This window comes from Lathyrus oleraceus, chromosome 2 (assembly GCF_024323335.1).
Source record: "Lathyrus oleraceus cultivar Zhongwan6 chromosome 2, CAAS_Psat_ZW6_1.0, whole genome shotgun sequence".
Taxonomy (NCBI): domain Eukaryota; kingdom Viridiplantae; phylum Streptophyta; class Magnoliopsida; order Fabales; family Fabaceae; genus Lathyrus; species Lathyrus oleraceus.
Window position 1 is genome coordinate 192,140,661 of NC_066580.1, and position 72,089 is coordinate 192,212,749.

The 72,089-nt window shown below is 36.5% G+C and overlaps 1 protein-coding gene and 1 non-coding gene across 2 annotated transcripts; both read right to left on the reverse strand.

The window, feature by feature from the left end:
* Positions 1-16,672: 16,672 nt before the first annotated feature.
* On the reverse strand, positions 16,673-18,769 carry LOC127122562 (ABSCISIC ACID-INSENSITIVE 5-like protein 3). The gene is made up of 3 exons (XM_051052876.1): positions 18,111-18,769; positions 17,960-18,031; positions 16,673-16,747 (listed from the first exon to the last, which is right to left on the reverse strand). Exons 1-3 carry the CDS (start codon positions 18,759-18,761, stop codon positions 16,673-16,675), a joined length of 798 nt encoding a protein of 265 aa, XP_050908833.1. The 5' UTR covers positions 18,762-18,769.
* Positions 18,770-33,859: 15,090 nt separating this feature from the next.
* Positions 33,860-33,966, reverse strand: LOC127125118 (small nucleolar RNA R71). Its single transcript, XR_007804577.1, has one exon. It is a non-coding gene; the product is annotated as a small nucleolar RNA R71 (small nucleolar RNA).
* Positions 33,967-72,089: the final 38,123 nt, after the last annotated feature.

The window sequence follows — 72,089 nt, forward strand, 5'->3', positions numbered from 1 at the left end:
TCTTCGTTCTTGATGCATGAGTAATATATCACCTTGATCAGTTATGAGATATCCATATCTCTCAGGTAGGTGACGTATCCTGCCTGACCTACGCTGGTCTTGTTCTACTTGAGCAGGTTGCTCTTACACAACTACTTGTGTTTCCTTCTCTAATTCCTCCATAGGTGTATCAATGCTTTGTGATTCTTGAATTTCTTCAAGCTCTACTTTCCTCCCACTGATTCCTTTGGAAATAAAATCCTTTTATAGAAGTAATTCTTTGCCCTCAGAAGGATTGTAGAGTAATACCCTCTTGTTTCTTTAGGATACCCCACAAATAAGCATTTGTCAGATTTGGGCTCAAGCTTAGTTGAAACTTGTCGTTTCACATAAACTTTACAACCCCAAATCTTCATGTAAGACATATGTGGTTTCTTACCACTCCATATCTCATATGGTGTCTTCTCAACCTTTTTGGATGGAACACGGTTAAGTGTGTAAGCTGCTGTCAATAGTGCATGTCCCCAAAAGGAGTTTGGAAGATCGGCGTGACTCATCATGGACCGGACCATGTCTAACAGGGTTCGATTTCTTCTCTCAAATACACCATTCCATTGGGGTGTTCCAGGAGGAGTAAGTTGGGATAGGATCCCACACTCTTTCAGATGGTCATCAAACGCTAGGCTTAAATACTCACCACCTCGATCTGATCGAAGAGTTTTAACATTCTTACCTAGTTGGTTTTGTACTTCATTCTTGAATTCCTTGAACCTTTCAAAGGACTCTGATTTGTGTTTCATTAAATACACATAACCATATCTACTGAAATCATCAGTAAATGCAATGAAGTACTGAAAACCTCCACTGGCTGGTATGTTCAGTGGTCCATATACATCAGTATGTATGAGGGTCAAAAGATCATTAGCTCTTTCACCTTTTCCTGTGAATGGAGACTTTGTCATCTTCCAAGTACTTTGGGCAGTTTCTCTTCCAGTGTCCGGTCTTACCGCAATGGAAGTAGGTGCCTGCCTTTGCTATGCCTCCACTAGGCATCAAAGCAGCAATAGTGGGTCTGGTTTTGGCAACTTCCTTGCCTTTCCCTTTATCACCCTGCTTGGTGGGCCTTTTGTTCTGTCTCTTTCCATTTCCGATCATCAGAATGGACTTCCCCTTTGTCTTTAGATTCTGCTTATCAGTTCTTAACATGGCTAACAACTCAGGAAGAGATTTGTCCAAATCATTCATATTGAAATTTAGGACAAATTGACTGAATCCATCTGGCAACGATTGCAAGATCACATCAGTCGCAAGTTCGTTTCCGAGGGGAAAACCCAACCTTTCAAGGTTTTCCACATACCCAATCATCTTGAGCACATGGGGACTTACAGGGGCTCCCTCAGCTAACTTGCCTTGAAAAAGGGCTTTTGAAACTTCAAACCTCTCATGCCTTGCTTGCTCTTGATAGAGCATTTTCAAGTGTTCGATCATATCGAACGCTGTCATGTTCTCATTGTTGCTTTTGCAATTCTGAGTTTATGGTAGCTAGCATGAGACAAGCAGTTTCATTGACATCATCAACATGCTTCTTATAAGCTTCTCTTTCTGCCTTAGGTGCAGAACTAGGAGGTTGCTCTTCAGGAACAAGTTTCTCCAAGACATACAACTTTCTATCATGTTTGAGGATAATCCTCAGATTTAGGTGCCAAATCAGAAAATTTGTCCCAAACAATTTTCTTTGTCAAGGATTGATCGCAAAATGTTTGTTAGAGGTGTTTGTTGAGATTAATGAAAATATAAGTATCATTGACATATTTAACTAGGCCTTTAATTAAATATGCTCCCACTATTTTACTCAAAATAAATGACCCTCATCATTTGATTCGGAAAATCCCGTTGGAAGATTTTTTAGTGGGTCAAGATCCATATTTCACTCCGTTCTAAGTCCGCGTAGGCGGATTACACAAAACTAGGTTATTTAGGTAGAAACTCCTTCCAATTGTATCTAATACAACTCTCGAAAATTTCAGTTGGGTGAATAACTCCTTATTCCAATCCATCATATGGATCATTCCCAACCCTTGCTTCTAAACATATATAATATTATTATTAGTTAAGTTTGACCCATTGTCTTAGTAGTTGGATATTACAATTATCCCATCGCACCTTACTAATATAGAAAATGCACCTCGCGTAGGCGAAACCTACATTATCCGATACTAGTCTTGATGAGTGCTAAAACTTGGAAAGCAAACATATATAATATTATTATAATTTGTTTAGTTAAGTTTGACCCATTGTCTTAGTAGTTGGATATTATAATTATCCCATCGCACCTTACTAATATAGAACATGCACCTCGCGTAGGCGAAACCTACATTATCCGATACTAGTCTTGATGAGTGCTAAAACTTGGAAAGCATAAACTTAATATTTAGTTTGAGGGAATTGCAATTGTTCTGATCTCACCGGCTTATTTATCATATAAATCGTCTCTCACATGCATCAATATATATTCACATGCATCAACATAGATACACATGCATCAACATACATAATGAAACAGTTATGGCCCCTAGCGCAATTGTTCTCCCAAGCCAATGAGAGAACCTAAGCTAACCTAATAACAATCTAAGCTTCTCCAAGCAAGATCTTCAAGGTTGTCCTCCTTTGATCTTCAAGGTTGTCCTCCTTTGATATTGAAATCTTCTATTTCTTTATAACACTGTCTTCTTCTCTTTCTTCATAACATTACATTACAGAAGAAACTCGTTTTACATACGAGGGATTGAGATGAGAAAAGAAGTTACATTAAGGGATTAAAAGGAGAGGCACGACACGCAGGTCGTATTTAAAAACCCAAAACAAAATAAAGGAAAACTAAGGCCATAACCGATCACCACAAGGCAATAATTAATTTGGTTTTAATTAATTAAAAGAACTAAATTAATAATAATAATAATGTGTTTATTATTATTGTCTTGTGGTGATCGATTATGGCCTTAGTTTTCCTTTATTTTGTTTTGGGTTTTAAAATACGACCTGCGTGTCGTGCCTCTCTTTTAATCTCTTAATGTAACTTCTTTTCTCATCTCACTCCCTCGTATGTAAAATGAGTTTCTTTTATGTAATGTAATGTTATGAATAAAGAGAAGAATTCAATATCAAAGGAGGACAACCTTGAAGATCTTTCTTGGAGAAGCTTAGATCGTTATTAGGTTAACTTAGGTTCTCTCATTGGCTTGGGAGAACAATTGCGCTAGGGGCCATAACTGTTTCATTATGTATGTATGTTGATGCATGTGAATGTATGTTGATGTATGTGAGAGACGATTTATATGATAAATAAGCCGGTGAGATCAGAATAATTGCAATTTCCCTCAAATTAAATATTAAGTTTATGCTTTCCAAGTTTTAGCACTCATCAAGACTAGTATCGGATAATGTAGGTTTCGCCTACGCGAGGTGCATGTTCTATATTAGTAAGGTGCGATGGGATAATTGTAATATCCAATTGTTAAAACAATGGGTCAAACTTAACTAAACAAATTATAATAAGATTATATATATTTAGAAGCAAGAGTTGGAAATGATCCATGTGATGGATTGGAATAAGGAGTTATTCACCCAACTAAAATATTCGAGAGTTGTATTAGATACAATTGGAAGGAGTTCATACCTAAATAACCAAGTTTTGTGTAATCCGCCTACGCGGACTTAAAACAAAGTGAAATATGGATCTCGACCCACTAGAAAATCTTCCAACGGAATTTTCCGAATCAAATGGTGAGGGTCATTTGTTTTGAGTAAAATAGTGGGAGCATATTTAATTAAAGGCCTAATTAAATATGTTATTGATACTTATATTTTCATTATTTTCATGTAGATTACCATGACAACAAACACCTCTAACAACATTTTGCGATCAATCCTTGACAAGGAAAAATTGTCTGGGACAAATTTTCTGGATTGGCACCGAAATCTGAGGATTGTCCTCAAACATGATAGAAAGCTGTACATCTTGGAGAAACCTGTTCCTGAAGAGGAACCTCCTAGTTTTGCACCTAAGGCAGAAACAGATGCTTATAAGAAGCATGTCGATGATGCCAATGAAACTGCTTATCTCATGCTAGCTACCATGAACTCAGAGTTGCAAAAGCAACATGAGAACATGGCAGCGTTCGATATGATCGAACACCTGAAGATGCTCTATCAAGAGCAAGCAAGGCATGAAAGGTTTGAAGTTTCAAAAGCCCTTTTTCAAGGAAAGTTAGATGAGGGAGCCCCTGTAGGTCCCCATGTGCTCAAGATGATTGGGTATGTGGAAAACCTTGAGAGGTTGGGTTTTCCCCTCAGAAAGGAACTTGCGACTGATTTGATCTTGCAATCGTTGCCAGATAGATTCAGTCAATTTGTCCTAAATTTCAATATGAATGATATGGACAAATCTCTTCCCGAACTGTTAGCCATATTAAGAACTGCTGAGTAGAATCTGAAGTCAAAAGGGAAGTCCATTCTGATGATTGGAAATGGAAAGAGACAGAACAAAAGGCCCACCAAGCAGGGTGATAAAGGGAAAGGCAAGGAAGTTGCCAAACCCAAACCCACTGTTGCTGCTTTGAAGCCTAATGGAGGAATAGCAAAAGAAGGCACCTGCTTCTATTGCGGTAAGACCGGACACTGGAAGAGAAACTGCCCAAAGTACCTGGAAGATAAGAAGAATGGAGTAGAGACTTCAACTTCAGGTATTTTTGTTATTGAAATTAATTTATCTACTTCTGCATCATGGGTATTAGATACTGGTTGCGGTTCTCACATTTGTACCAATGTGGCAGGACTAAAAAGGAGTAGAGATTTGGCAAAAGGTGAAGTCGACCTACGAGTTGGCAATGGAGCAAAGGTTGCTGCTTTAGCCGTAGGAACTTATGTATTGACTTTACCTAGTGGTTTAATAATTCAGTTAGAGAACTGTTATTATGTACCTGCAATTAGCAGGAATATTATTTCTGTTTCTTGTTTGGACAAGTTTGGTTTTTCATTTATAATAAAGAACAATTGTTGCTCAATTTATTTGAATGATATATTCTATACTACTGCACAAATGAATATATGTCCTTGATCTTGAAATGCCTATTTATAACATTAATACTAAAAGGATGAAACCTAATGAGTTAAATCCAACTTACCTTTGGCATTGTCGATTAGGCCACATAAATGAGAAAAACATTTCCAAACTCCATAAAGATGGACTCTTGGACTCTTTTGATTATGAATCATATGAGACATGCAGATCTTGTTTAATTGGAAAGATGACAAAGTCTCCATTCACAGGAAAAGGTGAAAGAGCTAATGATCTTTTGGCCCTCATACATACTGATGTATGTGGACCACTGAGCATACCAGCCAGAGGAGGTTTTCAGTACTTCATCACATTTACTGATGATTTCAGTAGATATGGTTATGTGTATTTAATGAAACACAAATCAGAGTCCTTTGAAAAGTTCAAGGAATTCAAGAACGAAGTACAAAACCAACTAGGTAAGAATATTAAAACTCTCCGATCAGATCGAGGTGGTGAGTATTTAAGCCTAGAGTTTGATGACCATCTGAAGAGTGTGGGATCCTATCCCAACTTACTCCTTCTGGAACACCCCAATGGAATGGTGTATATCAGAGAAGAAATCGAACCCTGTTAGACATGGTCTGATCCATGATGAGTCACGTCGATCTTCCAAACTCCTTTTGGGGACATGCACTATTGACAGCAGCTTACACGCTTAACCGTGTTCCATCCAAAAAGGTTGAGAAGACACCATATGAGATATGGAGTGGTAAGAAACCACATATGTCTTACACGAAGATTTGGGGTTGCGAAGTTTATGTGAAACGACAAATTTCAACTAAGCTTGAGCCCAAATCTGACAAATTCTTATTTGTGGGGTATCCTAAAGAAACAAGAGGGTATTACTTCTACAATCCTTCTGAGGGCAAAGTGTTTGTCGCTAGAACTGGAGTTTTCTTAGAAAAGGATTTTATTTCCAAAGGAATCAGTGGGAGGAAAGTAGAGCTTGAAGAAATTTAATAATCACAAAGCATCGAGACACCTATGGAGGAATTAGAGCAGGAAACACAAGTAGTTGTGGAAGAGCAACCTGCTCAAGTAGAACAAGACCAGCGTAGGTCAAGCAGGATACGTCACCAACCTGAGAGATATAGATATCTCATAATTGATCAAGGTGATTTATTACTCATGGATCAAGATGAGCCTGTGACCTACCAAGAGGCCATAACTGGTCCCGAGTCTGAGAAGTGGCTAGAAGCCATGAAATCTGAAATGGATTCCATGTACACAAACCAAGTTTGGACCTTGGTAGAGCCTCCTGTAGGAGTTAACCCTATAGGATGCAAGTGGGTCTTCAAAAAGAAGACTGACATGGATGGTAAGGTACATACCTATAAGGCAAGACTGGTTGCAAAAGGATATAAATAAATTCATGGGGTTGACTATGATGAAACCTTTTCACCAGTTGCAATGCTTAAATCTGTTCGGATTTTACTTGCTATCGCTGCATATCATGATTATGAAATATGGCAGATGGATGTCAAAACTGCTTTCCTTAATGAGAATCTTCTTGAGGATGTGTACATGACACAGCCTGAAGGGTTTGACATACCAGAAGAAGCCCAAAAGATATGTAAGTTACAAAGATCAATCTATGGATTGAAGCAAGCTTCCAAAGCTGGAATCTTCGTTTTGATGAAACGGTAAAACAATATGGATTCATCAAGAACGAAGATGAGCCTTGTGTATACAAGAAGGTTAGTGGGAGCATGATCGTTTTCCTGGTATTATATGTAGATGACATATTACTCATTGGAAACGATGTCCCTACCCTGCAACAAGTAAAGTCTTGGTTGGGGAAATGCTTTTCTATGAAGGACCTAGGTGGAGCAGCATATATATTAGGAATCAGAATCTATAGAGATAGATCACAAAAACTGCTTGGCCTAAGTCAGAGTACGTACATAGACAAAGTGCTAAGACGCTTTAATATGCATGATTCCAAGAAAGGATTCATACCTATGTAACATGGCTTGTGTCTATCAAAAACACAATCCCCTTCAACTAAGGAAGAAAGGGATCGCATGAATAAGATTCCATATGCATCTGCAATAGGATCTATCATGTATGCCATGTTATGTACTCGACCAGATGTCTCATATGCTTTAAGTGCAACGAGTAGGTACCAATCTGATCCTGATGATGCCCATTGGGTAGCTGTCAAGAATATCCTTAAGTATTTGAGAAGGACTAAGGACTCATTCTTGATATATGGAGGTCAGGAAGAGTTGGCTGTAATTGGATACACCGATGCTAGCTTCCAGACAGATAAGGATGACTTTAGATCGCAATCTGGTTATGTGTTTTTCTTAAATGGTGGCGCTGTGAGCTGGAAAATTTTAAAGCAAGATACAGTTGTTGATTCTACAACCGAGGCCGAGTATATTGCTACCTCAAGTGCAGCAAAGGAAGCTGTTTGGATCAAAAAGTTCATTAGTGAACTTGGCATACTTCCTAGCATTGTGGATCCCATTGGTCTCTATTGTGATAACAATGGTGCTATCACACAAGCTAAGGAGCCTAGATCTCACCAACGATCCAAAGACATACTTAGGCGTTATCACCTCATTCGAGAGATAATAGATAGAGGAGATATGAAAATATGCAGAGTACCTACACTTGACAATATTGTTGATCCACTGACAAAGCCTCTTGCGCAGTAGAAGCATGATGGCCATACTAGATCAATGGGCATTAGGGGTATGCCTGATTGGCTCTAGTGCTAGTGGGAGATTGTTGGTGTAAGCCCTAGAGGTCAATATATTTGGTACTTGTATCGAATTATTTATTAATAATAAAAGGCTTTTTCTTTATTACGTTTGTTTAATAAAGTCCCTAGAATAGCTAGTCCGTTTAATGTATCAAGTATGACTTAATCATGAGATCACATTAAACATAAGGACACTATTCTTAAAGTATCCGTAGTCAAGCTTTATTGTGAATTGGGATAACATTAAAGCATGAATACTATTATGTTTATAGACTGATGATCACATCTCATGGATCATGGATAAAGAGTTATCAAGTCTTAAACATAGGTATGAATATTAAGAGTAATATTTATACTGGATTGACCCGCTATGAGAATACTATATAGAATGTTATACAAAGTCTCATAAGTTATTGTCATGGTGATAATGGTGTATACCACCCTTCGACCTGAAACCCCTATGGACCCTAGATGTAGAGTCGAGTGCCTTATTGCTGATCAAACGTTGTCCGTAATTAGATGACCATAAAGACAGTTGATGGGTACTCCACGAAGCATGCTAAGGGACATGAGTGACCTAGATGGAATTTGCCCATCCTGCGTAACAGGATAAATGTCTATGGGCCCAATATTGAACTGGACAAGAATGACACGGTCTATGCCTTGTGTTCAATATAGACATAAGGGCAAAAGGGTAATTATACACATAATTATTATCACAGAAGGATTTGTCAGATCACATGAAATTTTCGTGTCTTGGGTAGCAGTGATGTGTTTCTAGATACCGCTCACTGTTTATTATGTTAAATACGTGATTTAATATAATTGCCAATGTCGCGAAAACCTATAGGGTCACACACAAAGGACGGATTGATGAGAGATAGAGTAATTAAGGAATACCGTAATGTACGGTGCCCTTAAGTGAATTATAGAACATCGTAAGGTACGGTGTACTTAAGTAGAATATGAAATATGGTAAGGTACCACACGCTTAAGTGATTTTGACATATTATAAGATATGAGCCATATACACTTGAGTGGGCTTTTTAGCTTGCAGCCCACACAAGTGGTTCTATAAATAGAACCCTTGTGTAGAAGCATTAGTGCAGTTGAAATTTCGTTTCTCTCTCTCTCTCTCTCTCTCTCTCACTCACTCACTCAAAGCCTTCATTTGTAGCAGCTAGCACTGAGATTGAAGGAATCCGTTCGTGTGGACTGAGTAGAGGCGTTGTCATCGTTCAACGTTCGTGATCGCTCCGTAGATATGCATCAAAGGTTACAATCGCCACAAGAGGTAACGATTCTATCACTAATCATGCCCATTCGTAAGGATCAATAAAGGAGAAATTTTAAATTCCGCTGCGTTTTGGATCGCCCTTCTCCTTCAAAACGAGGAAACAAAAGAAGCCTGAGTCAGCTCATCTCTTCAAGATGAGGTGAAGACAAAATTGATTAAGCTCTTGAAAGAGTACATGGATGTATTTGCATGGTCATACCAAGACATGCCCGACCTCGATACTGAAATCATGGTCCATCATCTGCCCCTTAAAGAAGAATTCCCTCCAGTAAAGCAAAAGCTACAAAGAAGTCGTCCCGACATGGCTATGAAAATCAAGGAGGAGGTACAAAAATAGCTCAACACCGGGTTCTTAGCGGTCTCTAATTATCCCCAATGGATTGCCAACATTGTATATGTTCCCAAGAAGGATGACAAAGTAAGAATGTGCGTAGATTATAGAGATTTGAATAGAGCCAGTCACAAAGATGACTTTCCACTACCTCACATTGACGTGTTAGTGAACAACATTGCCCAATTCTCTATTTTCTCTTTTATAGATGGTTTCTCTGGATACAACCAGATCCGAATGGCTCAAGAAGACATGGAGAAAACCACTTTCATAACCCCATGGGGCACTTTCTGATACAAAGTCATGACTTTTGGATTAGAGAACGATGGTGCTAGATACCAACGAGCCATGGTCACTCTCTTTCATGATATGATTCATAGAGACATCGAGGTCTATGTTGATGATATGATAGCCAAATCTCAAACCAAGGAGGAACACCTTGTCAATCTGGAAAAGCTGTTTTAGTGGCTAAGGAAGTTCAATTTGAGGCTTAATCCCCACAAATGCACTTTTGGGGTAAGATCCGGCAAATTGCTAGGTTTTATCGTCAGCTAACATGGCATTGAGGTAGATCTCGAAAAAGTAAAGTCCATCCAAGATATGCCTCCACCCAAAACTCAAAAGGAAGTCCGAGGATTCCTAGGTAAATTGAATTACATTGCTAGGTTGATATCTCACCTTACGGCCACTTGTGAGCCGATCTTCAAACTTCTCCGAAAGGATTAAGCCGTCATTTGGAACGGAGATTGCCGAGGAGCTTTTGAGAAGATCAAGGAGTACTTGCAAGAACCTCTTGTTTTAATGCCTCATGTACCCGACAAACCATTGATTATGTACCTCACCATCCTCTAGGGATCCATGGGATGCGTCCTCGTCCAACATGACGAGACTGGTAGAAAGGAGCATGTTATATACTACTTAAACAAGAAATTCACCGATTGCGAGAGTAGATATTCGATGCTTGAAAAGACTGTTGTGCACTAGCTTGGACTCGCAAACGTTTAAGGAAGTACATGCTCACTCATACAACACTGTTGATCTCTAAGATGGACCTCGTCAAATACATCTTTGAGAAGCCTGCTCTAACCGGTAGAGTAGCCCGATGGAAAATGGCGTTAACCAAATACGACATCCAACATGTCACTCAAAAGGCCATCAAAGGGAGTGTACTGTCTGACTATCTTGCACAAAGAAGACTACCGGTCTATCTGTTTTGAATTTCCCGATGAAGACATCATGTTGATTAGGGATTGTAACATCCCCGACCCTGAGGAAGGACCCGAGCCTGGGTCCCGTTGGACTTTGGTTTTTGATGGATCTTCTAACGCTCACAACAATGACATTGGGGAAATTATCACCTCCCCAACTGGTTTTCACCTCCCCTTCACCGCAAGGTTGTGTTTTAAATGTACGAACAATATGGAGGAGTACGAGGCTTATATCTTCAGTATTGAAGCTGCCATTGATCTTAGGACCAAAATCCTTAAAGTCTACGGAGATTCGGCCTTGGTGATCAGCCAAGTCAAAGGAGATTGGGATACTAGATATCATAAGCTCATCCCTTACAAGGAGCATGTTTTGAAACTAGTCCCCTAATTTGATGAGATCACATTCCATCACATCTATCAAGAGGAGAATCACCTAGTTGACACCTTGGAAACTCCGACGTCCATGTTTAAGTTCAAGTGAAAGAATGAAGCACCATTCTTTCACCTCGACTACTTAGACGAGCTTGCTTACTGTTTGGCGGCCGAAGACGAAGATGATGGTTATCCTTGGTTTTATAACATCATGAGATTCTTAGAGTGCCAAGAATACTCTAAGGACACATCCGTTACTGACAAGAAGCACCTTCAGAAACTGTCTTCCAAGTTCTTCTTAAGTGGAAAGGTACTATACAAGAGAAATTATGATTTGGTTTTACTAATATTTGTGAACAAGCAAGAAGCAAACCAAATCATAATGGAAATCGATGAAGGCTCCTTCAGGACACATGCCAGCGAACACACTATGGTGAAGAAAATTTTGAGGGTCAGCTATTATTGGATGACTATGGAGGTTGATTGTCACCGCCACGTCTAAACATGTCATAAATTCCAGATTTATGCCTACAAGATCCATGTGTCGCCAATGCCGCTCAATGTCTTGACATCACCTTGGCCTTTTGCCATGTGGAGGCATTGACGTAATCGAACGCATAGCCAACTGCCTCAAATGGGCACCGATTCATCCTTGTAGCCATTAACTATTTGACGAAATGGGTAGAATCTGTCTCATACGCCAATGTTACCAGAAGGGTGGTGGCTCGGTTCATAAGAAAGGAAATCAATTGCCGTTATGGGGTCCCCAAAAAGATTATTACTGATAATAGATATAACCTCAATAACAAGATGATTAAAGAGCTATGCCGAAGCTTCAAAATCGACGACCGCAACTCATATCCTTATAGACCTAAGATGAATGGCATTGTCGAAGCAACTAACGAAAACATTAAGAAGGTCGTGCAAAAGATGGTGGAAACCTACAAAGATTCGCACAAAGTGCTCCCGTTTGCATTACATGGCCATTGTGCCTCCGTACGCACTTCCACTAGGGCAACACCCTTCTCTCTCGTATATGGCATGGATGTAGTCTTTCCTGTTGAAGTAGAGATCCATTTTCTAAGGATTCTGATCTGAATTAAGTCCGATAAAGTCTGTCCGGTTAATCGTTACCTCCCGGTAGCGACACTCCCTAGATCCATGGATCACACCCATCTTCGAGAACATCATACCCCACTACACGATCCAGGGGAAGAGAAGGAAATCACACCCCGTTGGAGATTTGTCGTCCCTACCACTTGCCATCGCATTGCTCCCAAAGAGACTAAAGAGACGACATTAAATTGTAGACTCCCCTAAGGAAGAGGGCTTTATTCTAGAAACATATCCTCTATAACATAATACAAAAATCTCTCAAGAAACCTTCCAAGTTAGACATTTATGATGGTTCAGGAGATCCAGACGTGTATATCGAGCATCAATATGTCGTGGTTCAGGAGTAGTTGCACTCAATTTCTCTGGATGAAACAAATGTTAAAGGAGTGCAATGTCGAACAAGATATCATGACATTATTATGTGACAACTTGAGTGCTATTAATATTTCAAAGAATCCTATTCAACGCAGTAGAACCAAGCACATTGAAATTCATCATCGTTTCATCAAGAAACTTATGGAAGACAAAGTTGTAAATCTTGATCATATAGCAAGTGAAAAGTAGCTAGTTGACATATTTTACCAAGGGTTTAGATGCAACTCAATTTGAAAAACTAAGGATTGCTCTTTGTATTTTCATATGTGGGAATTTGTAGCAATCAATTCATGGGAGGTGTGAAATGATAGAAAGTCATTTTCTCTCTCTTAAGGCCAAAGTTCCATGTGAAATAAGGCTGATTGCAAAGTGACTTTATAACTGGTCCACATTTACAAACAAGAATACTCTTAGTCTCTTTCTATACTGTACTAAAAAAATGTTCTCTCTCCATTCTCTCAAGTTTTTCCATTCTTTTAAAAAATGAGTCAATCATCTGGAAAAGCTAAAGTCAAGGAGGTTAATAACATTTACAAACAAGAATAATCTTCTTCTCTTTCTATATTGTACTAAAAAAAATGTTCTCTCTCCATTCTCTCAAGTTTTTCCATTTTTTTCAAAAATGAGTCAATCATTTGGAAAAGCTAAAGCCAAAGAGGTCAATATGTTGGAAAACAAGTCTGGGAAGAAGGCTACAACTCTAGAGTCAAAGAAGGCTGATGAAACTAAGGTGGAGACACATGCTGGACCATATGTTGGAGAATCTATGACTGGGTAAAAGTCCGTAATAAAGATGAAGTCTTTGAAGAATGTTCAAACACATGATTCTGATTCAGATGTTGATGAAGACTGGGTTACTTTCATTGAATCAGGTGGTTGGTCTGGAGAGTAATTATGAAAGTTGATATTTCCAGGTGTTTCTATTTTAGTTTGACTGTATGTTCCTGCTTTGTTGTTGGATCTGTAATAACTCCTTAACAATGCTAAATCGGTTATGATATTCTCTGAATTTGGTTCTAAGCTGTTTGATACCATTTGATCTGGTTTTTCTTCTTTCAATACATTTACCAGATTGTGGCAAAAAGGGGGAGTAGTAGTGGTAGTAGTGTGTTTTGAGTAACCTAACTACTAATTGTGTTTGTGGAGCATTAATTAAAATGAGGGCTCACATGCTAGAGCATTTGGCCTCACAACTGGCCTTCAACTATGGGCATGTATGTGTGAGTTGATCTCTCCTCTATGTGTGTGAACTCTGATGTTTTGATAAGTAGTGGTAGTTATGACTAACTTGACTGAATACTGACCACTGACTTTTGAGTGTGTGCATGCATAATTGATTGTGTGCCTGACTTTGGGAGCATTGCGATTCTATTTTGAATGTGTAGCAACCACTTTTCCTATGTGTTACTTCTACTGCTGATGTTTACTCTATGTTATGTTTGTGGTGTTCTTATGTTGCTCAGTTTCTATTGCACATCTTGCAAGTTTTGCAAGAGTTATTTTTTCCAAAATTTGCCAAAGAGGAGATTGTTGTTCCTTTTGATTGATTTCATTTTGCAAAACAACATGGAGCGTACAAGATGTTTTTGTGAAGAAGGGGGCACGTGTGTATCAGCAGACCAACGTTGTTATTGTTTTGAGCGTAACTTCTAGTTGGGGTTCAATCAGATTTATTGCTAACTTTTAGCAATGTATCAATTATATTTATTTGGACGATTAAAAGAATAAAATCAAATCATTTAGATAATTAAATTTGAATTCAAACAAGTCAAATTTTTATGGAGGTTTTTGAAAAATAAATAAAAACAAAATCTCCTACAAATCTGAGTGTGTTCTCATATCTTATACCCATTGGAGAAAATTCCAGAAGACTGCATTATTATTTAAGGAGACTCAAATCTTACGTTGGAAGGTTGTTTAAGTATTGAAGATCTTTGTGTTAGGGTTTCTATTCTGAGTCTTTTGTTTGTGTTGTTGTTTGTGCACCACTCTAACACATGCATTCATATAGAAAGACATATAGTTTAGTTTGATAGTTGAGTTGTAATTCAATTAACATATTCTATTGATCGTATTGATCAATAGGATTAGTGATTGAGAGAAAGTGAGAGAAGCTCTCCTATTTAGAAATATTCCTAAATAAAAATATACTGGTAGAATTAAGAAGATGAACATTGAACAATGAGTTGTTCATTTAAAACACTTTGTATTAATTCTATTGAAGAGTGTATTTTCTCTCTTGGGTTGGAAGTCCCCCTTACGTAGATGTTGTTTGCACTGAACCAAGTTAAAAAGTCTCCGTGTTCTTTTATTGCTTTATGATTTATCATCATACTTTATCTTATTTGTCAATTTTAATTTAAGATTTTGAACAAATTGGCTTAAGCATACGGTACAACATCTATCTCCTTAAGAACAGAAGTTCATTCACTTCTAAAAACGGAAGTCCACCATAATGTTCATACTCGATTCAACAAAATAATAAAAAGATATTACAAGAGTATATTAATTAGTTTACTAAAGTAACACTAGAAGTATGAGGAACGAACGACGAATTAAAGAGTGGGATATTGTCCCGCGAGAAGCTAGGGCTAGAAGGTGTCTGTAGCTTAAATGATCTCTTAACTAGGGATCAATCCTGCATTAATGACGAAGAGGAACTTCTGGCCGAAGACGTGGAGAAAGGCCGGGGAATAGGAAACCCAAGAAACGGCTTGAGATCAGAGAGAGAGAGACCACAACTGCCGTCGAGACGATGGAGACAGGAAACCCAAGCCAAGTTCTCATCCTATACTCTCCTAAACATTTCAAGGGAGAAAGTTCTACAAGAGTATGCAAACAAAGACTTCAAGGAATCCAAAGTAATAAACCCCTGTCCGGTAAAGAGTTAGTTCAAAACATGACACTTGGCAGTTAGTGGACAATAAAATTAGGAAAACTATTGGTGTTAAATGAGTTTATACTATCAAACCAAATCAAATGTAGATAGTTCTACAAACAAGTACAAGGACATGTTAGTAGTTAAGAGATATAGCCAAGTGTTTGGAGTGGAATTCTTAGAAACATTTGCTTGCATGGCATGCTTGGACACCATAAGGATGTTGTTTGTTCTAGTTGTCCAAAATGCATTGAAGATATATCAGTTGGATGTATAATCAACTTTTCTCAATGGTTATCTTGAAAAAGAAATTTATGTGGAGCAACATGAAGGTTTCAAAGTGATGGAACATGAGGAGAATGCCTACATGTTAAAGAAGAATATGGTTTTAAACACGCTCCAAGCGCCTAGTATAGAAGAATTGATAAATACATTCAATAACTTGGATTTGTTAAAAGTCTAAGTTAGGCTACATTATATGTCAAGGAAACAAAGAGTAGTTTACTTATTTTTATTTATGTTAATGACATGATTGTAACAAAAAGTAATGAGATATTGGTGGAAGAATGGAAGGCTAAAATACTCAAAGTATTTGAGATGACAAACTTTGGCTTGATATCTTATTTTTTGAGAATTGAGATGAAGCAAGAATGTGACGAGAGTTTTCACAGGTTAAAAGAAGTATGTAGAGGAAATAATCAAATGATTATGTATGAAAGTGGTTGATGTATTTACAAAATGCTTTACCAAAAAAGGAGATTCAAAATGTGAAAAAACAAGATGAAAATTTGAAACAATTATTGTAGACATTGCATTAGTGTTTCAAATTATGATATTAATAAAACTTAAAAGAACTTATGATATGCATTTGTTTACAGTTTCAATTTGCTTTCAAAGATAATAATTTAAGAAAGTTTATATTTTAGCTCTATTTATAGAACAGAATAATACTTAAAATAATACACTTGCTGCAATAAACTTTATTATGTCTTCCAATATATTCCGAATATATCACTTTTTTGTTGACTTCACTACTCTGTCAATAATCAATAATGTGATTTTAATCCAACCTATAGTTAGGTCTTATGTAATCCAACTCTCAATGAATGAATTAAGTCATATAGAGAGTCCAACCTAAAAATACTAATCCATTTATGAGTTAAGTACCACATTGAGATTTTTTTTTATTTTTAAACTCAATGCTAATACATTTTTCATGCTAAACTAAAACAAATATAAGATGTAACCTAGCAAAAACTTTCATTGGATTTCAAAAACCAATGATAACTAGAACTTTGCTGAGCTGGTACGTCTTAGTTGGTATCTTGGTTTGAGATTTGAAAAAAACTCTTGATCTATTTTCTGCAATATAACAAAATCTACATTAGAACATAAATTTGCAAAATAAAATGAAAACTGTGTTGGTGCGGTACCAAAGATTGCTGTTACATATTCAATGGTTGGGTTGAGGGAGAAGAAGGTGTGCTAGCTGCTTCTCTAGTTTCAGATCTGTTTCATATATAATTAGGGGTGTGGATACATTTGACTGAGTTAGTCTTTGCACTTCTCAAATAGTAATACATTTTAAAGTCTTAATCTCACATGCAGCTCATATAGGTTTAATTTTATGTTTGATGTTATATTTTTCATAAATTCGATTTAACCTATTAACCTACATAAAAAATATGAGAAAATGAATAATGCATTAACGGGTGTAAATTTATTTTACACGGTCAACTAATGATAGGATCTGACCAAATCAAATTAAATTTTTTAAAATATTTGTATGATACTACAAAATGATTTATTTTTATTAGATGACATTAGAAAAAATTAACCCTAAACATATCATACATGCATAATGAAATATCTAATCTAATATATATTTAAATAATAATTCAATAAAATTAAATTTCATTTTAATATTTAACATACAATTTAAAGAATCACTATATAATACTATATTTTAATTATAGTTTTAATATATAAAAAATTATTGTAGGTTATTAAACATAAATTATTGAAAATGTTATCAAATTTATAAATTAATCAAAAATACAAAATTTAATAAAATAATAATAATTTAAAAATATTAATCATATTTATTTAAGTAATCAAATAGACCTAAATTTTTTATTTTTTAATATTAATAGTTTAATTTATTTTTAAATAAATAAATTTTTAAAAAATATTAACCCTTTTTTAATAAAATACACTATAATCTAACCTGATATAAGTAAGTAAGGCCTTAAACTCTAGTTTTGCTCGATGTATCCTCATCCGTAGTCATGATAAGTATTTAAGTAATAAGTGAATTCTCATAACTCATTTGTTGAAGTTTGCTTAAGAGTAAAATTGTTCTTTTTTTTTCTAGTGTACAAATGATTAGAGATTTTGATTTTTTGATTTGACATATACTTATTCTTAAATAGTCTAGAGTACACATCTTCCACACATGAAATAAATCGAGATATTGTATTATGAACATCCAAAACACAACAAAATCATGATTGATACAACATGAACAAATAAAACTAATCCCTTTGGAAAAAATGGTAAATATGCACTGTGTACCTTTCTCATTTCGAGTTCCTTATTTATTTTCTTCAATCGAAATTTGTCCATCTCTAACTTATTTATGTGTTCCTTAAAGTATCACATAAAGAAAAACCGTAAATATACATTGGCTACAATAACATGATATCATAAGAGGAGTCTTATTTACCTGTTTCTTTGCCCTAGACTTAGCCGCAGATTCGCGGTTCTTCGCCATTCTCTTCTGTTTCCTCTCAACAGACTTCTCCATCATCTCATCCAAGTTCTCTTGCATCCTTCCAACGCCAACGCCAATGCCGATACCAGCAGCAGCAACAACGTCTCCGTTTGAATCTGAACATGTAGATGATATTGGCATTGACATAGCGAGTGGATTTTCGGAGTAATCAATGTCCATCGGTTTATTCTCATAAACTGATTGCGCAACATTGAAATTCGGACATAACCCTATCATCTGTTGTTGTTGTTCGAGGTGGATAGAAGGCATTTGAATTGGCACCGGCATTTGCAGTTCTAATGGTAACCAATGTTGTGACAGTGAAGCCATGGCCAAATTTGATTCATCTCCAATAACCTGAACATTATTATCTTGTACATGTGTTTGTTGGTTAATATCAGTCCATACCTCATTGTTATTCAAACTATCAACAGTGCTCTCAGATAAAAATGATGAATTATTATTATGATGATGATATGAAGGACCGTTTTGCATAAGTTGGTCATTTTCATCTGAAATCACAGTATTTAGAAGCTCATCAAGAATCGTACTATGGTGAGACTTCATTGTATTTCCCAACTGGCTCTGAACCTCTCCAAACATGAGGTTATACACAGAATTTTATCTAACCAGTGGTTTCCATTTAAAAAATATATAAATAAATCATTTAAAAAAATATATAAGCAGAATAAATAAAGCGTGTAACCTAGCTAGGTTTTAAATTTGTTATAGGGTAGAAAGTGAAGAGAAAGTGCACTTACAATGATATGATGGTGGCTCATATTTATAGAGTTATTTATTTTGAGAAATTAGGGTTGAAATGAAGTGATGAACGGTTTTTTGATGAGCGATTTCTGAGGCGTCATAATATGACCAAGTAAAAGTTTATACAAAAGAAAAATCACCACTTTAGAGATAAATTAGGCTTAATTTTTGTTATGTATTTAAAAAAATCTATCATTTCAACAATTAATTTTTTTTTATAATCAAAAGAGATGGAATTAATTAGAACATTAGGAGTGTTCTAACCCTTACAACTGGCATAAAAGAAGAAACAATACGTTAAAAACAAGTTACCTAAGACAATCAATAGGAGCTATGGAAAAAATCCTAAAAATTACCGTTAGAAGAGAAATGACTACCAATAATACTCCCCTTCCAAGCAAGCATCTGAATTGATGAGACAGTCTCATTCACATATGCACCAAGTTGTAGTCCACCCGACTAACCTTTCTTTTCCTTTCTTGAACCTTTTTTAGCAAGCTTTTCTTGAATAGAAAATAGTTGTTTAAGCAGGAATTGTTGTCATCAATTGGAATTCCAATCCACTTCTCCATAACCTTCTAAATTGTCTTTGAAATTGTACAAAGAAACAATAAATACTCAATATTTTCTTCCTCCAAAATAAATAAATAAAAGGAAAATCACGATCCTTGGTGGAATTTTGTTATCTACTAGGAAGTTTATTGAGAAACAACCTCCAACCAAATAACATGATTCTTGGTGGGATTTTGTTCCTCCAAACTCCATTCAAAGCCTCAACCAAAGACTCCTCCAACACTGAAACAAAATTATCAGCTAGAAGAAAGAGATTGTAACACTCTTGCACAGAAAAATAATTTGAAAGGGAATCCTTCCACAAGAATTTTTCAGTTGATTTAACTGCTGGTAAGAACTCGGTCAGAAACTCGTTGCTGGCATAGTCCTTGCCCTGAAGATGAGAACTTCCTGATTGAGAGCCAAGAGCATTTTCCAATTATCCACCATCCAATTGTATGGATAGTACCATGTGAAATAACTTCAAGTGATAAAATATCTACAGAAGGTATGAAATATATCCTCACGCTTTACAATTTTTTGAAGTAGAACATGTACCCCGTGAACAAAATTTTAGAGAAGACATTCTGTCTAAGCTCGTCAATTCAAAAATATCATGGTTTAACAGAACATCGATCCAAGAGACTCTCGCCACCCCTAACAATGTTTAACAAAATCTTGGCAAAAGATTTTTGCTTCTAGCAAGTTTACAAGTATCTTGCTTCAACAGAAGGGAAAGTAAATTTAGATCTATGTTGATTAAAGCGTTGGCTTGTAGTGTTTAGATTTTTTATCATCCGATATACCTAAAATACTTTTAAATCAATTTTGTAAATAGTTGAAAATCTAAAATATTTTGATGGTGTACATTTTTCTCATAACTACAAATAATACATTTCATGATAAAGTTTTCATATCAACTATTGAAAAACCGAGGTGAAATGACTTGAAACGTGCAATTTACTTTTTTTTTTTAAATATTAATCTTTTACCTCGATTTTCCTAAAAATCGACATAAAAAGTTACTTTGGGTTTGAGCTTCAATTTCCAGCGCTTGCAATTTTATGTTTTATTTAGAACTAAAGAGGAGCCTTTATTTTTATAGTTTTCATGTCGGAGATGATCCCTCGGTTTTTAATAAAACCGAGATAAAAAGTCTTTTTAGTTTTTTTATTCCTTTAGATTTAATGTTAAGTCTCATTCACTTTTTGCTCCCTAGCTAGCGAACGATACTGAAACACTATTCTTCTCCAACGAACAAAACTGAAACATCATTATTATCCAAGGAGGAAGAAAGCTCGAACCTCAAACCAACATATTTCTTTGAGTTTCTCATCACATTTCCGGTATGTACACATTCTCAATTACTGTTTTTTTTGTTGTTGTTATTGTTGTTGTTGTTATTGCTTCGGTCGTTGTCGTTGTTATTGTGGTTATTATTTTTGTTATTGTTGTTGGTATTGTGGTCGTCATTGATGTTCTTGGCTCGTTATTATTGTTATTATTATAGTTTTTGAGACTTTTACGGTTCATTTTTGTTGGTTGTGTATTATTTTTATTTTATTTTCAGAAGTTGTATGTGACTATCGATCATAGTTGGATGAAAGTCAATAGATTAAGTAAAGAGTATGAGAATAGAGTGATTCACTTTCTTGAATTCACAGCAAAAAACATTTCTAACGATAATGATATTTTTTAGTGTCCTTATAAAATTTTCTAAAATATACAAAAACATCCAAGTGTTGTTATATTCAATCATTTAAATTGTGATGAAATTATTCAAAATTACACGAAATTGGTATGGTATGGTGAAGCGACAAAAAAATACATCTGTCACATACAATTGAATATGATGATGAATTTATGAATGATACTGTAGAAGACATGATTCATGATATTTGAGTAGATACTTTCAAAAAAGCTAATGTGGTAGATACTTTGCAAAGAGACATGAAAAAGTCGTTATATCCGAGATGCAAAAGTTTTACAAAATTTTTAGTTGTGTTAAGACTATTTAATCTTAATGCAAAAGGTGGGTGGACATATAGATGTTTCACTGAATTGCTTGAGTTGTTGAAGGAAATGCTTCCAAAAGGTAACACGTTACCGAACCATAGTTATGAGGTCAAGAAAATATTATGTTCAATGATTTAGTCTATCAAAATATATGCATATCGTAATGAGTGCATATTATATAGAAAAAAGTATGAAAACCTGAAGGAGTGCCCGAGATATGGGGAGTCACGCTACAAGCAGAAATAAAATGATGTTAAAGACGATGACAATGTAACTAGAAAGGGTGTTCCTTCTAAGGGGATGTGGTACCTACCGATAATTCAAAGGTTCAAGAGATTGTTTGCTAATGTAAATGATGCAAATAATACTAGATGACATGCATATAAAAGTGTGTGATGGAAAAATTCGCCATGTAGTTGATTCATTATAATGGAAGAAAATTCATTCCTTGTTTCCAAAATTTTCCCTTGAACCGAGGAACCTTAGGCTTGGACTTTCCACCGACGGAATAAACCCTTTTGGTAATTTGAGTAATAACCATACGTCATGACATGTTCTTCTCGTAATTTACAACCTATCTTTATTGTGCATGAAGCATACATATATGATATTAATGATGCTGATTTCGGATCCAAAACAACCAGGAAATGACATAGATGTTTATTTAATGTCATTGATTGAAGATTTAAGATTTTTATTGGAGGAAGGCGTTGATATTGATGATGCGTATACAAGTGATAACTGTAAGCTATGTGCCATGTTATTTTACACAATCAATGATTTTTCTGCATACAGTAATTTGCCTGGGTACCGCGTCAAGGGACATAAAACGTGTCCTATAGATGAATTTGGTACATGCCACCACCAATTACAAAATGAAAAAAAGACTGTTTATCTTGGGCATAATTTTTTTTTAAGACCGGATCATCCATATTGTAGATTGCATAAGACTTTTTTAATGGGGAGCAGGAGTTTGATATCGCTCCAAAGCCCTTAATTGGGAAGGAGGTTTATAAAAGACAAAAAAATTAATGTTGTCTTTAGAAATAAACAAAAAGGGCCCATGGAGAAAAGTATTTGGAAAAGGAGATTATTATTCTTTAATCTTCCATATTGGTATAGTCTTGATATAAGACATTGTCTCTATATGATGCATGTGGAGAAAAATATATATGATAGTTTGATTGAAACACTTTTCAACATCAAAGGCAAGACAAAAGATACTAAGAAATCACGTGAAGATATGGTGGTGATAGGTATACGACAAGATTTAGCCCCAAAAGAAATAGAAAATGGAACACATTTACCCCTAGCTTGTCACACTATGTCTAAAAAAGAAAAAAATAATTGCGAATGTTTGATGGGTGTCGAAGTTCCCCAAGGGTACTCATCAAATGCGAAGAAACTTGTGTTAATGAAAGATCTAAAATTAGTTGGCTTCAAATCTCATGATTGTCATGTCTTGATGCAACAACTTCTACCAGTGTCTATTCATGGCATTCTGATCACACTGAAAAACGCCGCGTATTTGACTCGGATTGCACATGTTTATTAGGTCTTTATTATCATTTTGCTTGTGTTATGCTTTCTTTTTTGTTGTTTTCAGGTATTTAACTCTTTCAGGACCTTTTTAGAAGAAACGAAGCAAAAAGACCAAAAAATTATGGTTTTCGGCAAATATTGTACTCGTGGCGTTCTGCATGGCGGCCGCTATAGGAGAAGCCATGACACATCAGCCCTCAACCAGGAGGAAACTGCCATGATCCCATGAACTTCCCCATTTACTCACATGGCGGGCGCCATGGAGGGGTGGCGAGCGCCACCTTTGAATTCCACATTCCCACTAAAGAGAAGTTGAAGGGCATCCTGGTCTTTGCATGTTGTTGAGTTCCTCTATAAATAGGTCGTTCTAGTTCACTTCCAAATCATCCAACTTAGTTTACAACACTAAGACTATAATATCATCTGTAAATGCGGTAATCCGTCACATCGAGGGGTTATCGCACCTTAGTGTAATTGAGTTGGAGCACTTTGATTTTTCCGTCATGTTTATTTTCAAAATCAAAGGTTTATTTACTTCCTTGTACCAGATTTAAAGCTTCCGTTTGGAGCAGGTTCTAATTTAATCGCCTTTTTATTTTTACTTGTCATGCTTTACTTTATTTAATTTCTTGTCATGCTTTACTTTATTTAATTCCTACCATTGTCTTTACTTTATTTAATTTTCTCGCCATTATCTTTATTACTCGTTTTAAATTGTTTTACACGCTTTACTTGTTCTTCACGCCTTACATTCTAAACTTCTTTTCGTCATGTTCAATATCGTTGTATTTGTTTGTATTACCATTTCTGGCTAAATCTTTCAAAGGTTAGAATGTAAGGATCGCGGTTAAAGAGATGTTTCATATATTGCATCTGCAGAAATGCTTTAGGGGCTGTTTTGATTTTTAATTCGAGTTTTCTGAAACAAACTTTGTTAATTTTAACTACTCAAGGAGTGTGAAAGCATCCTGACTTAGTTAACTAGGAATTTTTATCACTTTAAGGAAAAATGATTTTTGAAACCGTTTTCGGACGCGTTGATAGATTTAAAATCAGGAAACTCCTTAGGTAAACTTTCCGAATCAAAACCACTTTTCAACTAAGCTTACGAGTCTTATTTCTTAAAAATAGGTTTACTACTTTAGCGTTCTGCGCACCTTTTATAAGTGACAATAAAATGCCTTAATTTAAGGGTAAACTCAATTCTGAATACGCGAAAGCGACAATTCCTGTTAAATGGATTCTTTTCAAGAGTAGAAAATATTGCCTCATAAGTAGTTCTATTTAGACAATCGAAACATCGTTTAACTGACGTGAAATACATTCAAGCCTATCTTTATCTGCAATGTATTTATCATTTTCTTTATTTACTGTTATTTTGCAACATCAAAATCTCATTTTTACCGCCTTAGATAAACATCGTAACAATAATAATCGATAGATTGACGATTTGGTCTCTGTGGGATCGATAATCTTTTATATTACTCTGACGCGATTTGTAACACCCTTCTAAATACCCCAAAAATAATAATTTAAAATAATAACATATAATAATCAGAGTAATTATGCCACGAAGGGTGTCACACGATCATCAAACAATAACCATCAAATAGGTCCTGTCATGCTCATTTATTTAATTCAAAACATAAAGTATCTGCATAATACGCAGCGGATAGAAATCAATTCAATTATTCCAAACATGTAACATATTACATGCAAAATGGTTCACAACCAATCGATAAAATATTCAAACATCCCACCCCGATGTTACATCTATCAGAGCATGACCCACTAGGAGACTACACTAGACTCCAATCATTAGCTTCTACTCGACTCACTGCTCGTTACCTGAAAAAGAGTTGTAAGGGTGAGTTCCTCAATCAATATAACAGGCATTATACGACATTATGTAATGTTAAGTAAATGACGCATCAAATCACCCCAACCAGACTACACACTCCATAACGGCAGTATCAACGCAACATCATACTCAGCAATAACATATAGCATATATATCTATATATAATCTCAACCCATACTCCATACCAACAACACAACACAACGATTTACTCACTAATTCCTCACAATGGGAATTAGCTACAGCCCCACCGGCTATGCAATGAGACTCTACACATGCGGTACCGACTATTCTCGAACATATAGTTCAAGCTCACCGATCCCTCTGGATACGGCTACTGAGCTCACTAGTCCCACTCATTGAGATCTAGTGACTCACTCACTAATTCCTCACCATGGGAATTAGCTACAGCCCCGAAGGCTAGACTATGCACGCTACTCATCTAGTATGCAAACATCAACAACAATCCACAACTCACTAATTCCTCACAATGGGAATTAGCTACAGCCCCAAAGGCTAAACTATGCATGCTAATCACCTAGCAATGCAACAACAACATCAACTCAAGAATAGACATATGCTCACACTCTAAGCCATAAAACAGTCTATTCGCTAATGCATACATAACTGATACATTTACAGTATAAAGCATACCAACCAACACATATTGTCAACACATTTATCACAAAAGCATATCACAACATGCCATAAAATCAAACACAGTATTAGCACATTCTACTAATACCTATACTACTCAAAACAACGAGAAACGATCCCTATTACATCATACCTCAGCTAAGTCTCACTACTCAGCCCGAACAGTCAAAAACTGCACGACAACAGCACAGGAAATCACAACCCTGCCCATACGCGTATTGCCTATGCTCATACGCGTATTGCCTAAATCCTGACCAAGCCATACGCGTATTGCCCAATTCCATACGCGTATGCTACGCGTATCACTTCCCCATACGCGTACCACCAGAGACCATTTTACGTTCAAAATTTCATCTTCCTCATCCATACGCGTATTGCCTAGCGCCATACGCGTACCAGCCATCCCATACGCGTATTGCCTAGTGCCATACGCGTATGACCAGAAACCAGATTTCCAGATCTGCTATGGTTTTTCCTGCTACGAGTTCTATTCGATCTCACCTTCCACAGTCCAAATTTACACAGAAATCACTCATATCATCTAACCCGAATCATTCCCTATTCGATTTCACAACTCCTGACATTATCACATACAATTCCTACGAATTTCTTTCGATTATCACCCAATTTCGTTCATCAATTATTTCCACAAATTCAACATAATCATCCAATTCAAAGGTAATTTAAAGGTCTATCACTACCCATGACATATTATCATACAATACCCGTTAATCGACGATAAACCCCCCTTACCTGAGTTAATCCGGCAAATTCTGCAGCTTCAAGCTTTTCCTCCCTTCAATCCCTTGTTCTCTGGTTCTCTTTTTGCCCTTTTCCACGTTCTGCCTCTTTTTCCTTTCCACGTGAAAACAATAAACCTTTTTACCCAATGGGACCTTTTTACTGATTTCCACTTTTATTCCAATTATAAAATAATAATCCAATAATAATAATCCCAATAATTATTATTCCCAAAAATAATAATATTAATCCAAACTTCCAATTATTCAATTAAATTAATAAATAAAATATTAATTTAAATTAAATAATTAGCTTATTTTAGTTGGGGTGTTACAACTCTCCCCCACTAAAAGAGTTTTCGTCCTCGAAAACATACCTCAAGCGAACAACTCCGGATAAGACTCCTTCATCTGACTCTCAAGTTCCCAAGTCACATTGCCACCTGCTGGTCCTCCCCAAGCTACCTTCACCAAGGCAATCTCTTTACCCCGCAACTGCTTCAACTCTCGATCCTCGATCCTCATAGGTGATGTTTCAACAGTCAGGTTATCTCTCACCTGTACATCATCTACTTGGACAACATGCGACGGATCATGAATGTATCTCCTCAACTGAGACACATGAAAAACATCACGCAAATTCGCAAGCGACGGCGGTAAAGCGATACGATAGGCTACCTCTCCTATCCTCTCCAAAATCTGATAAGGACCAATAAATCGAGGTGTCAACTTCTTCGACTTCAAAGCTCGACCAACACCGGTTATCGGAGTAACACGAAGAAACACGTGATCTCCCTCTTGGAATTCAAGTGACTTCCTCCTCTTATCATGATAACTCTTCTGACGACTCTGAGCAATTCTCATCTTCTCCTGAATCATCTTAATCTTTTCCGTAGTTTGTTGAACAATCTCCGGTCCAACCACAGCACTCTCACCGGACTCATACCAACATAAAGGCGTCCGACATCTCCTACCGTACAAAGCTTCAAACGGTGCCATACCAATGCTCGAATGAAAACTATTGTTGTAGGTAAATTCAATCAAAGGCAAATAACAATCCCAAGCACCTCCTTTTTCCAAAACACAAGCTCTCAAAAGATCTTCTAATGACTGAATCGTCCTCTCAGTCTGACCATCAGTCTGCGGGTGATATGCAGAACTCAATCTCAGCTTAGTTCCCAAAGCTCTCTGCAAACCTTCCCAGAACTTCGATGTAAATCTAGGATCTCTGTCCGAAACAATACTCGACGGAATACCATGCAAACTTACAATCTTCTCAATATACAACTCAGCCAACCTCTCTAACGGATAATCCATTCTGATCGGAATGAAATGAGCCGACTTCGTCAATCTATCAACAATCACCCAAATAGCCTCAAAATTCTTATTTGTCCTCGGCAAACCAGCAACAAAATCCATACTGATACTATCCCACTTCCACTCTGGAATAGCCAACGGTTGCATTAGCCCAGACGGCTTCTGATGCTCAATCTTTGACTTCTGACAAGTCAAACAGGAATAAACAAAACTCGCAATTTCTCTTTTCATTCCCGGCCACCAAAATAACCTCTTCAAATCATGATACATCTTCGTAGCTCCAGGATGGATACTCAAGCCACTACGATGTCCTTCCTCCAGGATACTCTTCTTAAGCTCAGCAACATCCGGAATACACACCCGATCGCCAAATCTCAAAACACCATTCTCATCAACTCTGAATTTACCACCTTGACCTTGATTCACTAAAGTCAACTTATCAACCAAAAGCATATCGGATTTCTGACCCTCTCTGATCTCATCCAGAATACCACTTGTTAACTTCAGCATTCCCAATTTAACACTATTGTGAGTACTCTCACACACCAAACTCAAATCTCGAAACTGCTCAATTAAGTCCAACTCTTTAACCATTAACATAGACATATGCAATGATTTCCGACTCAATGCATCAGCCACTACATTTGCTTTACCCGGATGGTAATTCAAACCAAAGTCATAATCCTTCAGAAACTCTAACCATCTTCTCTGCCTCATATTCAGCTCTTTCTGATCGAACAAATACTTTAAACTCTTATGGTCACTGAAAACTTCAAATCTTGACCCATACAAATAATGCCTCCACAACTTCAGAACAAATACCACAGCTGCCAACTCTAAATCATGTGTCGGATAGTTCCTCTCATGAACCCTTAGTTGTCTCGAAGCATAAGCTATCACCTGCTTATTCTGCATCAACACACCACCTAAACCCAACAATGAAGCATCACAATAAACCTCAAATAATTCCGACGAACTCGGTAATATCAGAATAGGAGCAGTAGTTAGCCTTCTCTTTAACTCTTGGAACCCTTCTTCACATTTTGAGTCCCAAACAAACGCTTGTCCCTTTCTAGTCAACATTGTCAACGGTAACGCCAACTTAGAAAATCCCTCAATAAATTTCCTATAATAACCTGCAAGTCCAAGAAAACTTCTTATTTCAGAAACTGACTTCGGAGCTTCCCATTTAGATACCGCTTCTATCTTAGAAGGATCAACGGCAACACCACCTCTGGAAATCACATGGCCAAGAAAACTAACTTCTTCTAACCAAAATTCACACTTCGACAGTTTAGCGAATAACTTCTTTTCTCGTAGAACTCCCAAAACCACTCTCAAATGCTCAGCATGCTCTTCTTCAGATTTCGAATACACCAGAATGTCATCAATAAACACTACTACAAACTTGTCTAGGTACGGATGAAAGATCCTGTTCATATACTCCATGAATACTCCAGGCGCATTAGTCACACCAAAAGGCATTACAGAATACTCATAATGTCCATACCTCGTTCTGAAAGCAGTCTTCTGAATATCTTCAGTTTTCACACGTATCTGATGATACCCAGATCTCAAGTCTATCTTGCTGAACACACTAGCACCAACCAATTGATCCATCAAATCATCAATCCTCGGTAAAGGATACCGATTCTTGATCGTCACTTTATTCAATTGCCTGTAGTCCACACACAACCTCATAGTACCTTCTTTCTTCTTAACCAACAACACTGGTGCACCCCACGGTGACACACTCGGACGAATAAATTTCTTATCCAACAGATCTTCCAATTGACTCTTCAATTCAGCTAACTCAACAGCAGACATACGGTACGGAGCCATCGATATTGGTCTAGTACCAGGTACCAAATCAATCGAGAACTCAACTTCACGTTCTGGTGGCAATTCATTCACTTCTTCCGGAAACACCTCAGGAAAATCACACACTACAGCTAGATCGCCAATCACCAGTTTATCTTTAGCTTCCAAAGTCGCTAACAGCATAAACAACTCTGCCCCATCTGCCACTTCCTCATTCACCTGCCTGGCTGATAGAAACAAACTCTTTCCTTCTTCAATCTCAGGAAATATCACAGTCTTATCAAAACAGTTGATATAGACTCGGTTAAACACCAACCAGTTCATACCCAGAATAACATCAATCTGCACTAATGGAAGACACACAAGATCTATCCCAAAGGCTCTACCAAAAATACTCAAGGGACAACTTAAACAAACAGAAGTAGTAGTCACTGAACCCTTCGCAGGAGTATCAATCACCATACTACCACGCATCTCAGATATCTCTAACTTAAGTTTCACAGCACAATCCAAAGATATAAAAGAATGAGTCGCACCTGTGTCAATAATAGCTACAAGAGGAAAGCCATTAATATAACACGTACCTCGGATCAAACGATCATCTGCAGAAGTCTCAGAACCCGATAAAGCAAAAACCTTGCCTCCTGACTGATTCTCTTTCTTTGGCTTTGGACACTGTGGACTGATATGACCCAACTCTCCACAGTTGAAACAAGTCACAGTCTTCAACCGGCACTCTGCAGCCAAATGACCACCTTTTCCACACTTGAAACACTTCATCTCAGCACTGGTACACTCATGAACACGATGTCCAGCCCGACCACATCGGTAACACTTAACAGGAGCACTAGAGTCTCCCCCACTAGGCCTTTTCATCCCACTCTGCCTCTGAAAACCTTTGCCAGCTGTATACGGTTTTCCACGATCAATCTGATTCTTGCCTTTCCTATCAACCCTCTGCTGATAGCTCTCAGCTCTGGCCTTGGAATCCTGTTCAAAAATCCTGCAACAGTCAACCAGATCAGAAAACACTCTAATCCTCTGATATCCAATCGCTTGCTTGATCTCGGGACGCAACCCGTTCTCAAACTTCACACACTTTGAAAATTCCCCAGCAGCCTCAGCATAGGGAGTATAATACTTCGACAGCTCTGTGAACTTAGCAGCATACTCAGTAACGGACCTGTTACCCTGCTTCAGTTCCAAGAACTCAATTTCTTTCTTTCCTCTGACATCCTCGGGAAAGTACTTCCTCAGAAATCTCTCTCTGAACACTGCCCAAGTAATCTCAGTATCTCCAGCAGTTTCCAACTCAGTGCGGGTAGCAACCCACCAATCATCAGCTTCTTCTGACAGCATATGTGTACCGAACCTGACCTTCTGGTTATCAGCACACTCAGTTACTCTGAAGATTCTCTCAATCTCCTTCAACCACTTCTGAGCACCATCTGGATCGTATGCTCCCTTGAACATTGGAGGATTGTTCTTTTGGAACTCACTCAACTGACGAGCAGCTCCCATTCCCACCACATTCGGATTTCCTCCAAGTACTCCAGCTAGCATACCTAGAGCCTCAGCAATCGCAGCATCATCTCTACCTCTTCCAGCCATCTCTATTCTGAAAACCCAACAAGCTAAAATAGTAAGTACTGATAGGGTTACACAACACCTATCCCGTACAGGGGAAACAGAATAACTACGACTCGACACGACCGACTATGCTCTGATACCACTAATGTAACACCCTTCTAAATACCCCAAAAATAATAATTTAAAATAATAACATATAATAATCAGAGTAATTATGCCCCGAAGGGTGTCACACGATCATCAAACAATAACCATCAAATAGGTCCTGTCATGCTCATTTATTTAATTCAAAACATAAAGTATCTGCATAATACGCAGCGGATAGAAATCAATTCAATTATTCCAAACATGTAACATATTACATGCAAAATGGTTCACAACCAATCGATAAAATATTCAAACATCCCACCCCGATGTTACATCTATCAGAGCATGACCCACTAGGAGACTACACTAGACTCCAATCATTAGCTTCTACTCGACTCACTGCTCGTTACCTGAAAAAGAGTTGTAAGGGTGAGTTCCTCAATCAATATAACAGGCATTATACGACATTATGTAATGTTAAGTAAATGACGCATCAAATCACCCCAACCAGACTACACACTCCATAACGGCAGTATCAACGCAACATCATACTCAGCAATAACATATAGCATATATATCTATATATAATCTCAACCCATACTCCATACCAACAACACAACACAACGATTTACTCACTAATTCCTCACAATGGGAATTAGCTACAGCCCCACCGGCTATGCAATGAGACTCTACACATGCGGTACCGACTATTCTCGAACATATAGTTCAAGCTCACCGATCCCTCTGGATACGGCTACTGAGCTCACTAGTCCCACTCATTGAGATCTAGTGACTCACTCACTAATTCCTCACCATGGGAATTAGCTACAGCCCCGAAGGCTAGACTATGCACGCTACTCATCTAGTATGCAAACATCAACAACAATCCACAACTCACTAATTCCTCACAATGGGAATTAGCTACAGCCCCAAAGGCTAAACTATGCATGCTAATCACCTAGCAATGCAACAACAACATCAACTCAAGAATAGACATATGCTCACACTCTAAGCCATAAAACAGTCTATTCGCTAATGCATACATAACTGATACATTTACAGTATAAAGCATACCAACCAACACATATTGTCAACACATTTATCACAAAAGCATATCACAACATGCCATAAAATCAAACACAGTATTAGCACATTCTACTAATACCTATACTACTCAAAACAACGAGAAACGATCCCTATTACATCATACCTCAGCTAAGTCTCACTACTCAGCCCGAACAGTCAAAAACTGCACGACAACAGCACAGGAAATCACAACCCTGCCCATACGCGTATTGCCTATGCTCATACGCGTATTGCCTAAATCCTGACCAAGCCATACGCGTATTGCCCAATTCCATACGCGTATGCTACGCGTATCACTTCCCCATACGCGTACCACCAGAGACCATTTTACGTTCAAAATTTCATCTTCCTCATCCATACGCGTATTGCCTAGCGCCATACGCGTACCAGCCATCCCATACGCGTATTGCCTAGTGCCATACGCGTATGACCAGAAACCAGATTTCCAGATCTGCTATGGTTTTTCCTGCTACGAGTTCTATTCGATCTCACCTTCCACAGTCCAAATTTACACAGAAATCACTCATATCATCTAACCCGAATCATTCCCTATTCGATTTCACAACTCCTGACATTATCACATACAATTCCTACGAATTTCTTTCGATTATCACCCAATTTCGTTCATCAATTATTTCCACAAATTCAACATAATCATCCAATTCAAAGGTAATTTAAAGGTCTATCACTACCCATGACATATTATCATACAATACCCGTTAATCGACGATAAACCCCCCTTACCTGAGTTAATCCGGCAAATTCTGCAGCTTCAAGCTTTTCCTCCCTTCAATCCCTTGTTCTCTGGTTCTCTTTTTGCCCTTTTCCACGTTCTGCCTCTTTTTCCTTTCCACGTGAAAACAATAAACCTTTTTACCCAATGGGACCTTTTTACTGATTTCCACTTTTATTCCAATTATAAAATAATAATCCAATAATAATAATCCCAATAATTATTATTCCCAAAAATAATAATATTAATCCAAACTTCCAATTATTCAATTAAATTAATAAATAAAATATTAATTTAAATTAAATAATTAGCTTATTTTAGTTGGGGTGTTACACGATTCGTGCACTTGCGAATACAACGATCAAGTTTTTGGCGCCGTTGCCGGGGACCAACTTTGTCAAATTTCGTACCTTGTTGTTACACCGTTTAGACTAAGGCATTATTAGCCGGTAAATGCGAAGAACCCGTAGTACCGGAAATTTAGTAGACCCTTTAGCGGAACCCGAACGTTACACTCGTACATGCCTCTTACTCATCCGAATTAGGAAAGGTATGACCGAGAATCGCGATCGAAGACCTCTTAAGGAATTTGCCCAACCCTCTGACGAGGAATCTAGGTCTAGTATAGTAAACCCCCTCATTCCTGCCAATAATTTCAAACTAAAACCATCTTTACTGCAATTAGTGCAACAGAACCAATTCGCGGGTCTCGCTACTGAGAACCCAAATCAACATTTTAAAAGTCTTTATCCAACTGGACGACACCTTTAAATCCAACGATGCTTCACTTGATGCGATTCGTTTAAGATTATTTCCTTTCTCCCTCAGAGATACAGCACGTTCGTGGTTAGATTCACTTCCAGCTAACTCAATAACTACCTGGGAAGACCTTAGGAGAGTATTCCTTGCTAGATATTGTCCCCCTAGTAAGACTGTTGTTCTTCGAAACCAAATAACTAGATTTACTCAAAACAAAAGAGAATCACTTTTTGAAGCTTGGGAGAGATACAAGGAGCTGTTAAGAGTCTGTCCACACCATGGCCTAGAACAATGGTTGGTCGTTCATACCTTCTACAATGGACTCCATTATAAGACAAAGATGAGCATCGACGCTGCCGCTGGTGGCGCGCTGATGAACAAACCTTACCCTGAAGCTTGTGACCTAATTGAGGATATGGCCCAAAACCATTACCAATGGGGAACTGAACGAGCATTAGTAGAGAAAAAGGAGACCGAAGGTGGAATACATGAGATAAGTTCTATGGACATGATGCAAGCGAAAATGGACGCTTTAGCCCTTAAGGTCGAACATATTTCTACAAACTCTAACACCGCAGAGGTAGTCCACACAGAGTGTGAACTTTGTGGATCTAAAGGACACGAATCGGTAGAATGTAACCTTTTGAACAACCTGAACACCGACCAAGTGAATTACGCCCAAGGTAACCCATTTTCAAACACTTACAACCTTGGGTGGAAGAGTCACCCGAATGTTTCCTATAAAAACCAGAACCCTATCCAAAATTTTGCACCTCAAAGAACACAAGGTTTTCAAGCCCAAAAACCAAATTAACTTATGCAAGTTGTGCCCCAGAAGCCTAACCTTGAGAAGATCATGGAGAACTTTATATCGGGCTAGACTCAGCAAAATAAAGAATTCCTAAACCAGAACATTCACGTAAATGAACTGATAACGTAATTAGGGACTAAGGTTGATCAGATAATTACTCACAATAAGATGCTTGAAACCCAGATCTCACAGGTAGCACAAAACTAAGCCCCGCAAACTACACCTGGAGGACAATTCCCTAGACAACCTCAACTCAACCCTCGAGGGCAAGCTAACGCTATCACGTTACGAAGTGGGACCGCTTACGAAGGGCCTTACAACCCAGCAATGAGCGAGTCCAAAGCTTCTAAAGAAAATATACCTATCAACCAAGGAGGGGAACCAGTGGAACCCGAAAAACAAACCAACCAAGAAGGAGAAGCCAAGGATAAAACTTACAAACCACCAACCCCGTAGAAACCACCAATCCCATATCCATAAAGACTTAAACAAACCAAAATCGACAACCAATACCAAAAGTTTATAAAAGTAATAGAGAAGCTTCATGTAGAGATTCCTTTCACCGAAGCCATCACCCAAATTCCATCTTACGCCAAATTTCTCAAAGACATCTTAACCAACAAGTGTAGGCTTGACGATCCCAAACCCTTGGAATGCAACTTTACTTCCGAGAATAAACTTGCTAAGAAGGAGAAAAACCCTGGGAGTTTTTCTATACCTTGCATTCTAGGGAGTCATGTGATCGACAAAGCTTTCCTAGACTTAAGCGTTAGTGTGAGTTTAATGCCCTTAGCTGTGTGTAAAAGGTTAAACTTAGGAGAATTATAACCAACTAAGATGTCCCTCCAATTAGCCGATAGATCTGTTAAGTATCCTGTAGGCATATTAGAAGACATCCCCGTTAGGATCGGTCAACTTTATATCCCGACAGACTTTATGGTCATGGATATCAAGGAAGACGACGATATCCCTATCCTTTTAGGTAGAACATTTTTATCAACAGTTGGAGCTATAATAGATGTTAGAAAAGGAAAATTAACTTTTGAAGTAGGAGATGAAAAGATAGAGTTTATTCTTTCAAAGTTCCTGATGGCACCAATCATAGGAGACACATGTTACGCGATTGATGTCATAGACGAATGCATAAGGGAATTTGATCAAGAAAAACCTATGATCGAACCATTTTAAAACCCGAATGAAAGGGATGACGAGCTAAAGGAAACGAAACCTCACACTAACGAATGTTTGGACCTTACTCCAGACCTTTCACCAAACTCTCAAAAACCAGCTCAAGAACTTAAGGAATTGCCCAAGAACCTAAGATACGAGTTTTTGGATAAAGAAATGAACCGCCCAGTAATAATTAGTGCCACCTTAAACCAAGACGAGACAAACCAACTCTTGAATTTTTTATGAAGATACCCCTTTGCCTTAGGATACAACATCTCTGATTTAAAAGGTATAAGCCCATCCGTGTGTATGCACAGGATCTCGCTAGAGGAGGATTCAAAACCTTCCAGAGAACATCAGAGAAGAATCAACCCTGTAATGAGTGAGGTGGTAAAGAAGGAAGTCCTTAAACTGCTAGAAGCTGGTATAATCTATCAGATCTCCGATAGTAAATGAGTAAGTCCTGTACATGTAGTACCCAAAAAAGGAGGCATCACAGACATGCAGAACGAGAAGGGAGAGCATGTGGCTAAACATATAGAAGGAGGATGGCAAGTGTGCATAGACTATAGGAAACTAAATAAGGCAACTAGGAAAAACCATTTCCCCCTTCCATTCATAGATCAAATGCTTGAGCGTCTTGCCAGACACTCTTACTTTTGTTATCTGGATGGATATTCTGGATTTTTCCAAATACCCATACACCCTGAGGATCAAGAGAAAACAACCTTCACCTGTCCTTACGGAACATTTACTTACAGATGATGCCGTTTGGACTCTGCAATGGGCCAACTACTTTCCAACGTTGTATGATGTCAATCTTTGCATATTATCTCGACGGAATTATGGAAGTGTTCATGGATGATTTCTTGGTATATGGGTTTGACTTTGAGAATCGCCTCATTAATCTTGAGAAAATCCTAGAAAGATGCGTAGAAGTTAACCTTGTATTAAACTGGGAGAAGTACCACTTTATGGTTAAAGAAGGCATAGTGTTAGGACATATAATATCTGAAAGAGGCATTGAGGTCGACAAAGCAAAGATAGAAGTGATAGAAAACCTTAACCCTCCTAAGACTGTTAGAGAAGTCCGAAGTTTTCTTGGACACGTCGGTTTTTACCGACGCTTTATCAAAGATTTCTCTAAAATAACAAAACCCCTGACCGGCCTTCTGATGAAAGACGTTGAATTCATTTTCAATGAAAAATGTATCGAAGCCTTTAATCATTTAAAACAAGCGCTAATTTCAGCACCCATTTTACAAACTCCGGATTGGACTCAACCTTTTGAAATAATGTGTGACGCTAGCGATTTCGCCGTAAGAGCTGTTTTAGGACAAAGAAAAAATAAAAAATTACATGTGATATATTACGCTAGTAGAACCCTAGATGTCGCTCAACTCAATTATACGACAACAGAGAAGGAACTTCTAGCTGTAGTTTTTGCAATTGATAAATTTAGGTCTTATCTTGTCGGATCTAATATTATTTTCTATACAGACCATGCAGCTATCCGTTACCTTCTAAGCAAAAAGGATGTGAAACCTAGGTTACTCAGATGGATCCTTTTGCTATAAGAGTTCGACTTAGATATCCGAGACAAAAAGGAACCGAAAACGTAGTTGTTGACCATCTTTCCAGACTAGAGCATTTGAAGCCAGACCATTTACCTATAAATGATGATTTCACCTATGACAGACTGATAGCTAAGTTAGATATTGTTCCCCTTGAACCTGATAGAGACAACTTTGGAACAGTTTCAGAGACTAGAAAAGTACCATGGTACGCTGATTTTGTGAATCATCTAGCCGCTGATATCATACCACCTGACCTCAATTATCAATAAAAGAAGAAGTTCTTTAAAGACGTAAGACATTACTATTGGGACGAACCACTCCTTTTTAAAAGAGGAATAGATAACATCTTCCGATGTTTCGTCCCAGAAGAAGAAGTTAGAAATATCATAGAGCATTGTCACTCTTCACCCTATACTGGACATTCAAGCACATCCAAGACATACGCTAAAATCCTTCAAGCTGGTCTTTATTGGCCAACACTATGGCGTGATGTCCATACTTATATTGTCCAATGTGACCGGTGCTAGCGCGCTGGAAACATCTCAAGACGCGACAAAATACCTTTGAAGGTCATCCAAGAAGTGGAATTATTTGATGTTTGGGGTATTGATTTCATGGGACCTTTTCCATCTTTAATGGGAAACAAGTATATTTTGGTAGTCGTCGACTATGTATCCAAATGGATAGAAGTTATAGCCTCACCGACTAACGACACAAGAGTAGTCATCAAGTTGTTTAAAAACAATATTTTCCCCAGATTTTGAGTACCACGACTTGTCATAAGTGATGGTGGATCACATTTTATATCCAGGATACTCGATAAACTCTTAAGAAAGTATGGAGTAAAACATAGAGTGGCAACACCATATCATCCCCAGACTAATGGTCAAGTGGAAGTATCAAATAGAGAGATTAAGAAAATCTTGGAAAAAACTGTTTCAATATCCAGAAAAGATTGGTCTGAAAAGCTAACAGAAGCATTGTGGGCTTACAGAACTGCTTACAAAACCCATATTGGAACTACACCATACCAGTTAGTCTATGGAAAGTCATGCCACTTACCTTTTGAACTTAAGCACAAAGCATACTGGGCCATCAAGACCCTGAATTTGGATTACGTAGCATCTGGCGAGAAGCGAATCCTCGATATTCACAAATTGGAGGAGCTCCGCCAGAACGCTTACGAGAATGCCATTATATACAAAGAAAGAACCAAAGCATCGCATGACAAAAGGATTGTGAAAAAGGACTTTAATATAGGCGACTCTGTTCTCCTTTTCAATTCCAGATTACGACTTTTTCCAGGTAAGCTGCGTTCGAGATGGACAGGCTCCTTTAAGGTTTCCAAAATCCTCAAATCTAGAGCAGTTGAAATCCGGAACAATTCCTATAATCCGTTTGTGGTAAATGGACAAAGACTGGAGCAATATCAAGGAGGTGACATCCCCACATAATGCCCTGGCCATACTCTGATCGACCCTCTGGTTCCTACCTATGATATATAAAGTTCAAATCGTCAAGCTAACGACGTTAAACAAGCGTTGCATGGGAGGCAACCTATGATTTCTTTTTCCTTTACTCCACTTTTACTATTTCAATTTATATTTTCATATATATATATATATATATATATATATATATATATATATATATATATATATATATATATATATATATATATATATATATATATATATATATATATATATATATATATATATATTTATGTTTAGACTAACAGTTGCAATATTTGCGATTTCAGGTGTTCTCTGTTTTTAACCTAACTTTTCAGGTTGGAGAATTTCGACACTATGCCAGTGATCTTTCGTGACCCAGTATAGGAGCAATGCTACGCCATGCTTTCCCAGCATCCAATGCTACCCACCAGATATCCTAATTCAAGCTGCATGGAAGCATTAGGCATTGAGCCTAGTGTCAGGCATTTGTGAAATCAATTGCAATGGCATGAGTATACTGAAGCGATGCATATGACTTACAGGAACCTCACTTTGGAGTTCTTGAGCTCGCTGAACTACGAGCCCTATGTTGGTCACGCTAGTGATGGTGGCTACATTAATTTCAGGATGTTTGGGACATAATACACCTTCAACAACAAGCGTTTTGGAGACTTACTTGGATTTCAGACTACTTATGATGCCTCATCTGAGCTCCCCATGAGCTATTTCTTGAGTAGAGACGTTGAGAAGTTCTGGAGTGACATTACATGTGAAGGTAGCCCTGACCCTTCCATCCAAATCTCTAACAAGATCCATAATCCTGCTTTCAGATATTTTCAGATGATTATTACCCACACCTTCCTGGGGAAGAGTGACACTGATACACACATAAGTGCTGAAGAGATTTTCTTTATGTACTGTACCACTCAGTCGCACCCAGTAGCTTGCGGAGATTTTCTGATCGAGAGTCTCTATCTTAATGCTCGCTCCGCTGTGAGTCCTATACATGTTGGAAGCACGGTAACCCATATAGCCTCCGCCCTAGGACTTGATAGAAGGCTATTTCACCTAACATCTTACTGCAGTTATACTTTGATGGATATTGACTTCTGTCTGGACCGTGGACTCATGAGGAGATCTTCTTTCCACCCAGACCAATATAGGTTCTTGATCAAGGGTGAGGCTATCCACTACTTTACTTTACCAGACCCTCGTGTAACTTGTGTTTATAATCAGGCCAACTGGGTCTATGCCATAGAAAGCCAAGGCGAGACAGTAGATGAGCAGAGAATCCCACCTAAAGCAGAGCATCATCCAGCACATACCAGAATCAAAGTCCTCACCAATAATCCAAATCTTCAAAGTTCAAGCATGCATTCTGAGCTTGTAAAGCTTCATATGGAGATAGCTCAGCTCTGCCAGGAGCTCGCTGACGTTGCTTTGCAGGTCGAAGTGTCAGATGCCACACATGCCACTGAAGTCGATATACTGAACAATGAGATCGCTGACCTTAGACACCAGATTACAGAGCTCTGAGGATCCGAAGTTGAGGAGACTCCATTATTCCCTGGACATTGATGATATCACCGACCGAGAGATTCCGTTTTCTTTACTTATTTCCCATTGTTAGACTTATTATTTATGCTTGCTTTACTTATTGATTTTATGCTTGCTTTTTCTTTCCTAGCATCTCTCGACCCGTGACTTATTACTATATATATATATATATATATATATATATATATATATATATATATATATATATATATATATATATATATATATATATATATATATATATATATATATATATATATATATATATATATATATACATATATATATATATATATATATATATATATATATATATATATATATATATATATATATATATATATATATATGTGTGTGTGTGTGTGTGTGTGTGTGTGTGTGTGTTACTTATTGATTTTATGCTTGCTTTTTCTTTCCTAGCATCTCTCGACCCGTGACTTATTACTATATATATATATACATATATATATATATATATATATATATATATATATATATATATATATATATATATATATATATATATATATATATATATATATATATATACATACATATATATATATATATATATATATATATATATATATATATATATATATATATATATATATATATATATATATATATATATATATATATATATATATATATATATATATATATATATATATATATATATATATATATATATATATGTGTGTGTGTGTGTGTGTGTGTGTGTTACTATTATTATGTTTTTATATCCTTTTTATTTTATTTTACTTTACTTTTTTATTTTGTCATTTATCAAGCTTAATAAAAAAGACAACATATTATGGAAGCCTATGTACACCCCATTTACAAAATAAGGAAAAAGTTGAAGCCCAAGAAGCAAGGAACAAGCTCGGCCCAAAAACAACAATTCTGGAGCCATGACGGGCGCCATGGGGTCTGTACATTTAACGGGACAGAATCCCTAAATTTCCCATTTTTGCATTCTTCAACCTCTCAAAACCCATTTTTTCCTCCTTCCACCTCCATTGAAGTCCATGAAAATTCTCAACTCTATCATTCTAACTCCAACACATTATCATTCTGAAACTTCACTCATCAATTTCCTCCACCAAAAATCCACTACAATCCCATTTTCACTTCCTTACCATAAAAACCCATTTTCTCTTCACTCACCATCAATGGCCGGAATGGAATTCAACAATATCATCCTTCACGGAGGGAAACCTGGGGAGCGTCAGAACAAAATTTTACAGAAGTTGCAAACACGGGAAATTCTCGCCACCAGGTATGTAGATGAGGACTGTTTTTTATACTTTAGGGACGTATCATAGTGTTTTTCATATGCTAGATAATTTAGGATTGCATGATATTTTTGCTAATAAGGAACCCACCTATGATAGGCTGACTAGGTAATTTCTAAGTTCTCTAATTTACACCATTCATCCTGGCACTGCTAGCACGGTTGGTACTGTATGTGTTAGAATGTTCAATGTTGAATATGAGTACACTACCGATGCCTTAGCAGGTTTGTTAGGAATGCCTCACAGAGAGGGTGTCATTTGTGAGACACCCTTATATGAAGAATGGGCACTCAAGGCCTTTAACTTTTGGAATAGATTATTGAATGTGGCTGCCACTTTTTTTGAAGGAATTTTAGCCTCCACTATTCATAACCCGACCATCCGTATTTTTCGATATCTTTTGGCATGTACTATTTTTGGTTGGGAAAATTCTAATAAAGTAAATGCTCGCGAGTTGCTATTTTTACAGGGTTGCCTTACTAATCGAAGGATCAATCCTGTTCCTTTTATGCTTGCACATATGTCCGCCATTTTGAAAAAAGGAGGAACCATTTCTTTTGGTGGATTAATTACTTCTATTGCTAGAGCACTAAATCTCAACGCTGAGTTAGCTACCTTAGAACCGCTCCCTCACCGCACCATTAACTTGAAATTTTTGAAGGATATGAAATTGTGCAAGGTGCGGCGAGCAGGCGGTTATAGCCTCATGATCCATGGTGTAGCTATACCGAGTGTTGTTTTACCTTGCTCTCAGCGTACAGATGTGCGACATGCAAGGAACTGGACATATGATCTCGATGCTCCACCTTTTACCGGTCATTTGCCACCTAATGTCCCTATGGACGATGGGCAAGGGACCGATGATGAGTATGACCGGCGCGACCAGTCGCCTGCTCATGATAATCCTACACACACTGCATCACCTGCATACATTGCACCTTATTCTTCTAACCATTTTGCAGGTACCACTCCCGGTTTTTACATCACTGAGGAGATGTGGCGCGAGCACCTGGCTCGGGAAGAAAGGCGTGACACCCTTCTAAATACCATAAACCAACAATTGACTGATAATATGAGTTTTATGGTAGCCTCCCAGCAGTGCACTGAGCAAGCACATCATACTATCACAGAGTCCTTGCTTGCGATCACTAATGAGCAGCATCTCCAGCGACAGGCTACTGAGCGACACTTTGCACTTATCGAGGCCAACCATGGGTCTCTCTTAGGTCTCTCTAGGCAGCTGCAAGAAGGTCTTAGTACTCGTAGTAGGAGTCGTCGATCTAGGCATCCTGACCAGGGCGGTGACGGTACCGGTGATCAACCATAGTACTCTCTTTTTCAGGTTACTCATACCCTATCCCATATCGAAACATTGAGGACAACGTTCAGTTTAAGTGTGGGAGGAGATTTTTATCGCTTTCCTTAATTTTCAGTATATTTTGTGTGTTTTAGTTGTTTTCTTTCCTTTCAATAAAATAACATGTGTTTGACGAGTCATCTGTGTGGTGTATCCGTACTTCTCCCATTTCTTTAGCCTTACCAAAAAATTTGTGAGCAAAGAAAATAGTGTATTTTGAATATTCAGGCTATAAGACAGGTTTATGACAGGATGTAAAAGATTTGGAAAAACTTTTTCTAAAAATCGGTATCGTCTTGACACCGTAGGCTTCATGATTATAAGAGTCGATCCCGATACCCCATATGTTGTGGCCCTAATTTTTGTTCCAAATAAGTCCTTAAGTAGTTTATCCTTGCAAACAGCTCCGGCTTAAGCATGCTCTACGTAGGGGACCGATGAAAATAAGTGAATGATCATAAAAATGTATGCTTTGTTCTCTAGTTGTATGAAATTCCGGGCTAGGTGACTCTCACACGGTCATTTAACCCAGCAAAATAAAGAGGTTTGCGAAACACTTAGAAAAATAAAAAATATATAATAATATGCCCATTGTTGGTTGGTTCAGAGGTATCTGGTGCTGAACTTGGTAGGGTGGATTACGATCCAATCCCCCACAACTAAAATTGGGTTAAATAAAGGGGCTACACCAATTTATGTACTAGAGCCCCATGCTTAAGATCATAATCACTAGCCGGTCACCTTACTATGAGTATGTACGGATAACTGCCTTAATGTGATTGCACCTGAATGAAAAGGACTTGAAGAAGATGAAAAGAAGGCCTAGGTATGGTGGGGTGATATGGATTGATTTGGATAGGAACGAAGCCTATGACCGCATTTGCAGAAAGTTTCGCTACAATATCCTTAGTTCGATTCGTTAGTACCTATCGATACATTCCTTGAATGAACTTATAAGCCTTTTTTTTGCCTTGAATTAACTCTGGTTGATACTGTTTTTCTTGCATGAGCTATAAAGAGTTTTGCTTGAGGACAAGCAAAGGTTTAAGTGTGGGAGAATTTGATGACACTGAAAAACACCGCGTATTTGACTCGGATTGCACATGTTTATTAGGTCTTTATTATCATTTTGCTTGTGTTATGCTTTCTTTTTTTTTTGTTTTCAGGTATTTAGCTCTTTCAGGACCTTTTTAGAAGAAACGAAGCAAAAAGACCAAAAAATTAGGGTTTTCGGCAAATATTGTACTCGTGGCGTTCTGCATGGCGGCCGCTATAGGAGAAGCCATGACACATCAACCCTCAACCAGGAGGAAACTTCCACGATCCCATGAACTTCCCCATTTACTCACATGGAGGGCGCCATGGAGGGGTGGCGGGCGCCACCTTTGAATTCCACATTCCCACTAAAGAGAAGTTGAAGGGCATCCTGGTCTTTGCATGCTGTCGAGTTGCTCTATAAATAGGCCGTTCTAGTTCACTTCCAAATCATCCAATTTAGTTTACAACACTAAGACTATAATATCATATGTAAAAGCGCTAATCCGTCACATCGAGGGGTTATCGCACCTTAGTGTAATTGAGTTGGAGCACTTTGATTTTGCCGTCATCTTTATTTTCAAAATCAAAGGTTTATTTACTTCCTTGTACCAGATTTAAAGCCTCCGTTTGGAGAAGGTTCTAATTTAATCGCATTTTTATTTTTACTTGTCATGCTTTACTTTATTTAATTCCTTGTCATGCTTTACTTTATTTAATTCCTTGTCATGCTTTACTTTATTTAATTCCTGCCATTGTCTTTACTTTATTTAATTTTCTCGCCATTATCTTTATTGCTCGTTTTAAATTGTTTTACACGCTTTACTTGTTCTTCACACCTTACATTCTAAACTTCTTTTCATCATGTTCAATATCGTTGTATTTGTTTGTATTACCATTTCTGACTAAATCTTTCAAAGGTTGGAATGTAAGGATCGCAGTTAAAGAGATGTTTCATATATTGCATCTGTAGAAATGCTTTAGGGGCTGTTTTGATTTTTAATTCGAGTTTTCTGAAACAAACTTGGTTAATTTTAACTACTCAAGGAGTGCGAAAGCACCCTGGCTTAGTTAACTAGGAATTTTTATCACTTTAAGGAAAAACGATTTTTAAAACTATTTTTGGACGCGTTGATAGATTTAAAATCAGGAAACTCCTTAGGTAAATTTTCCGAATCAAAATCACTTTTCAACTAAGCTTACGAGTCTTATTTCTTAAAAATAGTTTTACTACTTTAGCGTTCTGCGCACCTTTTATAAGTGACACTAAAAGGTCTTAATTTAAGGGTAAACTCGGTTCTGAATACACGAAAGCGACAGTTCCTGTAAATGGATTCTTTTCAAGAGTAGAAAATATTTCCCCATAAGTAGTTCTATTTAGACAATCGAATCATCATTTTACTGACGTGAAATACATTCAAGTCTATCTTTAGCTGCACTGTATTTATCATTTTCTTTATTTACTGTTATTTTGCAACATCAATATCTCATTTGTACCGCCTTAGATAAACATCGTAACAATAGTAATCGATAGATTGACGATTTGGTCTCTGTGGGATTGATAATCTTTTATATTACTCTGACGCGATTCGTGCACTTGCGAATACAATGATCACATTCTACCAAAAAATGTAAGGGTAACTATCACCATATTATGCCTAATCTTCAATGCTTTATGTAGTAAATTCATTGATCCAAGAAATTTAGAAGAGTTGGAACATGAGGCTGCAATTATTTTGTGTCAATTAGTGATATTTTTCCCTCCATTATTCTTTGACATTATGGTTCACTTAGTTTTTCATCTAGTAAGGGTGATTAGAATTTATGGTCTAGTTTATTTAGGGTGGTTGTATCTGATAGAGCAATACATGAAGATCTTTAAAGGGTATACAAAGAATCATCACCGTCTGGAGGCTTGAATTGTTGAACGGTACATTATATAAGGAACTATTGAGTTTTGTATAAACTATTTGTCAGAAGCAAACTCTATAGGAATTCTTGAGTCTTGTCATGATGGAAGATATGATGGTAGAGGTACTCAAGGTTTAAATGTTAAGACTTTTGTCCGAGATGTAGGTCTTTAAGCACATTTGTATATATTGAATAACATGGATGAAGTTCAACCTTACTTGACCCCTCATAAAAGTCTTATATTGGAAAAATTCCCCCGGATGAATGAAAGATAGTTGTTGACAAAGCGTCATAAAACTTTTGCAACTTGTTTTAATGAAAGTGTTTCTAAAGAGAGTAGTGCATCTAAGATAATTAAATGGTTGTCACATATGCCTAAGTTTAATGTAATTACTTGGAGTACATACGACATTACTAAATGTTCATTCTATACAAAATCAAAAGATGATCATAGTACCATGCAAAATAATGGGGTTATGGTTGAAGCTGAATGCATGTACATCTCTAGTTCTAAAGATAACAATCTTGTACTAGCATCTAAAGCGTACTTTGGGGTCATTGAGGATATTTTGGAGATTGATTATGTTGTTTTTAAAGTGCCTTTATTTAAGTGCAAGTGGATTGACAGTAACACTAGTGTAGAAACCGATGAATTAGGATTCACATAGGTTGATCTTCGAAAGGCAACTTATAAGAACGAATCATTCATCATGACAACCCAAGCAAAACAAGTTTTTTATGTCACTAATCCTTCTAACACTAGATTGTCAATTGTTCTTCACGGAAAATATATTCCTAATAGTACTGATGAAAATCAAGATTTCAACTACGAACCCCCTTGTTTCGCAATACATGTACACCACTCATCTAAAGAAAATGATTAAGATGATGTGCATGTTATTCGTCTCAATCATAAAGAGAGGTTATGGGAAAACTAGTAAGTAAATGTTTTATATAACTTAGTAATTTATAATTATTCATTTTACTCATTTTATTCCTTTTAGTATAGATTTAATGTTGTTGATTATTATCCTAATTGGTTTCAAATACTGTTCAAATTTTAGGTGCTTAACGACCAGTGACAAATCTTTGCATATATTGGACAACCTACAAGAGTTTCCATTTTGGTTATTGCTTTTGTTGGTTAATCATTTATTTAGCTTTTTAACTAAAATTATAAGGCGTGTGCCATTTTTGCTTTGTATTTGGTGTAAACAATTAATATTTATGGTATAATGTTTATGTTTGAGAAATTGAAAATATGTAAAAGTTTATGTTTCAGAAATATGCAAAATATGGTTCTATATTATGTGATATGGTTCTGTAATACAGGTACAAACGAAAGTACAAAATAAATAATGTTATCCCCTCTGGTTTTCCTCAAAATCCAGTTCTAAAAATAATAAAAAGGCAAATGTGGGGGGTCGAACTCATGTGCAGATAACTTTACCCTCGGTTATTTAAAAACTGAAGGTTAAAGTGGCCACTTTTCATGACGTACTTTGTTACCTCGCTTATGTAGCCGAGGTTAAATGCATTTTGCGTTCGAGGTTAAATCTGTTTTTTGTAGTAGTGTCTTCTCCCAACCTCTTTTACATTTATACATAGTTTTTTATATTTTACATTTTATAATATCATGCTATCTAGATCTTTACCTTGCGAATATAGTGATCTATTATATAAGTTTAGGTATGTGATGGATCTAGCTCACTGATTATTCCATATTTTGCTTATGATTGTATAGACTTTTATCCTTAAATTGAAACATCCATTTGATCCGAATCATTTTGAACTAAGTGTAAAAATCGAGTTATGATAATTTTTGCATTTCTTGTCAAAGCAACTTCATATATTTTAGCTAAGTTGATTTTTTATTGTCTCATGTAAATTTGATAGACATTGAAACATATTGTTTTTCAAACCATCCAATATATTTTTCTCCTATTTGCCATTTGCACATCATTTTATTAAACTCTGATTTTGTAAAAGAAAGCTTTTTTTTTTAAATGGTTTCAGAGGAACCATCTATTCAAACCCCATTCAACCATTAAATCCCCATATTCTCCACCAAAAATTGCCTCAGAGCTGGTTTCTTGATCATGTCATGCGACTTTAAATGTTAAGGATATATGTAGAATGACCCGAAGGGCGTGTTTAATAGAATTCTCTTACTTAACCGGATTCTATACATTTCAAATTTATCATGTTACGTGTGTGATGTCATTATCTAAATGACATAGACTTATTTGAAGCAATATACTTTTTAATGTTGATAGTTTTATAATAATTTGGTAGAATTTTAAAGTAACTATATCCATCTAAGAATGGATGACAAAGTTTTGAGTTATGTGTAGGTAACAAAAAACCTAGTTGTATTGCTTGAAGACTCTTGTTATATCATGTTTATTCATAAAGGTGGCCTTTGTTATCATGTAGCATCTATGTTTCAATTTGTAAAGAGAAAAAGATTATTAGAAGAAATAAGAAGTATCTCCTTGAAGACATACTCTTACAAGGCCATCTTGAAGGAAAATGAAGATAGTTTCTACGAAGATGATGGTGTGTTCGCTCACTGTTCAACAAGCATATTAGAAGATTCAAGGAAATAAGTTTTGAAATATCGGTCATTTTCAAACATTGAATCAACTATCCTAGTTTGTCAAAGCATAAGTTCAAGCAACGAAGTAACAAATTATTGTTGTATAAGAAGACAAGCAAAGATAACCAGAACATGTGTCATTATACTTCATTTCATATCAGGTTAAGGAGTAGTTGAAAATTCATTTTCCAACGTGCAAAGCAAGACTTATTAATTCTTATTTTTGATCGTATTACACTTCTGCTATAAGTTTTATTATTTACTAACTATTTCTTGTGTAGCAAGTTAAGACATATATCATCAAATTGGTATGATCGTTCTAATCTTCTTTATCTTTTAGTAGTTGTACCAAATTTCATGTGTTTCATGTGTGCTTGGCATGTTATTTGTTTGAAGTATGTATTTTTTATGCGTGTAAGACATATCTCATTCATCTGAGAATTCCACTCATTTTTCTATTTTATTCTCATATGTATAATGTTATTCATCCGTTCATTTACTTTCATCTGGATGATTTCATTCATCTGATCATTTTATATTCATATGCATCATATCATTCTAATTGGCATCAAATTTTGATTAAAAGAATATCATGTGCATTAATTTTTTCTCAATACATTAATACTGAATTATGCATTAAAACTATTTTGCAAGGCTTAAAAGTCCTATTTTTCAAGTTTTCAAGAATTTATATTTTTGGGCTCATGATTGAAATCACGAATATGCCTGATTTGAATTATAGAAGGCTTTGACAATTTGATTCAAATCATAAATATGCCAGACTTGAATCAAAAGTTTGCAAGTTTTCAGCATTTCACCTCTACAATCCTGATTCAAATCCCACAGATCTCTAATTCGAATCAAAAGACGTTTTGTAGAAAATTAATTTTTTTTATTCAAATCAAACTAAACCTGACTCGAATTAAATCAAAGAGCACATTTCTGATTCGAATAAACACTCTTCCTTATTCGAATCAAACCCGTTTCAGCTTCAAAAAATTTTAAAAAACGTCTTTTCATATTTCATCATTAACTTTCCATCATTTATATTCTTTCAAATCATTCATTTAATTACTCAACCATTCTAATTTTTGAAAACCGTTCATCATTCATCCAACTTTAACTCATTTCTCACATATTCATTTATTTAGCTCATGCACATTTCATATCATCATCAATTATAAAGATTCCTCCATGCCAAAAATAAAGATTGTCCCACCAGGTAATCCTTATTCTATTTTTTGGTTCATCTTCTTCACCTGCTCAGGCACTTGATGCTCTGGTTCACAAAGTCAATCATCTCATCTTTGAAGGCAAACACAAAAGGTATTCCAAAATGTTCATGAATAAGCTGCATGAACCCAAATATTTTGTCATAAATGAAGCAATTGGCTTGTAGTATTTAGATTGTTAATCATACATTATACCAAAAATACTTGTACATTAATTTTGTAAATAATGGAAGAACCTACAACTTTCAATGGTAAAACCTTTGAAGAATAAATTAAGCTCTAGCGAAGATGAATGAACTGAACCACTATAAATCTGATGTACAATTTTCTTCTCCCTACCTCTTTTACATTTTGCATAATTATGTATGTTTTCAGTTTGTTTTATCTTTTAGAATTTCATGTTATCTAGATCTTAACCTTGCTTATAATGATTTATCATATAAGTTTAGGTATGTGATGGATCTAGTTCATTGATTATTCCATCTTTCGATTATGATTGTATAAACTCTTATCTTTGGATTGAAGAACCATTTGATCTGAAACATTTTGAACTAAGTGCGAAAAATTGAGTTATGACCATTATTGTATTAGTTGTCAAAGTAACTTCATATATCTCAGTTGTGTTGACTTTTGATTGTCTCATGTAAATTTGATAGATCTTAAGTCAATGTTTTAAAAATCGGACCGGAGATCGAACCGGTGAAACTTGCGGTTTAAGGTTTAATTGGTTCAACCAGTTAAACCTACGGTCGAACCGTTTATTAAATAAACTATTAATATGAAACTAAATTTCATAAATATGTCACACATACTCATATGTTTACAACTTAATAAAATAAATATTTCAAAAATCTATTACAAAGTTAATACAACAATATCAATAATACATATAATAACATAACATAGTTATATACTTCATTTCAACCTTTATTTAAGAATAATTTGACCAAATTAAAGAATTACAATAAAATAAGTTAAACTAATTCAATCCAAAAGTTAAAATAATATAATATAATAACTAAAATAAAGTTCAAATAATTAAGATAGAATATCAAAAATAAATAATACAAAATACTTTATTAAACAGAAAAATATGAATTTGAGTTGAACTACAACAAACAAGTCTTATTTGACAACAACAAACAATATTGACTTGAACGAAAATCAATATTGAGTTGAATATCGTGATCATGTTTAAAAGAGACGGTGTGATGAATATGAAGTGTGGTTGAAAGAAAAACTATAATGGAGTGACAAAATTTAGAAGTTTGTATGGTTGTAAAAAAAATGAAATTCTTTTTTTGTTATTGAATAATGTATGTTAAGTTTTGATATTGACATATTAAAATTAAAAAAAAAATGGTTATTTTTATGCATTTTTTTGAACCGTGCGATTTTACAAAACCGACTCCGGTTCTTTGGTTCAAATGGTTTTGGAAGGTTCAATCTGGTTTTTCCAATTTTACTCCGGTTTTGGTCCACTAACGGTTTTGAAAGATTGATCCAACCAGATTCATCTCCAGTTCTCGGTCCAACCGGTTGAACCGGCCGATTCGGTCTGATTTTTAAAACATTGCTAAAATCATATTATTTTTCATACCATTAACTATATTTTTCTTTTTCACTTGTCATCTGCACATCATTTTATTAAACTCTAATTTTGTAAAAGAAAACATTTTTAAAAATGTATTTAAAAGAGCAATCTATTTTACCTCCTTCTAGACCATTCGATCACAATATTCTCCACCAACACCTATTAAATGTTACATGCATAATCTCTATACGAGATTTTGGGTTGAGCATATGGACTCGCTTCCTCACCTGAGCTCATAAATGACTTATGAAGTACCCCAAATACTTCTCTTCTAAGAGCTTTCCCACATGCGATGGCAATTTTTTGAACGACTATACATACCTTGTCAGTGTCCCTGATTGATGCAACATCATGTGTTCTTCGAATTGGTTCTTCGTTTTCTTTCCTATATAACAAGCAACCAATGATTGTTTCATTGTCTCTCACGATAAATAGTATCCCATCTCCATCCAGAGGTTAAACCATTTGATGATGGATCCTTCCATGCATAATCGATACAAATTGAGTTTGATTCCCTCAGTGAGTTACGAATGTGATCTAAACTTTAGTCCCCTCCTTTAAACATTAGAAACTCAACCTTCTAAACATCAATTGGGGTCTTCAGAATTAAAAATACCAGTAGACCCCTCTGACCTCAGCATCTCTACGATGATCATTTTTCTTAACAACATAACATAATAAAAATGAAAAGCAAAAGTATAGTAGGAATACGACTAGCCTAACCACGTACCGGGCTCGCACAAGAGATGACTCTCTTTTCAATAACACAATTATAAGATGATTCTAGTTCACTAAGCCCAACATCCCCCACTACTATCTTTTATTAAAATATGCCAGCTTTAAATATTTTGATAACATAATGAATAAAAAACAGTGTTGAAAAAATGTGATTTTTTTAAAAAAATAACCATATTTTTCAAATTAATTTCTAAAATAACCAATATTTCAAAAAACTTATCGGAATAACCACATTTCTAAACAGATGCGCTAGATCAACTGACGCGTCCATTTAAAAGGAAGATGAGGCGTCACTAGTGTTGGGACATGTTTTTAAAGCATTGCATGGAGGCGCAAGCAACCATGGTGCCTATGCATGTGCCTTGATGTATGCACCAATTCATATGGCGCATACACCTTAAGATTTTTTTTTTAATTTTATTGGTTTATTTAATAAATAATTAAATAAAATATTATTAAAAAAAATTATTCATGGTATAATAAAAGTTACATGGGATTGACAAAACGTCCCCCTGTTCCACATCCAGGTGCATTAGTTTGTCTTCGTGGTCTCCCACGATTTTCTTGAGGTGTTTGGGGTCTTTGTGTGCTGACCTGATCCAATGATGGCTGGTATGAAGGTCCGGTGGAAGTTCCAGCGGTATTTAATAGACGTGTCATCATTTGTTCCCAATAGCCGGGGGCTATGGCCAACGATAAATATAAAGGAACGTTACTGGTGGCACTGGCACAATTTGACAACATCAACATTTTTCCAATCGCCTTTGCCCTTGTTGAAGGGGATATTGCTGAGGGATGGAGTTTTTTCCTAAGAAATCTCCGATTGCACGTTGCACCTCAACCTAACTTATGTTTGATCTCCGACCAACACCCTTCAATCGTCAGTGCATATAAAAACATTGATAATGGCTGACAGGATCCTCCTTCGACGCATGTCTTCTGCATTAGACATATCGCTCAAAATTTTATGCGGGAGATCAAAGACAAAATGTTGCGGAAGAAGGTTGTCAATGCAGGTTACGCATTATCAGAACCTTCTTTCAAACACTACCACGAAGAAATAAGATTGTCAAACGCAGATGTAGTACAGTGGATTGACAGTATTCCATTGGAGAAGTGAACTAGGGCATATGACAACGAATAATGTTGGGGCCACATGACACCAAATCTTGTCGAATCAATGAACTCTGTCTTCAAAGGCATCTGAAACCTACCAATAACCTCTTCGGTGCAGGCAACATATTTCAGGCTAGGGGCACTATTTGAGACCAGACGTTCCAAATGGAGTTCAGTGTTGCAATCTGGGCAGTTGTTCAGTGATGCTTCAATGAAATTCATTAGACACGAATCTGCCAAAGCAAACACACACGTGTTCGTGGTGTTTGGCCATACTAAAGGTTGGTATAATGTTGCTGAGTCCATGGATCACAATGAAGGCATGCCGATGGAACAATACATAGTGGAACTAGATAGAGGTTGGTGCGACCGCGGAAAGTTCCACGTCTTTCGTACGCCCTGCTCACATGTCATTGCGGAATGTTCAAAGGTTCGAAGGGTTCCATCCTACTTATTATCTGAAGTTTACAAAGTCATAAGCCTATCAAATGTTTACAAGATTAGTTTTTCAGTAGTGGAAAAAGAGGATTACTGACCAGAATATCAAGGGGACATTGTCTGGCACAACAAAGTTATGCGAAAAAAGAAAAAAGGTCGCCCAAACAACACTCGTATTCGAACCGAAATGGATATGGCGAACAAAATTGTTAGATTATGTAGTTCATGCCGCCAGTCAGGTCACAATTGTACTAACTGTCTTAGTGTTGGAACGAGCACAACAAGATAAATTTACATGTACCTCTTTTGTAATTTAGAAAAAACAAAATTTATTTCATATGATAAGTTTGTGAGAAAATACCATCACAAACAAATACAAGACATTCAACACACAAGCAACACACAAACAACTAAAACAATTAAAATACCATTACAATAACTAAGCGATTACAACCATCAAAACAATTTTGAACATATTATGCATCATCCTATGAACGTCCAAGTCAGTCTTAATATCCACTCATTCACACACTTCTCCATTTTGGTTGAACGTTGACACAAGTCATTGGATTCTTCTAATCCTTTCACCGTCTCCAATTTATCCATCTAATCAACGACTCAACTTCCGATTGAGACGTTCAAACAAATATATATTCCAAAGTCGAATCTTTATCGGAGACACGTCGGCGGAAAAGATTAAATCGATATTTCTCTTGTGAATGTATTCAGACATGGTTAAAAATCAAAAACTTGAAGGAGATTGAAATAGAATGAAAGAAAATGTGGTTCTAGGGTAAAAGTTTTGTGAAAAAATATGGGTGAAAGGCGAGGTATTTATAGAAGAACTTTCAAAATGCATGCGCCAAAGGACTAAGCGCCACACATCTGATGCACATGCATGCGCTAGAAGCATGAGTGCCTCCATGCATTGCTTTTAAAGAATGCGTCAATGATGCTGACACCTCCTCTTCTTTTTAAATGGATGCGCCAGGTCAACTGACGCATCTGTTTGGAAATGTGATTATTCCGGTAAATTTTTTTAAATATTAGTTATTTTAAAAATTAATTTAAAAAATATGATTATTTAAAAAAAAAAAATGTTACAAAGTCAATCTTAAATTTTTAGAGATTATATTTATGTTAGCTCTGCTTCAACTTTATCAGAATAATTAAAAAATTTAAATACTCAGATTTAATACTGATAAATTTAATGCTATGTGAAGTAGTCTTTCTTTCACACCTTCGTAGACAAAGTTGATATATTATATTGTGTGTTATTAGTATGGTTTTAATCTACCGGAAGCAATCAGTATTGTGACTATTATATTATTGACACGGAATTTTCACAACTACGTCAAATTGCAATTGTAGAATGATTTAAAATCTCATGTTTGACCGTCTTAAGAATTACACCATACAACTTAGTTTAAGTTTTTTCAAATAATTTTATTGAAAAGATCTAAAATTTCACATTTGATTGGAGATAAAATTTTGAAAATTTTGATATAGAGTGATATCTCTTATCTTAGAAACCGATTCGATAAGGTTAAATTATGTCAAACTCTAATATAATATTAGACCTATTGATTGGATCTTATAACGTCCACCGTTTAAATCCACGCATCGAATCCAAAAGAATGTTAGACGTGAGGAGGTGTATTAAAAAAATTCTAAAATTTTATGTTTATTGAAAATAAAATATTAAAAGGTGTATTAGTAACCCCTCTTATTTTATAAATCAATTTTATAAAAATGAATTAAATTAAACTCTATTAATTTTCATAACTCACAACTCTATTTACATGAAAAACCATTATATTAAATATTTTTTAAATATCTTTAAATAAAAAATTTGTAACACCTTTAAAAATCGTATTAACCGCAATTACTATATCCACAAGTGTAACTGTAACTCTGCATCGGAGTAATTTAAAACTATAATTTTCAGTCTGATTTATGGAAGTAATAACTTATAATATCTATTTTTATAAGCAAATTATTGATTGATGAGTTGAGCTTCCTGTAACACTTTTGTTGATGAAAAAGGGATAAAAAGGGGAAAAAATAAAGGAAAAATGTGTTTACTTTTTAACAAATCCTTTATCTTCTTTACAAAAGCATTTTCTGATGTCGTTTACGAAGTGCAAGACCTTTTCCATGTGATGTGGGAAAGGAAAAGTGAAAGGGACAGGTACGAATGATTCTACCGATTGATTATTTATGATAAGTATGATCAGCAAATTGATAATACTTTGATTAGTAGTACCATATTTTTAATTATAAAAAATACAATTATTATTCGTTATCCTTCAAAGTTAAAGTGTAAGGTGCATGTGTAACACTTTAGTTAAAAAACGTAATTAGATGTTTTCTTTTCATTACCTAACATGATAAGCTCCTCAATATTTCACTATATACTTATATGATGGGTTGATTGGATTCTCTATACGTATGTATTAAGAAATCTATTTCTGTTTTAATTCTTTTGCAATTTGTTTATTTGTTAGAGTGACTAATTGTCGGACGGTCCAATTATTATGAGATTTAAAAAAATAATAATAACATAAAATTGATTAAAAAAATTTTTTTTTTTTTTGAGAAAGAACATAAAATATATATTGATTATTTAAATTTTACTAATCGAAATAATATATTTAATGACACCTTTCATCTCAATCAACCTATATCAAATGTATAATTGTTAGGTGCAACTTTCTAAAAATTTTAAAATATAATTTATTTTTTAGTGTATTTGTCGAAAAGTTTAGGAGTGTGTGGTATTCCTATGTGGGTAAGAGATACTCAAAGGCCTTTGTAGTTAAGGGTGATTAGAATTTGCTCATTATGATGAAAAAGTCTTTTTGTGGTGGTTAGAGCTTACTCACGGTCGTGAGAGACCTTGTTTGTGATTATTATGACTATGGAGAGAGCAATCTCACTTGAGGTGGGAAGTTATGTATTTAGCGTGTATGCTTAGGGTATATTGACATTTCTTCTCTCCTATTAAGAAAGATGCATTTATAGAGGTCTTTGGACCTAGGGTTTTCTAGGGACTGATAATCGTCCACTAAGTCAATATAGAACAATTGAATCTCTATTTTTTAGGGAAACATGGATAAGTCAGTTGACTCTAACTTTCCTTCACTCGAGAAATGTTTTTTGCCACGTTTCACATGACATGGCGAGTAGGCGGCTCTTAGGGAGAAACGACTCCTAATGGTGGATAACGTATATGCGTCTCCCCCTCCTGAAGTTCACCATTCTCCCACCCTTTCTAGGCCCTTTACAAATATAATATTACACAGTCTCTAAAGCACAAAAGATTTAACAAAGAGAAGAATGCTTTAAAATACAGAGCATTGGGGCATCACGAGTCCCTGAATCTCCCGAACAAAAGTTATATACTAATCCTGACTGACGAGACCTCAAGTCCCTCAGGCGTTTAAGCCTCTCAAGCGAAACTTCTATCAAGCCCTCAAACAACACTTTAAGTTAAGCCTCTTAAGATAAAATTCAGTCGTGTCCCTTGGGAAAGACTTTATGTTAAATCTCACCCGAGGAAACTCCAAGTCTTCCAGGCAGGGAGTTTTGGATAAGCTTGTTCAATGGGACTCTTAGTCCCTCAGGCGAGATTACATGTCACTGATTGATGAGACTACAAGTTCATAAAGCGAGATGTTTAGACCTCTCGAGCAAGACTTCTATCAAGTCTTCAAACAAGAATTTAAGTTAAGTCACTTGGACTCAACTTTAGTCATGTACCTTGGGCGAGACTTTATGTTGGATCCCGCCTGAGGAAACTCCAAGTCCTTTAGGCGGGGAGTTTTAGATATCCTGTTCAATATGAATCCTAGTCTCTTAAGCAAAATTAAATGATGAGCATGACTAATGAGACTATAAGTCCTTCACACGAGGCATTTAAACCTCTAAGACGAGACATCTATCAAAACTTCAGACAAGAATTTAAGTTAAGACTTTAAGGCTAAACTTTAGTCGCATCCCATCAGAGAGAATTTGTGTTGGATCTCACCCGAGGAAACCCCAAGTCCTTCAAGGGGGAGGTTTTGGATAAACCTAATTGATGGGACTCCTAGTCCCTCGAGCGATTACATGCTGAGCCTGACTGATGAGACTATAAGTCTCTCAAGCAAGGCGCTTAGACCTCTTGGGCGAGACTTCTATCAAGCCCTTAAACAAGACTTTAAGTTTTGTCTCCTAGCCTAAACTTCATGTTGGATCCCGCCTGTGGAAACTCAAAGTCCTTTAGGCAGAGAGTTTTAGATAAGCCTGTTTGATGGGACTCCTAATCCTTCAAACTAGTTACATGTTAAGCCTGATTGATGAGTCTGCAAGTCCTTCAGGTAAGGTGTTTAGACCTCTTAGGTGAGACTTATATCAAGCTCTTAGATAAGATTTTAAGTTAAATCTCTTGGGTTACACTTCAGTCGCGTCCCTTGGGTAAGACTTTATGTTGGATCCCGCTATAAGAAAATCCAAGTCCTTCAGACGAGGAGTTTTGGATAAAGTTGTTCGATAGGACTCCCAGTACCTGAGGCGAGATTACATTCTAAGATTGACTAATGATACTACAAGTCCCTAAGGAGAGGAATTTAAACCTCCTACGAAGGGCTTCTACCAATCCCTCAGACACGACTTTAAGTTAAGTATCTTGGGCTAGACTTCAGTCGCGTCCCTTGAGCGTGACTTTATGTTTGATCCCGCTTGGGGAAACTCCGAGTCCTTCAGGAAGGGATTTTTAGATAAGCTTGTTCGATGGGAATTCTAGTCCCTTAGGCGGGATTACATGGGGAGCCTGATTAATGAGACTATAAGTCCCTCAGGCGAGGCGTTTAGACCTATCGTGTGAGACTTCTATAAATCCCTTATACAAGACTTTAAGTTAAGTCTCTTAGGCTAGACTTCTATCACGTCCCTTGGGATCGACTTTAACTGGGATGGTTCTCATTGGATAATATGATCATATTGCCCTTAAAGACGACAAGGATCTTCCTATGGAAGTCCAACATTAATGTATTACCTTAAGATATGACAATGATCTTCCTGTGTGAGTCCATCATTCGTATATTACCTTAAGATGCGACAATGACCTTAATGTGGAAGTCCAACATTCATATATTTCCTTAAGAGGTGGAAAAGATCTTCCTGTGGAGTTCCATTATATATATATTTCCTTAAAAGGCGACAATGACCTTCCTTTGGAAGTCCAACATTCATATATTGCCTTAAGAGGCGTAAAAGACCTTCATGTGGAAGTTCAACATTCATATATTGCCTTAAGAGGCGGAAATGACCTTCTTGTGGAATTCCACCAGCCTTAAGAGGCGGTAAAGACCTTCTTGTGGAAGTCCACCATTCATATATTTCCTTAAGAGGCAACAAGGATCTTTATGTCAACATTCATATATTTCCTTAAGAGGCGGAAAAGACCTTCCAGTGGAAGTCCAACATTCGTATATTACGTTAAGAGGAGGAAAATAGCATCGTATGGAAGTCCAGCACACATAATATCATAAAACTTATCTTCCTCATATATAAACATTCAAATATTCAAACCTAGGTGGGAAATCTCCCCCCTACAAATTATGAATGATTTAACTGTAATAATATTTAAGATGGATAGTGTTCCAAGTTTTAGGTATAAGCCTTCCATCTAATTCTTGCAGCTTGTACGCCCCGTGGGGGAGGTTATGGAATACGTGATATGGTCCCTCCCAGTTGGGATATAGATTCCACTATTGTAGAGGCTAAATAACTTTCTTTAAGACTAGGTCACCGTCTCACATCTCCCTTGGCATGACTTTGGATTTGTATATTCAAGAGGCTATATGATTGGATGCGAATTTTACATTGTGGATGAATTCTCTCAGTTTATCAACCAAGTCTGCTATATATTGTAATCTCTTTTGTTTACCTCTCGATCAAACATGGAGCGTCACCATGAGGGTGTGTCAATATCTACGGGCAGTATATCGTCTGCTCCTTATACCATGGTGAATGGATTTTCCTTGGTAGTAGAGTGGGTGGTGGTGTAATATGCCAGTAATATTTCATGGAACATTTCATCCCATAAGCCTTTAGCATTGTCAAGCTTCTTTTTGAGCCCCTTCAGAATCATTTTATAAAATGATTTAGATTTCCCATTGGCTTGCAGGTGGACAACATATATTAACTTTGTTTGCACTCCCAATTCCCAGTAAAAGTCGGTGACCATATCGTTGGAAAACTGGGTTTTGTTATCAGAGATGATGGCTTTGGGAAGCCTGGACCTGCACATAATTTTCTTTTAGTAGAATCAAAAAACTCTTTTAGCTATGATTTTGGCGACAACTTTCTTCTCTATCCATTATGTGAAGTAATCTACTCCCGCAATCAAGAATTTTAGTGGAACCAACGCCAAGGGAAACGAGCCTAAGATGTCCACCCCCATTGGTAGAAAGTTCATGTCGACGTCATGTAATGGAGAAGTTCTGCCAGATCGTGATGAAGGTTTGTGTGTCTCTGCAATTGTTTGCACTTCTTGACAAAGGAAACACTACCCTTCAGCAAGGTAGGCCACTAACATCCCGCTCTTAGTAATTTGTGGGCGAGTTCCCTACCACCAATATGACTACCGCATGCCCCTGTATAGACTTTCGCGAGGACCAATGCATTTTCATGCTCCCCTAGATATCATAACATTGGGGAGGCTCTTCCCATTTTATAAAGCTTTCCAATGAGGAGGGTGTACTTTGAGGCCTCCTTTAGGACTTTCCTTGCTTCCCCTTTGTAGCAGTAAATTCATGACCATCGAGCTATGGATAAACTCGACGTCAATAAAACCAGAGTCGCAACCGCGCTTTTACTGTTTCCAAAGGAAAAGGGAAAAAGTATGAACAAAACCCAAAGATAATAAGTTTTCAAATTAAAACTAATAAAATGTCAGAGATTACAGGTAAGGGGGTTGATTACACAGAGGGAAGGTATTAGCACCCAAAGTGTCCTAGGTGCTCCTAGGGAGTCCTTTTTTGCGTGCAAGTATTTTGGTTAAAAAGATGTTTGATAAAAATATAGATTGGGGGGATGAGAAAATAATTCATTTATTATATTTTTGTTTTTGACAAGACCTTCAGTCTTATGCTTATGCACCAACATAAAAATGAGGGATCAAAACCCCGTAGTTCGTGGTAAAAATTTCAAAGAAGTTGGTGAATTGATTTTAACAAGAGTTTACAAGAAAAAGGCACAACCTGGCCAAAGGCTTGAATGAGATTGTAGTTATTTTTAGTCTTTTTGAATTTTAATTCAATATGACTAAGTTTATTTAAAAGTTTGATTACAAAAATGTTTTGAAAAATCAATGGCATAATGCCAAAGTTTCTAATCATTAAAACAAGTCTAAGTTGAAAAATAACAAGCAAATAAGCTTTTGAAAAGGAGGGAGAGATTTTGAAACTTAAGAAGGATATAAGGAGATGAGGGGACTATCCTAGACAAAAATTTAAAAGTTTAGAGTTGAAAAGATCTGACCAATGGGAAGCAATCCACAAGACAAGATTGTCAGATAGAAACCCATTTCCTTTGGACTTTTAAGCAAGCAATAAATATAAGCAGCATCCAAGCAACTAATATGAAGACTGAGGCATCAAAGAAAGATATCCATAACATCCAAGAAAGCATTCCAAAAGCCAACAATCTTCTAATGTCTTCGAATGTATCAGATAACGTATTCCTTGTGGCAAACTCATAGAAACAATCATCAAACAACAATAATAATAACATTATAGCAATTTAAACACAGAGACAAGGTAACATATTAACATGGGAACCTCAAGGCTTGCATCAAATGAAAAGCACAGTTAAGGATAACTTAAAATCAAATAGTGGCATTGGACAAGTCCTTCAAAGCATAAGGATGTTTCCTACTCTAAGTCCAAAAGTTCAGATCAAGCCCATGGCAGAGGTCCAACAGTCCACCAATAATTTTTTTAGGGTTTTTGTTGTTATTAGGTATTTTAAGGTCATAAGACCATAAACAGAACAAATGACAAACACACAATACATATGATCACAAAGATATAGCTCAAGTGAGCAAAGTAAAAAGGATTGAAACATAAACATCTTGCATGAAATGTAAATGACAATGAATGATAAAGGTACTAAAAGTTAAATTGCATTAAGTAAATTACATAAAAGTAAAGCAAATAATAAAGGAAGTTAGTCAAATGTTAGTGAAAAGTTTAATTTGTTTAAGTCATTCTTTGGAGAACACTAAACCATTCATTCAGAAGACATGAACCAAGACATCATCTATGAGAAGGGCTCCAACTTGGATAAATAAACAAGTATGCCACTAGCTCTCATAAATCGAAAAAAGATCAAGTTTTCACACAATACCATGAAGAATGGGAGACTCACAATCTCAATTACAAGAATGCTATGCATTTTGGGACATATTTGGCTATATGTTAAGCAATCGTAATTGGACTTATGTAGAAGTCATAACTATCTGAGGTTGGGCAATAAAATTATTGGTGTTAATGCATGTTAGAGACATGGTACAAAGAACCAAGCTCCTAAAACATACCACACAAAAAATAAGTTGGGATAGACCTATCTCAATCAGGCTCATGTTGATTCATCTGACACAAGGTCATTGATGAATCGACTAGCATTTGACTTGTAGAGAAATCAGTGGTCAAAGGTGGATTTGGGAAGAAGAGGGATTAAGATGAAGAGGGAATGAGAAATAGAAACCCAAATTGATCATAGGAGGAATTTCATTTGATCAATACTATCCATTCATCTTGAGGATGAAATGTACATTTTATTAACCCCCTAAGTCCAATAGTATTGATCAAATGGAAATTCAAATCAACCATGATCAAGGCTAAACAGAATATCAAATAACACAAGGTCAACCAAATGGCTCAACAATATTTTTAAACATTTAAACAATTAAAAATCACTTTTAAAATGAATTAAAATGCATTTTTAAAAGGATAAAATCTCAAATCCCTTCAAATCACCAAATAAATGGCCAATGGATTTATCCTAGATCAAACAAGGTCAAAGGACCTTAGACAAAAAATTTGAGAATTTTTGGAAAGTCAGAAGTATTTAAAAATATTTAAAAACAAGTCAAAAATCATTTAATTCACAAAAAATATCAAAATTAATAAAAAAAAAAAAGATTTTAATTCAAAATATGGAAGAGGAAAATATTTAGAGATTTTTGGTGAAATTCCCATATTTTTTGGATTAAAAGTGAAATTTATATGAATTAAACAAAATAAGAGTATTTAAAATAAAATCAAAAAATTAAAATAAAAAAGAAAAACAGGGGCCATTAAATCTCCCTTATTAATTGAGGTGGCAGATCTAATGACCACGCGCGTAGTGTCCATGATACACTTGAGTCAACGCGGAGTAGGAGTGGTAATGCAAACCAAAGGCCATGATTAAAACGTTGGAGCGAGATCAGATGGTTTGGATGAATTCAACACATCACCGGAGCTAGGGCTCCAGTCATCTTCTCTGGTGGACCTCACCGGACTGGTCCACCACCAAAGTTTACCAAAATTGAAGATCTATATACTATTTTAAAGGAAAAATGATGGAGAGCACGAATCTGACCTCTAAATTTCTCAATTCTCACTATATAGAGAGATATGTGGAATTGAAAATCGAGGTGTATGAACTGAGTTGCTTCGATTTGAATTCAAAGAAACTCAATCTTGTTGCCTACATTGGTAGGACTTAGACAACCAAAGATCAAGAGAAATGGGGGAGAATAGAGAGAGAATTGAAGAAGAGAAAATTCTGAAAAATCACCTTCTGTTTGCAGCAATGGAGCTCGATCTTTCTTCCAAATTGCTTGAGATTTTTTCTACCAGCTTGCAGGAAGTGAATTGGATATGAAAAGAGCTTGGACCCTCAGAGCTTCAATCCCAAAATAGAAGGGAAATTGAAGCTCGATTTCAAGTGAAATCTTCAAGGTTATCCTATCAGTGGAGGGCAAGAAGAAGGTTACAGATCAAATCTGGGGCTAAGGTCCTTCCATTCTAAGCAATATGGCTTGTATTTATAGGCTTGCAAGTTGCTTTCCACACACTTTCAAATTCTGTCAAAAAATAGCAATGTAGTTGCATGTTTGCATGAGCGTGTACAAGGCCCAAAAAATTATGTGAACAAGTCAAAATTCGTGTGCTAATGATGCTGAAACCTTAACATGAAGCCATGCTTTGTTGGTTGAAAAATGATCATGAAAGTTTCCAAATGAGACCATGCATTACACCCATGCGCAAGTCACTAAAAAATGATCCAAATGCCATGATCTTGGACTTTTTAGAAAGCTAACATGAAGGGGAACAACTTTGATGTTTAAACTTTTTCCATTTGGAGCTTGTATCATGATGAATTTTTAGGTCGAATTTGGAAGAATCAAACATAGTTGAAAATTTTCTAAGTTAAAAGTTAAGTGACCACTTTTTCCACCTTGAATAACTTTTACTATGAGTTTTAAATGACTTTAGTTCATTCTTCAAAGTTGTAGTTATTTAAATCCTATTCAATTTGGTCACAAATTTTACACCATTTGAATCTTGAATGAGGGAGTTATGGATTTTAGAAGTTGAGGAAAATTGCTTGTTCAATGATGATGTCCCAAAATGACCTATAATATTTCCTCTTCGTACATGCCCTTGCAAGTAGAATTTGACCTTTCTCAGGGAAGAAAAGTTTTAGAAGACATATTGAAATTTATCATGAAACTTTTATGTCCTTAATATAATAAAAATTGAGCAACTTATGGTTCTTGGAAGTTGACCTTCTATCTAGGGCACAAACAAAATGACCTATAATCTTTCACCATAGAAAATGACTTTCCAAGCAAAATTAGCTCTTGATGCTACATGAAAGTTGTTTGGAATGTCATAAAGAGTAACTTTTATCTTGGAATGATTTTCATATGATACAAATTGTAGGAGATATGGTCTAGGGAACTCTAGATTTGACCAGTTGACTTTCTCTGGTCAACCTTTTTGAACCAACTTGAAAACTTGAAGTTCTTTTTCTATTTGGGGATCATGGAGGATCATATATGATTGAGATGAAGTATAATGAATTATACCTTGATATCTTTGACCAATTGTTGGAGAAACTTACTGAGGAGGTCACACAAAATGACCTATAATCTTTCACCATAGAAAATGACTTTCCAAGCAAAATTAGCTCTTGATGCCAACATGAAAGTTGTTTGGAATGTCATAAAGAGTAATGTTGCTCTTGGAATAATTTTCATATGATACAAATTGTAGGAGATAGGTTCTAGGGAACTCTAGATTTGACCAGTTGACTTTCTCTGGTCAACCTTTTTGAACCAACTTGAAAACTTGAAGTTATTTTGCTCTTTGGGGCTCATGGAGGATCATATATGATTGAGATGAAGTATAATGAAGTATACCTTGATATCTTTGACCAATTGTTGAAGAAACGTACTAAGGATGTCACACAAGATACCCAAATGAATTAGGGCTTCAAAGGCAAACAAGCTTCAAACTCTTGATGAATTCTTGATCAAAATGAAAAGTGAAGAACATGGGGATCCATATATGATGCTTAGAACCAATGTGAAACTTTCCTTGATTGATATCTTGCACTTAGGGTCGCAAACCCTAGATGTGAGCTTGATAGGGCATAAATGGATGCACACACTACCTACAAAAGAAATGAAACTACACTAGACATAGTTTTAGTATTTTGGTTAGTAAACAAACAAAAACAAAGTATGATGCAATCAAAAGTGCTTAGTGATCTCTTCCAATACAAACCCAATGAATGAGGGGTAAGGAGGATACCAAGGTGTTACCCTAAAGCCAACGCAAATGATGAGATAGCATGAGGGTTCTTAGGATCAAAATTGGGGTCTTACAGCCTCCCCTATTTAAGGATATTCTAGCAGAGGATGTGAAGGTTAAAATCTTTGTATCAACTCGGTATAATGAACTTAAATAACAACATCAATAAACAAATTTTGGTCCCTAAGATACCTCATGATGCATATGATATGAATGCAAAATTATTCTTTGTGGGGGACATATTGCCACAAAGGAAAAGAATCCAGAGAGACTGAAAGTTCACAGGAGCATAATGCATTCCATAAGGAAAACTCATCGAGGAGACAAATACTTTGGGGATAAAAGATATACGTAGGCCAGTCTACGGCTTAAAAAACTGTTGGAGACACAAGGGGATTTCCATGAAAATAAATTAATGGAAAAACTCGGCTGCAGGGGACAAAGAGATCTGTGGGGGAAGAAAGTAGATCAGAACGAAGCCAAAATAATCAAGCAAAAGGAAATTCGATTTCACAAAGAAATACGAACCCAAACTTAACTAAGGAAGAAAAACTTCAACTCATAAGTAAAAGAGATATATTATCTACCACCGCTCAATGGATAGGAAGATAATATACTCAGACAGGGGGATATCTGTTACCGGTTAAGGTAAACATATCAAGGATAATTCGCTGAGGGAAGAATGAGGAATATCCATTACTGATTACTGGGTAAGAATAACCTACTGGGGAAAAAGAAACCAAATAAGATTTACAACTACATTTTTACTGGGTAGAAGACCAAAGAAGTAGGATTTACAACTACCTTTTTACTAGGCAGAAGACCAAAGAAAGAAAATATTCGTCACCGGTTAAAGTGAACATATCAAGGATAGACTCAGCGGGGGAGAATAGGATTTGTATCTACCATTTACTGGGCAGAAGACCACAAATAGGATTTATAACTACCTTTTTACTGAGTAGAAGACCAAAGAGAGAGTATATGTCACCAGTTAGAGTGAACATACAAGGATAAACTCAAAGGGAAGAATATCCGTCACCGGTTAAGGTGAACATATCAAGGATAAACTGCCGGGGAAAAATGGGATTTACAACTACCTTTTTACTGGGTAGAAAACCAAACAGCAAGAATATTTGTCATCGGTTAAGATGAACATATCAAGGATATACTTGTTGGGGAAACGAAAAAGACGAATCTGTTGGGGAAATCAAAGAAGTAAGTTACCTTTTACCGGTTATTGGGTAAATCACAGGTAAAGTACTCAACCATTAAGAAGGATATTACCGGTTACTGGGTAATAAATTATTGGGGGCCCAAAAGATCTATCTAGGTAAGAAATAGAAAGAAACGGTCAAACAAGACTCAAACCAATGAGGATATAACTCAAAGGGAATGGTTCCATCCAGATAATGAACTAGGGAGGAAACAGAAATAACAATCATCCACGAGGAAATAACTCAATGGGGAAGAAGAAAGGATAAACTCTTTCTGGTTAAGGGGATGACACTCTACAACTAAAGGAGGACAAACACACCAAATCTGCTTGGGAAAAAAATATCACCAAAGTAGAGGATCAGAAAAAAGGGCAATACAAAATGCACAATGAAATATCTGATGCTATGTTTATGCATGAATATGCACGAGTATGTATATGGTTATGTTGACAAACGAGTATGAAGGATACAAACACTAAAGATCCAAATCATCACAACTAGATACTCGACTAATCTCAACAAGATGGGAACACCAATTAGAGAACTTGCTAGAGATGAAAATAAATCATCGAGGATATAAATCCTAACAGCAAAATAAATTCAATTCCCGGGGATGGCGCACAACCATAGCTCAAGGAAGGCTGAGGATATAACGATCCAAAACAAAACTCAATTCTGGTTGGGGAAAGGCATGGAGAACATGCGTTCGACCAAAAACTACTGAAAACTCAATGCTCCGAGGAGATGAAAAAATATATACATATCCGTAGCAAGCACGGGATCAGAACAAACCCAACTCAAAACTCGACTCTCAAAAGAGAAGGAGATACTGCTAGGGGATAAGCCAAGCTTGACAAAGATCTTGCTTAGAACTCAAACTCTCTTGGACAGGAGGAAATGCAGACTGACAAACTCCGCGAGGGATAAAAGCACTGCTTAGTGAAATTCTAGTAATAGACTATCGATGTCACACTGGATGTTATGACATCCAATTCTGCGCAGACAAGAATGATGCAGAAAGTAAATGTAAAGGGCAGTAAATAACACAGACAATTGTTTACCCAGTTCGGTGACAAACACACCTACGTCTGGGGGCTACCAAGCCAGGGAGGAAATCCACTATAAGTAGTATTAATTCAGGACTTAAACCAACTATTTAATCCTATCACTTAAGACCTACCCAATGTAATTTCAATCTTAAACTAAGACCAGAGTTCCTACTCACTCCCCCTCAATCACCACAGTGATTACAACCTTTAATTAGTTTAAAGTCAATGGCAAAGTTATACTTCAAACAACTCTTGATTGTGCTTAACAACTTTAAACAAGAAACACATCACTCACACTTAAAAGCTTAGAGTGACACAACAATTACAACTCAATGAACACCCTAGTCCAATGCAATCATTTAGGTGATAATTGCTTGGCTCACAAATAAAAACTAATACAAGACACAATAAAACTACAGCAGTGAAATATGATGATACAATTAATTCTTCACGCTTCAAACCCCTGAGTTGCTGAAAGTAGGATTGCCATCCTTTTATAATGCAGCACTTGGGCCTTGTACTTGAATTTCCTAAAATTAAGGTTAAGCAAGTTAACCTAATTTCCACATATTAGGGTGCTAACAAATAGGCTATATGTTAGGCCTCTTAATTGTAGCTCAGTTGTTAGTTTCCTGGATTTTAGCTCATCTGTTAGATTCCTGAAAAACAGCCTGAGATAAATACTGAAAACAGAAAAACTAACTAGCCTACACTTTAGCATATGTTGTCTGGAATGAATGTCATAACATTCAGTTTGACGTCCAGAACATAGGCCATATGCTAGACAACTTTAATTCTAGCTCAGCTGTTTGTTTCCTGAAACAGCAGCCTGCAATAAATACTAAACTGTAACAAAAAAAAACAACCAGCCTATAATTCAGTATCTGCTGTCAGGAATGAATGTCATAACATTCAGTTTGACATTTAGACAATAGGCTATATGCTAGGTCTGTTATTCTCTTGAAAAACAGGCTGAAATAAATACTGAGCTATAACAGAAAAACCAACTATTCTATAGTTCAGTATCTGTTGTCAGGGATGAATGTCATAGCATCCAATTTGACATTCAGTAAATCTTGTATTAGCTAATCCTGCAGCATACTACTCAAGCATGTCATGACATCAGTCAAGACATCAGAGTACAGTTAGTGTTTTACCACAAAATGCAGCCAATCAAAAACATCTACAAACTCCCCCTTTGGCAATTTTTTGGATAAAACAACTTGGCTTCACAACAGAGTTCACAGCAGCGGAAAGCACACATCCAAGCAGAGAATTAAATTAGCTAATACACTCAGCACACATAGAAGTTGAACAGCAACACAACACACTCAACACACATAGAAGTTGAAAACTTCAAACAGTAGCATAACCTCTGGTAGAGGGCCTTCAACTTCAAATAAATCTGTTCAAACAAATCTGTTGTCCTGGGGTACAGGTGTTACTCCCCCTTTTTGTCAAAAATGTTGCCAAAGCAACACTTAATAATACATACCAAAACAAAATAAATTACACACAAATTTCAGAAACACAGGCAATGCTCTATTCATCTGACTCAGATTCAGCATCATCATCTGTGCCATCATCAGGACTGGCATCCTCTTCTCCCTCTGCACCTTGTCTTGTAGCTCCTTCTGCAGCATCAGCAGCTTCACCAAGCACATCACCTTCAGTCATCTCCAACTTGCTAATCAAGTTTTCCAAATTGAGCTTCATTGCCTCTAGCTCCTTGCACATTTCTTTGAGCATTGCAATGACAACAGCTTTACCTGGTTGATTGCTAACACTTGATGTCTCACATGTTGTCATGGCAATGTCAGGAACATGGGTACCTAGGAACAACTTATGATTGAAGGACAAAGGACTGTCTCTTTTCTTCACAGAATCAGTCTCTGTTATGATGTTTGAAAACTGATTCAACACAATACCACAGATGAGAGAAGGAAAGGCTATAAGCCCCTTCACACTGAAGCTTCCTGCATGCTTCAAGGTTTGATAAAAAATATAGGTTCCATAGTCAAAATTGGATTTGGTTCCAACAGCATATATGAACTTTCCAAGCATTACAGCAACTGTAGATTTATGATTGGTGGGCACCTAGTTAGCAACTCCAATTTTGTGCAGCATTGCATACTTGACACTCAGTTTGTTGGCCACCAATTTACCTTTGAGAGGCCACTTCCTGACTTGATTAGCAGTGATGACTTGACATATTTTGTTGTCAATCACCTCAAGCTCAGGTTGAGCTACATCAGGCCTTCCAGATACATGTTGATCACTGAGGGAACATCTGAGTCAGACTCAACAACAACAGCCTTGGTCTTCTTTTTCTTGGGCACCCTTTTGCTCCAAGATTTTGTTGGACCATGACCTTTCCTCTTGAGGGAACTCTCGACTGCCACCTTTGGATTGGGAGAGGTTGGCACATCAATCTTCTTTCTGGGGGACCTTTGAGCCACTGTTTTCTTTTCTCTCCTAGTCCTAACCCTTTTGGCTATGCTAGGGACAACTGAGGACAACAACTCATTATCAGAAAATTCCTCCAGGTCTACTGTTTCAGCTTCACAGTTAGGGTTGTCACTAACATCATGAGTGACACAGACTTCCTCACCACCCACATTATCTAAGGGTTTGTCAACATTTGACCCCTTTTGAGCATCAGTTTGCTCAACATCATCAGAGACATTCTTTCCTAAGGGCTCTGTATTTTCTTGATACGCAACATTATCAGGTACAATATTGTTTAAGGGAATGGAAACCCCAAGGACCTTATGATTACCAGACAGTATTCCAGTCACCATAGTTGCAATGGCATTGTGAACATACCTGGAACCTTATCTGGTTCGTTCATCAAGAGCGATTTCTGAGGAAAAGCCTGGTACAGTTTCTTTAGGTCTTCTTGCATGTGAGACATTCGCAGAGTCAACAACAAGATCTTCTCTGCATGATTCAGAGCTAGAGGAATCAGACATGTTCTTGGAGGAAGATGAGTTGGATTGTTGCGACATGATGAATATCTTAGAGGCGAAATGAAAAGTTTCTTTGAGAGAAAGCTTGTGTGACTGAAAGTTGAAACGATGGAAGAGGTAACGCTTGTTGCTAGAGCAATAGCTATTATTTGTTGACCAATCAGAGCATACTCTCAAATGTTTAATAATTTGAATTATTAAATAGTAAATAACTAACATCATTAGTTGCTATAATTTCTCAGGAAGACATATTCGCACTTTGCCCTATAAATTTTCAAACTGAATAGCATCCAATGTCATGACATTCTGAGTGACATTGTACTCAGTCTGCATCTGTTTCATCCATACCAGTTGGGAACAACTGCTACCAGATGCTATGTACTTAGCTTCTGCAGTGGATAATGATACACAATTCTGTTTCTCCCTTGCAACTACACCATTTTGACGAGGACTAATAGGTGAGGACAACTCATGACTTTCAATCTGCATAGGTCCCATTAAGTCCATGGGCAAAAGTTCCAGTTTTTTGGATATTTTAGGATGTCCAAGCTTAGGATGTGACATCTTTATTAGCTTGCCCACCTGACATTCTCCACAGACTTTTCCTTCATCCATAAGCCGCTTTAGGATTCCTCTAACTGCTTCCTTGGATATGCTCTTCTTCATTCCTCTTAAATGAAGATGTCCAAGTCTTCCATGCCACAACTTCACTTCCTGTTCTTCCTCGGCTAAGGAGCACATTGAGGAGTAGTTTGGGACCTTAGGTTCCCATAGATAGCAGTTATCTTTGGATCTGGATCCTCTCATAACTTCCTGATTATCTCCATTCATCACAACACATACTTCCTTAGTAAACTGAACATAGAAACCATGATCACATAGCTGACTTATGCTGATGAGATTAGCAGTTAGTCCTTTTACTAACATCACATTATTCAGTTTTGGAACTCCAGGACTGTCCAGCTTACCAACACCTTTGATTTTTCCTTTAGCTCCATCACCAAAGGTCACATAACTAGTAGTATGAGGTTGTATATCCACCAATAAGCTCTCCATACCAGTCATATGTCTTGAGAAACCACTATCAAAATACCAGTCTTCTCTGGTAGATGCCCTTAGAGCTGTGTGAGCTAATCTAGCAACCCATTGTTGTTTCTTGATGGGGGCATTATGCTTAGATGCCTTCTACTTAAGTCTGACTTGAGGGGTCTGGTTAGGATAACCATGCAACCTGTAACAGAAGGGTTTTATGTGACCATATCTACCACAGTAGTGGCATCTCCATCTTTGAAATTTCTTCTTCTGATGATTACTCCTCCTGTTTCCCTGATGTTGTGACATTGGTTGTGACTTCTGCTTGATTTTCTGAACTTCAGCCTTTGATCTTTTGAGTTCAATTGAGGATTTCTTAACAAAGCCTAACCCTGACAT

Bases quoted from the DNA above. Each gene is read 5' to 3' on its own strand.
- LOC127122562 (XM_051052876.1), bottom strand. From the start codon at position 18,761: ATGTTTGGAGAGGTTCAGAGCCAGTTGGGAAATACAATGAAGTCTCAC. The intron at 18,032-18,110 runs GTAAATAAGACT...TGATACTTTAAG, and splicing joins AGTCTAGGGCAAAGAAACAG to GAACACATAAATAAGTTAGA. The intron at 16,748-17,959 runs GTACACAGTGCA...GTTATATTGCAG, and splicing joins AGGAACTCGAAATGAGAAAG to AAAATAGATCAAGAGTTTTT.